The sequence below is a fragment of the Centropristis striata genome, chromosome 3 (genome assembly GCF_030273125.1).
Source record: "Centropristis striata isolate RG_2023a ecotype Rhode Island chromosome 3, C.striata_1.0, whole genome shotgun sequence".
Lineage (NCBI taxonomy): Eukaryota > Metazoa > Chordata > Actinopteri > Perciformes > Serranidae > Centropristis > Centropristis striata.
Genome location: NC_081519.1, coordinates 37,861,069 through 37,915,375, shown reverse-complemented (window position 1 = coordinate 37,915,375; position 54,307 = coordinate 37,861,069). Strand labels below are relative to the sequence as shown.

General features: G+C 38.6%; 1 protein-coding gene across 1 annotated transcript; it reads right to left on the bottom strand.

Annotated features, from left to right (window-relative positions):
• Window positions 1-11,302: 11,302 nt before the first annotated feature.
• On the bottom strand, window positions 11,303-49,539 carry snta1 (syntrophin, alpha 1). The gene is made up of 8 exons (XM_059330154.1): window positions 49,186-49,539; window positions 39,446-39,631; window positions 19,243-19,438; window positions 18,794-18,983; window positions 17,775-17,905; window positions 17,148-17,344; window positions 15,149-15,336; window positions 11,303-12,960 (listed from the first exon to the last, which is right to left on the bottom strand). Exons 1-8 carry the CDS (start codon window positions 49,466-49,468, stop codon window positions 12,868-12,870), a joined length of 1,464 nt encoding a protein of 487 aa, XP_059186137.1. The 5' UTR covers window positions 49,469-49,539; the 3' UTR covers window positions 11,303-12,867.
• Window positions 49,540-54,307: the final 4,768 nt, after the last annotated feature.

The window sequence follows — 54,307 nt, the reverse complement described above, 5'->3', positions numbered from 1 at the left end:
TCCATTGTGTCTGACACATGGTATGTCAAATATTTTTGCTCTTTTACCAATTGCAGTGTTTATTTACCTGCAGAATCCCGAACGCTTGTTTGTAATTCTCATATTTCAAATCCAATATATAATTCCATCTTTAAGCCCTATCACTCGTCATTTATGTTTCCGAGACAAACTTTTTCCTTTCTTCCCAAGGGACATTTATTTTTGTCATGTGCATCTGCATTCATTAGAATCAAATACACCAGATTCTTTTTCCTTCTATTTCTCTAGCTTTCTCCCTTTCTGTCTCTCTTCCAAGTAATGATACTTTCTGTCACTCCAAAGTGTTTTCAATCAGTCTCCCTGGTTTTAAAGAAATTGACTTAAAAGGTTTGGAGGAGGTGAAAAAATGTGGGTTGAATTCTAACTCAGGATTCAATTCAAAGGATCATCCTGGGCTAAATCATTCGCAGAGAGTTTCAGGTGCTGCCACACGAACCCTGATGAAGGCCACATGGTGACAACGTGTGGGTTTTACAAATAAATATTAGATCTCAGTTAAAAGCATTTAACTCTTTTCTCAGTGTTACCCCTGCTTTGAATCTTGTCTGCACAGTGGGTGAAAATGCCAAAGAATAACTTTTTCAATGATGAGCTGACTTGCTATGGAGAAGGGCAGCTGCTGTGTGAGGCGGGTCAGGAGTTCATGTGCAGTGTGGCTCAGATTGGGGAAGTTTTCAGAGACTTTACAGTCTTTAAGTTTGGAAGAAAATCCTTGGTACTAAAATTTTACAGAAATTCTGATGTTGAGCCTCTGCAAATTTAATCATGTGAATGCTACTGGAGATGCAGCCTTGCTACTTTTAAATCTGCAGTTTGAGGGAAAGTGAGGTATGTTTTAAATCAACATAATGACAAATTATGCATATATGCTATATCTTGATCCCCCAAACACATTATAATGATAGTGAATACTAAAACCAACTACTCATGTTTGAGCATTACGAAATTATCACAGATTGTTAAAATGTTAAGTTGGACAATTAAACTAAATATTTTAAGTTTTGTTCTTGTTCAGATTCAGATTTTTTTTCAACTGTAAATTGTACTAACTTATAATTTTACATTGTAATAACTTTTAATCCTTACTTCTGCTAACTTCTGCAATGTGCTGAATTGGCACGATTGTAACACTGCTATGAAATGTCAGCTAATGTTGTGACCACAAATTTGAGTTAGCATTAATACGCTAATGGCTACTCTTGTAGCTGTAACAAGCAGCGCCGCTAGCATCAGTTAGCCGCTAGGATCAGTTAGCCGCTAGCTTTCGCTAATGAATTTCACTGCTTTCCCGCATTTCACAACAAAGAAATAAGAGTTAGCAGAACTATTGTCCCTTGTTGTGAACCCCAACTTAAAGATATAAGTAACAACAACTCACAAACTTGTTTTTGAGCAGACAACTGGCTTCCTTTGTTGTGCTAACTTACATTATTACCCTAAATGTCAATAATTTATATTTCCAACTTAAATCAGTTTCAGGCCAAAAAATACAAGTTGGCTTTTTTGCAGTGTAGGTTGTTCGTACAGGCAGCAAAATACAACCCATATATGTCCTCTACTGCCCTCTATCGGCCGTAGGACGTGGAGAACACGAAAAAAACCTTGGAATTTTACCCAGGAGAACAGGGTTTATGTCCCAAGTCAAAACAAAAGTGAACAATGTGATTTAAACATCAGTGAATTTCCGTGCCTCACGTTTTGTGCATCACGTTTTCCCGTAACTATGTCACTTCCGATAGTCATGTCACCCTTATAACTACTTCACTTCTGGCATTAACATATATTTATTTACTGTTTAAACTGTCTTTTATAATACCAGTAAGAATTTTGCCCATAACCTAGATTACTGATTTTGTAGCCTAAATTCAACAAAGCTGCAGCTTTTTTTTTACAACAGCGAACCACATGTGTACGACACCTAGACATCTAGAACGTCTCGCTCCACTCTGTACCACAAGCTGCAAATTACTCATATGTGTCGTTATTGGTGGTACTGACAAAAGACTTGTTCTGTCATTTTGGTTGGAGATCTTTTGAATCATCAAGTTTTCGTACATAAGATAAGATATAAGATTTATTTTTCCCACAGTGGGGAAATTCAGTCCTCCGGCAGCTCTAGATACAGACACATAGATATAAAAAAACAGAATAAAAAATATAAATATTAAGACATATGCCCACACTCTATACATCTTAGATACAAAATGTATATTTTTGGTCTTTGTTTGTTTTTCTGAGAGAAATTAAATACATGCAGAGGATATACATAAAACAATAAACTGACCTGATGGTACTGGCACTTGCTAACATGCTGACTGTAAGACACAGTAATGTTAAATGTTTTGTAGGTACTCCGTCATCAATATTGGACAAATGGGTGGTGGTGCAAGAGGAAAAATCAGAACATTACCAAAACCAACAGGGATCGTCCTCTTGGGATCATCAATGTGTTTTGAAATTTTTTTTTAACAGCAATCCATCAAACGGTTGTTGAGATATCTCAGTCAACCAACAGACCAACATTGCCATCCCAAGAAGAACCACAACAGAAGGTTTCTGCAGTTTTTTTGCAGTTTCCTGTCAGCTGAGAGTCCCAAGACTATGACAAAAACAATCTCGAACACGAAGACACAAATATGGATTAAACCACAACATCATAACCTCCAAAACCCCATTAATTTTTCCATTCTCTCTCTTCTAAACAGCAATATGCTAATGTGCCAACAGGCTAGAACCTAGCTCACTGATCTATTGGACTCCTTTAATCTGAACCATACATTCACATTATAAACACTGCAATTTTTATCATTCATTAGCAACTTCAATTGCATTTGTTAACCGTGAACCAGTAATGACTTAAATCCCGTTTTCTTCTCACACCCACATACATGCAGCTTGCGGCCTCTTCTTTCTCTGCTTGTCAGCCTCAGATAATAAACACAGGAGAACGTTCTGGAGAAGGCACTTTTTAATACGTTTCTTTAAAAAAAAAAAATGGATTATCAAATTAATGGAAACTGCTCAATAACTGCTGCAGTGAGGAATGCTTCCCACCTAATTGAATTAGGGTTTTCATTTCTGTGATTTCTGTGTTTGTTTTTGGCAGCTGCCATCTGTTTGCCTGGGACCAGCTCTATTAATAAGCTATTCAGATTGAGATGGGGCTTTATTCCAGCAACTGTTTCTCACCTCCTCTCTCTCCCTCTCTCTCTCTCTCCCCTTTTCTCGCTTCCTCGCTCACTCAAATGATTGTCATGGAAATCATCAGAGGTGCCAAACCACAAACAAAAGAAAGAGCTTTAACATACACCTGAGCCAAAAAGAACAGAACTGTAGTCTAATTATGATGGGAACAATTAAGACTGTGCATATTTATTGACAGGGGACTTCACACAGGAGCATATGCTCATGAATACCAAAAAATGAAGGATGGGGTGGTGGTGTTGGATCCGAATGTCTATATGATGGTGCTGCTATGAAAAAGAATAACCCTAGAAAGCATGGAAGGAAATAAAAAATGTGCATTTTTATTGTCAGTTCCTTATCAGCTATTGTATGTGCACTCATTTTCTGCAATGTTTTGATGTAACACCTTTCTGAAAGCAATCTGGCCAATTTCCATCACCTCAAACAAAGAAAAAAAACCTTAAGTGTACTCATCATCACCAGCTGCCAATATTAACCCCCATTATTTTTTTCTTCTCCTTTTTTTTTTCTTTTTACCCCTCCTGTTGACAGCTACTGTCTCCCTTTCAATGCTCCAAGAACAAGGAATTCCAATCTGGGCTTTGCTCAGTATTCTGATCACACACCTCTCTCCTCCAGTAATACAAGTCTACTTTAAAATTCATAACTACATTTGGAAAGAATAAAAGGGTGCCCTGATGGAATATTTCCAAGGAGCTTACTTGAGCGAAAATACAATTCGCTTTGGCATATTTAATAACCCTAACCTGGTCTTTAAGACATACAGTAGTAATAACAATATTAAAAAAATACTGGGGACTGAAAAAAAAGAAATCCAAGCTATGCCTTAGCATGAAATGAGTACCTATAATTCCTCCCTCTAGGAGGAGGATGAGAAAACGATAGAGAGTGAAAGAAAAAGGGGTGAAAATGAAGGAGACAAGAGATGGAGAGAAGCCTTGTCAAAGTTAGAAAGAGTCAGCTCAGCTCTCATTTTCTGCCTTTTCTCTTCCTCTCTTCTTCTGCCTGGGAGGCAGTTTGAATTGAATCAAACAACCTAGATTGATTAAGCTCGGATGAATGACTTTCCAATGACACAGGACTCAGCTTTAGCCTCACCCCATCCCTCTGTACATATTTGACATGGTTATTGAGGAGTTGATGTGAAAGTGATTGCGCAGTTGTTTCCTTTGGATTCTGTGCCAAGGTTGAAACGTTAGACTAAATGTTGTCGCCATTGTTCGGTTCCTTGAAAGTCCTGTTTGATTCCTGTTGAATCCTGCTTTGATTCGAATGCCTCTCAGGAAGAGAAGCACAATGAATGAGTGTGAGAAAATAGATAACATGCTCCTCCAATTGGAATATGAATTGCTCAGCTCGAGCCTTAGTATTAATCTCTTGCCCTCTTTCCTCTCTCTAGTCCTTTTGTGTTAAGAGGGAGAGAAAAAAGATTGGGTCGAGAGAGAGAGAGGGAGAGAGAGAGAGAAAACAAGAAATAGAGTATTGAATATTGTGGGATGTCCTGTTCTGAATTAGGTCAGGACCAATCAAAGCTTAAATGCTCTCTCTCTCTCTCTTTCTCTCTCTCTCACTCTCTCTCTCTGTTTCTCTCTCTCTCTTTGTGATGTTTCTGTATGGAGAGACAGAGACCCCTACTGCTTCTGACCATGCATTAAAAGCAGTCAGACCTCCCGTCCCTCAATACTCTACTGCCATCTGTCTGTGACGACACACGCTGCAAAATATGATGTAACCAGAGTCACTTATAGCCTGCTGCAGCATGCACATGTAATGTACAGCCATGTTTTATAAGCCCCAGTGTGTGAAAATGACACAGTTGCACATCTACTCTTACTCTTTAGAGGTAGTAGTAGTATTGGACGATTGTTTAAATGCTTATTTAATCTGCCCAAAACAGCAGCTACGACAATTGTTAGAAACATAGAAATAACTTTAATAAAGTGGGCATCCTCTTTGTATCATCTTTTAGATTTAGACATGACTGCTTTTATTAACGCTCTAACAGAATGAGGCAAGAGCTGTTATTAAGCAGCGCAGAAATGGGTGCAACTGCATCAGAAGTATCTTTTTACAATGTATGTTATCATACTATCAAAATAAAATACGAAATACAAACAAGTCATTTGTAATTTGAAGATGCAAAAATAAATTCATATTATGACATTTTAGCACAGGACATGTCACATGATTCACTTGCAGTTAGGCAAATTTTAGTGCAATTCTTCTTCTTTTTTTAACCTAGGGATAAAAATGTGTCTTATTTGAAAATAAAATGTTGTATCAAATGATTTATTTCAATTAGTTCAAATACTCAAATAAAATATATTGATGTATTTTGTTACAAATATCTTATTCTTTCACCCAGAAAAATATAAATGACAAAATAAAATACTCAAATTAGTTAAAAGACTGACTGACTGTTGATGTATAGGTAACTGTAACATTTAAAATTGTTATTGTTTATTTATTGTCCTGTATGATTTTACCTGCATGCACTGCATGTGTTTGCCAGTCATATTCATACAAGAAGAATAAAAAGTTGGTCAAAAGTTGGCACAAGTTAAAGTCCTGCATTCAAAATCTTATTAAAAAATAGTTTACCAAAAGTTTACTATTATACAGAACATCCCCTGTCAGTGTTATATGTTACATTTTGGATTGTTATTTTTTTATACATTAAGCAGTACCTTATAGTCCTGGTTTAAGGTGGAGGTAATTTTCAACTACTGTATACTGTTGGTTAGTTTAACCAATAAAATATATATTTTTATAAGGTCATAAATTGCAAATGTAGTGTAGTAAAAGTACAATATCAGCCTCTAAACTGTAATGAAGTAGAAAGCAGCATAATCAATTATAATATTAATAATTTATACTTTATTACATTGCAACACTGATCTTGGATGCTCAGATTCAGGACACAGGAGTTTGGCAAAAAGTTATGGTAGCTATTCAAGTTTTGAGATTTGCATTCACAACCACACTTGATCTTTTGATTATGCAAAGCATTGTAAAGAAAGCCTGCTGATCTGTATACAGTGCGATGACTCAGTCAGACCAGACAAGATGCACAGCTTTCATAATGACGATGATGACAGCGCTGATGATAATAGTGATTACATTGACGAGTGTGATGATGGCTTTACAAAGGAAGCGATGGAGACAGCAAACACAATAAGCCAGTAGCTGCTGTATTAATGATTTTGATCAACACCTTTACTAATAGTGATGTGACTGAAAGTGCTGCTTCACTCGATGAAGCTCTAATGGAGTAATAAAGTGTTAAAATGATACCAAATGGACACGCTGGGCCTGTGCCATCTCACAACGCCTCCCGCAGTTTTTTTTAAGAGGACATTTTAATTTTGTCGTTTAAAAATGACATATCCACTTTGACTGCTTCCCATTTAAATAAAACTATTCATCGTTGTCTAATTTATTAGTTTAACAAAGAATTTGCCACAGTGCAGAGGATTAAAAATGAAAAGAGAACTAGTAAAAATGTCAGATTGTAATTACTTAAACTTTTAAAAATACTGTGTGGGGAACCTCTCATAAGACTATTTTTACTGAAACCGTAAAGCGTTTAGGGCATAAAACCTGTCATTAGTCTGGAACTGGGAAAGTCTGCAGGACGGGGGAGAGAGAGAGAGAGAGAGAGAGCACAGTCTCAGTTATGGAAACATTTTTTTGACAACCTGCAGGAAGCTGGAGTGCAGTAAAAATCAGGTTTATTTGATTGTAGTGCAGCAAACTGTGTTAACATGATGATTAAACTTCTTGTTGTATTCAATGATGTTTATTCACTTCTGACTTTGGTTAACTACAGTTCATATCATGATCATATCAGTGTTTTGGCGTATCTTATCCCAATTATATTTACAGCTCTTTCATGCCAAACACTCACCAAAGTATGTTTTTTTTTTTTTTACATTTGTGAATGTTTTCCTTCATCTTTTAAAAGAACAGTAGGTTGGCAATTCTATCACTGTGGTAAAGAAAAATCAATCTTAAGTGGAGACTTTGTTCTTGGTTGCCAGACGCCTTGTTGTTGGCTTACAATACAAAAATAAATCCAAAATTATCATTGCAAACATTCTGATGAGACTAAATATTATGATTTAGAAAGGCACAATAAAGGTGCCCCTTGACCTCTGACCTCTAAGCCAACGGTGCATTCAGGTGGTCCTCGGAAGGTCCCGTTTCCAGAGTTGGGAAGACGTTCTTATGACTTCACTGTGTTCTGAGCTGAGGAGATGCAATGCATTTTATTGCTCAGCATGTTTAAACATGCTGATAGATGTTTCCAGTATTTGCCTGACAATGAAATGTGATAGAAAAGGATCGGGTGAGCCATGACATATGATCGGAAAACTCATTATTCCACAGCATGAATGAAGCACAAATTCCCGGTCTTACAACGTTATGGAAAATTAATTTGCACATCCAGCCAATGATCTGGCCCGCCTCCAAACCTTTATAGGTTCTACCTGGGCCCTAGCGACATCGTTCCACCAGGTTTTATGAAAAACAGACCAATCATTGTTCTGTAGTCCTGCAGACAGACAAACATAACAACATAAAAGCATAACCTTCTAGGTGAAAGTAATGTAATCTTGGGTAAAATGTTGCAAAAACACCAGAATGGTCCTTTAATCAGCTTGCACCGGTCTCATCTCCAGTCTTTTTATTGTTAAATACATTCACAAAATATTCCTGGTTATTGTTGAAATTCAAACAAAGACCATAATACCTGATTGACACTGATTGAGTGTTTTACTGCCTATTTAATCTCATTCAGAGTCAATATTCCTTCTCTTTGTGCGTAATAGTGTTTTTTTCCTCCAGGCTTCAACACAAAAGAAGGGATTGCAGAGTGTATTCTATCAGTGCAGCACTTTCTCTTAGCCCCCTTCCCTTACTAACATCATATTTTCTGACAATTTTCTCCCCCCTGCCTCTCCCTCCTAAGTGCCCTTCCATTTTTGTTAATCAAAATATATTCACACAATCTCCTCCTCCTCTCCAGCGGATCTGAGAGGCTGATTGGCAATTTCAGCAGCGAAACCATAGTTCAGGGGAAGAGATGGATGTGGCCAATCTGAGAGCTCCCTGCCGTTACCATGGTAACATCTCAACAAGGAGGAGAGGGGGCTGGGAGGGGGAGAGCGGAGAGAAAAGATATGATCAAATGTGAACACTCTATTCTGATTTGATAGGCTGATATACAACTCACAGTCTGTTATTACTAGACTCTCCTGCCTCCATTTGTTGTCCAGGCACACACATGCAAATACAGGTTTTTAAAAAGCATATGCACACACACACACACACACACACACACACACTCGCACTTTACACGGCAACAAACAGCATCTGCGCCTCACTGATAACACTGCCTCGTGGCAGTAAAAGCATATAAGAGGAGACTGTTTGCTTGCTCCTTTTACAATGGCTAGCAGCAGGCCTAACTGTCTCCATCACACACCCCGCTGACTTAAGCATCTCATCATCATCATCATCTTTGCTTTCCCCATTCTACAGATCTGTCTGGACTTAATAAAACTGTCAGACCACCAACTGGGGCTGTTAAATAAAGACCGCGCAGAGGCTAGATCTGCTGTCTGGAGCAGCACAGTGGAACGGATCGTTAAAGACTACGAGATATGACATTAAAACTTGCAGCTGGATATGAAAAGTGAGAACTGAGTTAAAAGGACTTTACAAGACTGTTTGAAAGAGCTATTGCAGCACATACTTGATAGGTGGATAGTTTGATATTTTTATTCAGTCCTTTTTTCACAAGTAGTCATAAAAAATTCAGCCCTTCTAATGTATGCCTTCGTTTCCATTTGAGAATCATATAGGAAGTTAACAAAGAAGTATATGATTTTAGTGTGTGGAGATACATGTGACAACTCCACCGAGACTTATTCCTCTTTGACCAAATTTCCTTCGATGATAGCGAGCAGTAAATCCACATTAAGTTTCATAAATAATTCTTCATGATAGGGTGACTGATGCAGCCAACATAATATCCATGGTTCTGTACAGTGTGTAGTTTCACAGCAAAGGCCTTTAAAGCTGCTTTCATTGATTTTTTTATTTGGCCACGGGCAGAATAAGCTTAAAACAAAACACTGACCTTATACAGTTGTTGTGGCTTACATGTTTGAACAGATGCCTGTTTACATATCCAGCAGACACAGAACATTAACATTCATCTGGAGTTATGTTTCTGGCTGAATGATGAATGGAATAACAATATTCACTCTCATTTTTGCTCTGTTGTTGGTCTCCACCAACTCCTGAGGGAAATATCAGTTCTTAACCACATAATCCAACAGCCTGTTTGGAGGCCCGGCAGACTTTCTTTCTTTCAGAGGCTGTACTGGGCTCAGTGAAGACTGGTATCATAAGAAAGAAGGGGACCTAAGAAACCCATTGGTATCAACCATGTCATGATATCTTTTCAGGGAGGGGCTAAATAACAGCCCATGTTAGAGGGGCCCATTGACCTCTGACCTCTGACCATGCAGTTTTTGTCCTACAGCACTAATGTGTTATTTTCGCCTGTTGTATTTGAGCACTCAGTCTTGGAATTACATAAATTGGGCATGACTTGGAAGCCGAGCTCTTGTGGATTCAATGAACCCAATGATATTCATGTGTGATGACAACCGTTCCCATAGTAGCATTCATTGCAGTGACAGCACATTCTAAAATTTGACATAACTTGTGCAGATTTACCAGTAAGATACCAAAATGTAATACAGATTGAAATTTTAATATGATTTTGAACTTTGAACTTTCTGACAACCACTGGCAGAAGAAAATACAGTATGGTTTATGTTTTTATTACACTGCTCTGTTTCTTGAATCTTATGGGTCAATTACCCAGTTCTGAATGTAATGGAGTACTTTTTTGCAAAAACAATTATTTATTATTATATATAGATTTTTTTAGTGAGAAGCCATGTGATAAGCGGGATAGTGTACGGCAAGCAGGTGATTATTAGGGGTTTAAATTGCGGGTTTCATCACAATATGATATTAGAAAGATTCATTGGACAAGACACAATATTTGCAGATATTACAAAGTCTGCAGCGATACAACTTCGATTCGGTTCGATTCAGGGGCCGGCGATCCGTATGAGACAATTTCATATGTTCATTTAACACAACCTGTTACATTTATAACAACTCACAAAAAACAACTACAAAATGATTTTACTATTTTTTTTCTGAGTTTGTCCAGATATTTAAATGAAAGGCTATTTTCTACGGAAGCGTATTGCTGCCACCCTTATAAAAAAAAAATCTCCTCCATTTATCTCGTTATAACGAGAAACTATCATTATCTCAAAATAACGTGATAGTATCTCGTTATAACGAGAAACTTTTATTATCTCGTTATAACGAGAAACTGTCATTATCTCGAAATAACGTGATAGTATCTCGTTATAACGAGATAAATGGAGGATATATTTTTTTTATAAGGGTGGCAGCAATACGCTTCCGTAATTTTCTCTAATACAAAGATTGAAAATAGACCTTCTGTTAACTATAAAGAGCCACATTGCATATAAGTGCAAAAGTTTTTTTTTTTTTTTTTTTAACTTAAAGAGCCTGTGATGATCTTTAAATTATGAACTTAGACCATTCCCAAGAAAGGCTCTATCTGTGCTCACTGTCAGCTTACTTACGCAAAAAAACAAAAACAAATAGAGATTGTCAAAATAAAAGCTTATATTAAAGATGACAGTGATATGCATCTATGCAGATTATCGTTCACCAATGAATCTATATATAGATCTCTATCAATGTATTGTTACACCCCTAGTCATAATTGCTAAATAATCTCCTTTAAAGTGAATCAAAACCTGTCCGCCATCATGCAGTCTGCATTTAATTTTTTTATTTTCTGAAATGATGACCCACTCACTGTACATTATCTCTTACTCAGTTGATCCTTTGTCTTCACAGAAATGAAAGGACAATAACCCTTAAGAGTGACATGTATACAGCATCAATAAAGCACATGTAGAGAAAACACTAAAAGTTAACAAAGTTTATTACATGTTTATATACAAACAACCCTGCAAGGCACACCTTTGTTTAAATAAGAATATACAATACATTTTATTCTTGAAAGCAAACAGGTTTTAGTGTTGAAATATATATTAATACAAGTCTGTTTAGTGATGGACACAGAGAGAAGGCCCCATGTTGTGGATGGTCAGTCGACACAAAGATTAAAGAAAAAAACAAAACACTTTATGATGTAAACAACTCAACATCTTTTATATGATAAATTGACATATTTAAATGTTGGACAAATTGAGTAGAAAATGGGCCATCTGTGGCTTTCTGGAGGCCATTCCTCCTTTTTCATGATTAAATTATGAAGTACAGACAAAAACCATGTACTAGTTTATTAAAGAGCTAGTTGAATTGTACTTGAAAGCAGAAGAAGTAGCTTAGCCGGACTGGAACTCTTTCAGTAAACTGTTTGTGATCCATCAATTCATGATTATGGAACAACCTTTGTCAGTAGGAAGCTAAAAGCACAAGAGCTCTTATTTTGTACTTCACATGGGCATATGAAAATAAACTGCTGAGTCACATTGACTGACTGAGGCCCTCCAGACTCAAGGAAGGTTTCTCTTTTGTTAGGAAAATTACAAGTTTTAATCTAATTCATTGGTTAAGCTCAAACGTAATTACAAAAAAAGCCTTTTATATTATACTCTGTTAGTCATTTCTCTTTGTTAGGCCATGGATTAGCATTTTAAACAGGAGAGGAGAGATAAAGAGGAAAATAAACTAACAAGTTGTTCTGCTGCAATGAAACATATATTAAATTTGGCATTCAGACGTTGTTTTCAACAAATAGTATGAATCTTTTTTTCATGAGAATTCAGGGTAAAGGCAACTCAAGCATCCACATAAAAAGCATTTAGTTATAGTTGTTTTCTGTACATTGTTCAGTACAGACTATTGATCATGTAGTCATCAGTCATGTCATTCTGTCACTCCACTGAAGCTGCCTTTAGAAAAAAAAATGTTTGTCCAACATCAATCAGGACATTTGTGAAATAACTTTTGTTATGACAGCTCAAAGCACATAAAGCAAAGACTGAAAGATGAAAGGATGCTCATGACAAAGGCCTGCTGTGACTCATGAAACAAAACAAAACAAAACTGAACAATGGGGCAAAAAACATAAAATGTTTGGGACTTCAAGCTTAGAAACATTAAGATGCAGGCTGTCACTTCACACAGTTTGCCCTCATAAAGTGTGATGACCCACTGTAACGGATTTGACAGATGTCAGATCCACTAAGCGGCCGCTGACTTACTCCATCTATAAAACCTCTCTTTACCATACAACTACAAGTTCAACAAAGGTCCATCAATGTTGCAGTTTTCTCTCCGTCCCCTTAGAAAGACCAGCAGGTGCCCGACCAGAATTGATCATTTTAGAGGCCTAGGAGGGCTGAAAAGAAGGGGGTTAGTCAGCATCTTTTCCTGGGCCACATCCTACGGTGTTTCAGAGTCTTCTGGCTGTGTGTTTTATTGAATATTCCTATTGCTGATGTTCCAGGTGGCTGGCCGTTATCATGCCAGGAGGCCAAGTCGCTTCACCTTAGCAGACAGGAAAGAGTGGATGATGAAGACTATGATCTTGGGGCAAGAGTGGAGGTCCAGTTGCTGGAAGAAGAGATAAGTTTAGTAGTTTAGAGAGCAGGAAATGTGAAAGAAAAGGAAATCATTAATTATTCAACATCTTTGCATGTTTAAATACATTTTGAAGGAAAAAATGGAATAGCTCTCTTAATCAGTGGTGGAAGAAGTAATCAGATCCTTTAGTGAAAGTTCTAAAACGACACTTTAGGAATACTCCACTAACAGGAAAAGTAACAGTATTGTTATCAACTAGATCAGAGGTGTCAAACTCTGGCCCGCGGGCCAAATTTGGCCCGCAGTAAAATTATATTTGGCCCGCAAGGAAATACCAAATGACAACCAGAGCTGGCCCGCCGGTATTATACAGCGCAAATAATCCCAGAAAATCCCAGAATGCTCTGCTCGTGTTTTGGCTTGAACACAGTAGATCAATGTGTAGCAAACTGAGCACCAATTAAAGTTGTCTTTATGCTCTTTTTCTTGCTAGTCCAAGGCATGGGCTTGAATGGTTGCACATTCATTGAAGGATATTATTATTAGTCATTTGGTTTATTATTGTTATTTTATTCTTACATTTATTTTTAGCCTGTGGAAAAAGATTGTGTTAAAGATACTGTTAAATTTAAATTTAAAGAAGGCCGCATTTAAAATAAAGGGACATACGATTTTTATTTAAATTTTATTTAAGAAATGAATGCCATTGATGTGTTTGTTTGTTTTATTTGATATTAGATTTTGCATGTTTGCAATATTAAGTTATATCAAGCTTTGCTTATTCCATTTCGTTTGAACTTGTTTAGGTCAATTTTTTCAATAAATATCAATGTTGGCCCGCGACTTTGTCCAAGTTTTACATTTTGGCCCACTGTGTATTTGAGTTTGACACCCCTGAACTAGATGTACATAAAGTTTGAAACGGACAGTAAGTAATTAAATGACTCGTACAGAAAAAAATTTGCTTTTTTGGATTAATATTACAGCGGCATTAATGTCTGTGTTGCAGTTTGTAAACCCATTGAAATGACCTAGTTTTCTGCATTTATTTTATCATAAAATGTGATCTTATCTGCATCTAAGTCCCACGTATAGACATACACAATGTGCTAAACCTAATGCCACTCAAACAGTTTTAATATTTCATGTCTTTATATAACACATCTATTTAATATTCATCGTACTGAGTATGGAAAAAGTAAGTGAACTCTTGGATTTAATTACTGGTCGAACGTATTTTGGCAGCAATAACCTCAATCAAGCGCTTCCGGTAGCTGCTGATCGATCAGACCTGCACAACGTTCAGGAGGAGTTTTAAACCCTTCTTTGTTACAGTACTGCTTTAGCTCAGCTGTGATGTTAGGATGGCTGGTGTCTATTTGATTGAGGTCTGACATTAACCTGTAGGATACCTTGATAAACTTAGGAATTCTTTTTTTTTCTCAATGATGGCGAGCGGTCCAGACGTTTTTCTATACTTGGGACTTAAATCAGATCAAATTCTATGAATGCAGAAAACTAGATGATTTCAAAGGGTTCACATACTTTTTCTTTCAACTGTAGACGTATAAGGTTGAGCTTATTTAACCCATTTAGGCCTAAAACGCCTGGAAAACTGCCTGTAAAACCTCCGGGCGATTTTAAAATAACCCCCTAAAACCTGAAGTTTTTCTGGAAATTCAACAGAAGTGTCAACGCTTCCTACTAAATAATAGATTTTTCAGCCTCTGTAGCAGATAGAAATGAAATTCAAAAAGTATTTGAGAGCTTATACAAATACTACAAAACGACGTATCCGCTTTCCCGGCTTCAATGGGTTAACTTACAGCAGAAGCTTATGCCTTGACAATGCATCATATTGTACATGATCATCAAAATAATCCTGTTTTTTTGTAGTTTGTTCAACAAATTTGGAGCAGAGAGTACATTAACTGCCTTTGAAACATAGTAGAGTGGAAGTGTAATGTTACGTAACATGGAAATACTCAAGTTAAGTACAAGTAACATTAATTTGTACACTAATTGGGTTAATAAATTCAGTTATATTCCACCCGTTGCCTTTTAATACAGTTATCCAGTAAATTGCCTTCAATAACTCTCACCAGCTGTCACGTCTGATAACAACAACTGCAGCTAACTTCTAAATATTTAATATAACAGCTCAAATTTATATTGGTAATGGCATTAAAATGCTTCATGCAGAGTAACAGTAACTTACAATCTCAGCCTCCGGGCCCCCGAAGTCGAGGAACATCATGCGAACTCCATCATCTGAGGACATTCTTAGGCGCTCAAAGGGCTGCTGAAGCAGAATACTTTTTCTGACACCCATCTCTTCTGTGAATAGTGTGAAACCCTCATCAATGTGGACTCCCAGGGTACACTCCTTCCCATTCCAACTACAGGCTGCCGGGGTAGAAAAGAAGAACAGGGCTTACATAGAGGCGGAAAAAAGGAAGGTAATGAAGTGATTTTACAGATGAAGGTGTCCTCAAAAAGCTCTGCATCACATATTTCATGTGTTCTCATTTTGTTGTTGATGCAGAGCCCTGAATTTTTGGCTGTAACCAATGACTGTGACACTTAAATAATGCTCATTGTTAAGAAAAGATAATAGGTTTTAAATGGAACATTTGTCCTAATTCTGATACTAAAATTAGACAATTTGAGGTTTTAGGCTGAAAGTTTTTGCACCACCTCATGCTACCAGCAGAGGGCAATGTAACAGCATTACAGCACTGCACACAATATTGTTTTACAAAGTAGGATTACTAAATTACCAAAAAGAAACTTTGATGACTAAAATGAAGAATGTAGATCATACAGCTGTTCTCTTCATAAAAAAAATCTATTACCAAAAGCTTTTCCTTTCAAAAAAACAGTCTTTTATAAGCATGCAGCCAGGAGAAATCTCCAGAGATTGAGGACATTTTGCTACAAACTACAGTCTCTAAATCTTTGTGCAGGAAACAATAAATCTTAACTCCTCATCCTGCTTTGTGAGGATGAGACCCATTATATTATCAGATGTGTGTATGTGTGTGGGAAAAGAAACTCTGCATTGTGGCCAAGCAGTAATTGTTTGGATTAAACAGATTTCAGGTATATTCAGGTACATTATATAAGATATGACTGAGAAGTTTGTTCCACATAATAAGCATTGAGCATTTGATCGTCAACACATCACAATTGAAAATGAAGGCAGATTTTACTGCAACTTTAACAGCTTGCCTTGTATTAGTCAGTGAAAAAGACCTGTCAGTTAATTTTAGAGTGACAGCAGTGTTGTGCTTGGACATTTGGTAGAGGGACTCCCCTTTTATTCATATTTCGATCACAGATTTTGCCTAAGAAAAGCACTTTTTGTTGATGCAAAATAACATATGTCTAGCAAGCATTCTCTTCAGGGGGAATTTTAACAATGATCTGCCTACAGATGTACTGTTGAAACATTATTTAGGTATTTCGGGAACAATTAAAGAAACTACAAGAGACTTCACTTTTGTGTTTATTTTGGCGCCCCCTGTGGACAAAAGTGGCAGTGTTTCCATTAGCACCACTCCCTCATGTTGTAAAGATCTTGATCTGGCTAACACCTGCATTTGTTTTGGAAACAAGAGAAAGGAAGACAAAACTATTTTCCACTGTTTACAGTATTTAAAGCAAAATGTCCTCTTGCTTCCTTTTAATGTACTACTCACTGCAACTCTGCTTGGGAAAGTGTAAACACATTTTTTTCTAGTCTGCATGCCATAAATAATTTTGTCTGATTTTGCAGGGAATCAGACCCAGGGACACTTGTTTGCTTATATAGGTAATATAGAGGAAAAGCAGTAATTTCAGTCTGTTTCATAACCAAATAAAAGTCCCTTATAGTTGCTTTAAATTGACTTTAAATTATTTTGTTTCTAATACTCATCATTAATTAACATGGCCTTACTTTGAACTACTAATAGAGGCAGCCATTGCAACCTGAATTAGCATAACTGGCCTAAACACACTTCTTTCTCTGATATGCCTTTCATCATGTGGCACTTAGCTTCATCAAAAGAAACTTGCAGTGCCATGAGAAGAGGGTGACCCCAGTGGGAGTCAAACCTTGAACCTTGGTTGCATCATTCAGAACAAAATTTGAATTTTTCAACTCGTAGGTGGAGAAACTGCGTAGCAAGAATGAAGACAGAGCGGGGAGTTGAACAAAATCTCTGTATCCGTACCCGTGGTGACCTCCTTGATGAGCTCAGCAGCATTATGGCAACCCTCCACCAGCAGATGAGTCCAGGTGGACAGCTCCTTGGCAGAATCCACCCTGAACACATGCGTCTCCACGCCTTGCTTCGTGCCCGAACGCAGGCCAAATGAGAGGTCAGAGTCCAGCAGAGGGGAACTTTTTCCTGGGCCGGAGTGGACCAATCTTAAGGGAAAAGGATAAAGTGTAAGAAAAGCACGGATGATAAAGAGGGTGATTAAGATTCTTAGAAAACGAGGACCCAGAGGAGTGAATGAAGGTGTGTGCTTGTTTGTGTGTTACAGAGAAAGTGGGATCTGGAGTGCACTGGAGAGAAAGAAGGGAGGAATAACACATGAGTCATAGGTTCTGGTTCCACTAATGTTTTCCAAATGAATGTGACGTTATAAGGCAAAATGTCCAACAGTCCAGCTATGGAAAGAGTGAGCAAGTGTGCTCTGAGTGGGCCAAAATAAGCCACGGGCAGGTCTGTTAACTCAAAACTGCGCTGCTCAGGGTGGAGGACAGACGTTTATGTAATGCCAAATGTGCTATGCATGCTCATAATTATTGAGTAAAGTATGAAGTGTATGTGTGTATATGCAAGAGTTTCAACCTGGTAGCAATGAGCGGGTGACTCTTGGTGGGGTTGCTGAGGCTCTCTTTGCTTTCAGGCAAGGAGGGGTACAGGAGCAGGTCTTTGTCGGTCAACATGGCCAGTACTGGTTTCTCTGGACCCTGGGTCACCTGCACATTGGTAGCACAGTTGAAGAAATAAATTGAACTCAATCATATGGTGCTTTATGATCAGCATACATGTCAAATATATTAGAATAGCAAGACGATATATGAATCTGGGACCTAATTCTCTCATAACCATAAAGTTATGTGCATGTGTTTTCTGTAGTTCTGTGTTGCTGCATGCACTTTAAGACATGACTTGACTTTGTGTTAGAAAGTTATTAAAAATTCGAAGCCTGGTTGAGGGAGTTGGTAGGAATCCTCCATATTGAAAAACTGAGGTACGAGATATCCGTCAACTTACATAAATTCTATGGTGTATGGAGACCTATACTGGAGCACTTGAAGCTATAGTTAACCCCCCTAAAGTGTACCTAGTCTGACGTATTTGACTCACTCAAGTGGACACTCACTTTTGACATTATACTGTGCCTCTTTGTTTGTAATTTGTTTTGGTATGTTATGGTATTTGTCAAGTTTTTTATTTTATTTTTCTGTCTCATTTATTTATTCACCTATATTTCTATTTTATTTATTACTATTATTATTATTACCGTGTGTTCTTGAAATGTACCTATTGTGACATTTGATACACTTAAGTGGGCATTCGATTCTGACATTATATTGTGTATACTTTGTTTTGATATGTCATAGTTTGTGTCTAATTTTTATTTATTTGCCTTTTATTATTATCTTTATTATTTGTGTATGTATGTTATTTGTCACTCTAAAAATTGACCAATAAAAATATTTTGAAAAAAAAAAAAAAGAAAGTTATTAACCTAAGAAAGACATGAAAAAAAGCATATAGCACAGCATAAAAGGCATACAAACAATATTAACAAACATTTAAACAATGCAAAAATACTGGAGAACATCTGTATTGTTGCATACCTGCTCTGTAATCCAGCCCAGATGTTTGACCTCCATGCCAAGCTGCATGCTCTTCATCTCCTCCTTCACTCTTGGTAAAAGGTTGGCAGAGCCAGCCTGGATGGCATTGTACCAGGACTGAGCCATTGCTGGGTCTTTTGCCCGCAGGAACACAGAGTTCTTTCTGCTGGACGAAATCACTTCGAAATACCTGGCAAATGAGATGAGAGGGGAAGAGAGAGAGGGAAGCAAGCGGGGAGGGAAAAAAGGGTGAAAAGGGGCAGTTAGAGAAATAAAAGACAAATGGCGAAGAGAGAAAAGCTTAAGGGTGAAGAGAAAGTTTCAGATATTAACAAAGAGAATGTGTGAAGAAGATGGGGTAAGAAGTATTTCTAATATCCTCTCAGAGCCAATTTGTTATTTTCAGGTTGTTCGGAAAATCTAAATATTACGTAAACTTCATTCTGTACCTGTTTTCTGTGTCCGGGGGGCATTGTTTTCGTGACACCTGGCACATCTTCAGCGGGATGCTGCGGGGCTCCTTCACCTCAGCAGGTGAGAGTTCAGTACCCCTCTGCGGGGTGGAGGGGGGAGACTCCCAGGGGAGGGCGGCCCCAGGGGACCCCGAGTTTTTAAAGAAGGCCGACATCTCCTTGATGTATTTCACTGAGGCACAGCGAGAGAGAAAGAGAAAGAGAGAGAGAGAATTAGATAAAGCGGACAGGCAGAAGAAGTACAAGAGGATAGAGGAGGGAGAGAAAAAAGAATTTGGGATATGAATATGGAGCCTCCAGGTTCGGAGATGAGTTGAAAGCTGAAGCAGCACTTAACAGCTTTGAAAAGAAATTCATCTGGAAAGAAATTCTCTGTCACTTCAGATTCCTCAGCTTTTATACAAAACTTCAGCTCTCTCATAAAGAAAATAAATGTTCTATGCTCTTAAAAAACACTAATATAATATGATTTACTGAGAAAAAAACATCTATAGTTATTTTAATGATGTATTTTGGTTGTATATGGTGACTGTGGCATGGGTGGGCCTGTCTTGAGCACCAGCTGGAGGCAGAGAGGGGATGTGGTTTCCTCCAGCTGTGCTCTGACACTGTGGCATGGGCGAGGCGTTGGAGAACGCACACACAAGCCAAATTATAAATATCTCAACATTGTCATTTGTAATCTCTGTATGGAAATTGTGCAGAAAATTGCTTTGACTTGTTTTTATTACATTCATGTGATTTGTGAACTTCCTCTTGCATTTCTCTGCACAACAAATTGCCTTTTAGGGCCAAAAGATGTGATTCATTGACTGAAATTGCTTGATTACCGCCAAGAATGACCACTGGCCATCAGTGGTTCTCGTGTTGTCATGCCAACATGAGTCAATACTGTTGCATCGGCATATCCATAATAACAGGAAACAAGAGGTACAAGCACAGGTCAGTGCTTGTCTTGTCGTCATTTTTCCATGGGATACTTTTTTTCATTGTACCCTATATTTATCTATATTTATTTTATGAAGTCCTCATAATTAAAAAAAAAAAAAGTCAACTGCTCTTCTTGGTTTGTTTTTCTATAATCTTATATAATATTCAACATGTTTTGAATATTTCTGCATACTATAGGGCCTATAAACAGTCTTGGGTGTCACTTGTAAGCGAGCCCAATTCTAGTCATGTGTTGATGTTATTCACCATAGTAGCCATTTCATTGCAGGGAGAGCATATTTTGAAACTTGACCTCAGTGTATAAAACAACCTGCTTGGACCTCAAGGATAATCACAGTCAATTTTATAACCACAAACTACAGACTGAGGATGTCTCATTCAGAGGATGTGTGGTTTTTGCGAGGTATACTGACAATAAGGGGGTTTCTCAGCAGTTTCCAGAACAGAATTGGATGCCATCCAATCACAGAAAAATGCTATTATTGCAGATTCTCAAATCAATTCTCTTAAAAAAGGGGAAAGGAATACATCAGGGTTAATAAGCAGTGTATAGTATAAAATAAAAATTACAAAACATTTTCCCATTGATTTCAGACTTTTTCACGTAAATTACAATATCCAATATCTAAATGGCCCATAATTAGAAAATCTGGACAGGATTATTACTTTATAAATTATTAAAAAATGACAGCCTGTTGTGTCATTTTCCAATAAGTGCAACATCCATAATTATAAGAATTATATTGTCTTTTTTTGGCACATCGCCCAGCTCTATTGTGCTCACACAATTTTTCTTTTTTTTACCACTCGCACACCTACATACACCTACACACACACACACACACACACACACACACACACACACACACACACACGGCCTCAGCTCCAGTCCAGTAGGCTGTGGTATGGGTTTGGCAGAAGTAGCCACTGCTGGAGTAAAAATAACCCAGAGGACATGGCAAGGCATGAGGCTGAAGGCTGAAGGCAGAGCTCTGGTTTCACTGGGGAAGTGTGAAGTGCTCTCCTTGCACAGTACAAGAGGCACGTAACCAGAGGGCAAGCAGAGGAGCCACAGCACAGGACAACAGGAGAGACAGAGAGAGAGGCGGGGGGTTCCACCATTCCCCAAAATAGAGCCCATGCCAGCCAGTCAGGCAGGCGGCCATGCAGTTATTTTGTTAAAATGCCAAGCAATACATCACATCTCGGACTGTGAAGTGGATCCTTCCCCTTAATGGTTTTATTTCACCACAAACAGTGTGTACTAGTCATTCAGATTTTATTCCTCTCTTTTATCAGGAGGTGGCAGTGTCTCGGTGACTAAAGAGAGGGTCAAAAGTTAAAGATGAGTCCGAAATGTCTTTGAGAAATAACTGAAACTGTTTGTTTTATCTGTATATTTTAAGTAGAGGCTTTTAGCTTTCACACATAATAGGAGTCTTTCTTGGAAAAGTGTCATATAGAATCTGTTTAAAGGACACGGCCGCTAGGGATGTAAAGCTCACAGGATTGGCATTTAGCCAATGAGAAGGGGCAATGCAGGAAATTACATATGATGAGCAAGGTGAGAGACTGTTTACTTGTTGTCGTGTCCTTGGCACGGTGGAACAACAGTTATCAAATTCCAGTGTCAATCTAAGCCATCTGTAGCCATTCTTACGAAAGCAATCTTTTATTTCAGTCTGATCTGCCACTTCATATAATCAAAAGCTCTGTTTTACAGTGAAATGCAACTTTCTTGTGACCCATGATTGGTTCCAGTGCTATATGCAGACATGTCATATGGAAGAACATCATAAAACTGTGTGCTTTTTATGGCAAAGTAACTGCATGTACTCACACATGAGCGCGGATCAAAACGGTGCAGAAATGTTACATGGTCCACAGCAGGAAATCTGCCAGAACAGTTATGGAAATAAAATGACTCAGGTTCCTTTTTTCAAACGTGATGCCAACATTTAAAACTGGCAGAGCATTTATGTCTGAAGGGGAAATAAGTTGCTGCAGAAGAGGGCATGACCCAAATGCTGAAAACTGTAAAGTAGCTCCTCTGAGTCAGCAGAATGTTCACTGTCTTCCCGTCTGCACCTCTTCTTCTTTTGAAAACTATGATTCTTTCTCAATATTATTGTCCGGGATCTCTAATCTGTCTCTACTCTTTCCCTCTCTTTGGAGATGAGGTCAGTTACCTTTCAGGTTGGTTAGCAAAGCAGATCGCTTCCATATCTGAACGCTAAAAATCTCTCGCTATTAAAGGTTTTTCTCTCCAATCTATAACAAATCAGTGAGAAGAATGACTTTTTCCTCACTTTGGATTAAGAGTATTGAAAAAGCCTGCTTCACATACTCTCCCCATCTGTCTCTATCTCTTGCAGACACACACTCACTCTGGTCTACCAGTATGGTTTCCTGGGAGAAACATTTATGACACACACACACAGTCTGGGTTAAACACAAACACTTACATGGTTCAGCACACATGCAAAGACACACAAATGTGCAAAAAAGTAATGCATATCCAAAAATATCTTTATTTTGTGGAATCCCTGAGGCTGAGTAACATGCTCTTTCAGTTAAACCAACCAGATTTGGCCAAGATCTCTGTCATCCAATCATATCTTTGCTGTCAATATTTCACTTTCCTCTCTATTGTGGTCAGCTGTCACTTCAGGGCGAATTGTCACAACCCTCCTATTCCCCTCCGGTATATAATTTACCATGGCATTTGGACCAATGTCTGAGATCATCATCTGCCTTTTTCTCCATCCAAATCGCTCTTGATTCATCACCGCCACCAGTGTCCAGGCTCTATTGGCTATCCTACACAACTCATGGCTTCTCTACCTGCCTTTGAAATATGCTGATGTCACAATGGGGTCGAAATGACAAAGTCTTTTCTTTCTTTCATTCATTTTTATTTTGAGTTTTTAAAGTCTCTCCTGATTGAAGTTGCATAATGCCACATAAAAATGCACTGCACTTATATAGTCTTTGCAACTATTCAAAGTGCTTAACACTACAGAGTGTTCATTCCCACACATTCATACCTAAATGGTGCCACCACCTGCCATTCATTCATACACCGATGAACGCAGCATCAGGAGCTATTAAGGGTTCAGTATCTTGCCCATGTAGGCTGCATTGGTCAGGGATCGCCCGCCGACTTTCCAATCTGTGGGACACTGCTCTACCAACTGAGCCACAGCCGCATAAAAAGTTAAAAATGATCACAAAGTCACTATAGGAACACTGTATATTTGTAGATGAAAGTTAAAAAAAAAATCTACAACTCCCCTGAATTTGATGAAATAGAAAAAGTCTTACTTTCTCACTTTTCAATTGGAGGATATCATATGGTTTACTTGCCAAATTTAAACTGTGCAGAATCAGCTCAACGAACCAAGAAAAAAAAAAGTGCATTTGTAGACAAAACCAGATGTATTGGGGATGTGTAGACTGGGAACACGGAAGCAGCGAGCAACCAATATGTAGCAGCTACAGCTTTGAAGTAGCTGTCAACTTGCATACGTAATGTTTCATGGAAATGAGCTTCTGTCCATTTGTTCCTGTGCCAACCCATTGATGTTGGTACCAAGGGGAAGCCAACTGCTTCCTTGTTGCTGGACCAAGGCCATTCAAAATTGATGTGGTCAATCTCAATATGGCAGGCTAGGCCACAAGACTGGGAATGGAAATGGGATTGCCTACATTATTGTTTCAAGTGGAAACCATTATAGGAAATCTACTAAACCCTGCAAGGACACTGGAAAAAAAAGAGCTGCAGGATTTCTAAATAAAGTCGTCTTGTGGATGATGATTATTATTATAAGATAAGGAGGTCTCAGTCATGCAATAAGCGCTGCACTCCGAATAATAAAAGTTTCTTGAAAACTTTGTTGGAGAAAGTCAGGAGTGAGAGAGCAAGCATGGCTGTAGGTGATAATACCTGGCATGTAAACAGTGTTCTATTCTCAGTGGTCATTATTCTTTACTATGCAAGACTGAGTTTATGTTTGTGTGTCATGCTGCACAAACTGCAGAACAGAATAGGCTGGGGAAAAACACCAATCATAGCAAGTATAAGGAGATATTTATTTTTGTAAAGAGGCTTTGCTATTCTCCCCAAATAAAAAAAAGATGTGGAAATGATCGCATTGGTGTTTCCCAGATTAGAAATGTCAGGCATTAGCTGTGGCCCCACATAACAAATCGGACGAGATAGCTCTCAAACGGAATGAAAAGGAGGAGAGAGGGATGGAGAATCGAGGGGGGAGGAGGAAAGGAATGAACAACCTAGAAAAGAGAGAGACCGGAAGAAAAAGAAGATTGAGAGAATAAAAAAGAGTGAGACAGGCAATACAGAGAGACCGAACATACAGTTAAGCTCAGCCAGAAATGTTGCCATGAATACCAGTGGCGGCACATTCAATACAGGGCTAAAATTAGCTGAGATGGCACTGTTATTACTTTAGCTTATCTGGCAGCCAGCGAAACTACTTTTGTAGTGTGTGTGTGTCCGCGTGCGTGTGTGTATGAGGAGTTTCTTTGCTTCTTCTGCAGAATCTGCCACTAAGCTTTTCCTGCTAAAGTCTTTACATTGAACCTCGCAAATCCTGACCAGACATTTTCAGCCAATTCAGTTTTGACACAATTCACTTAACTGTGGTTTGAAAAGGGTTTTCTTTTCCAGTTCCCCCGGACAGTCCAAATTGCCAAAGCAAAAGTTTAAATTTTTAAACCGCACTCCGCTTATGCTCTTCATTGTGTTGATTGCCTTATATACGTACACACACGACCACGCTACATTAACCCGACCCTCTGCCTGCACACACACTCTGATGGTTTAAAGGATTCTGAGAATTACTTCTACATGCAATCAGAAAACCACTAAGTTTCTGTAGTTGGCAGTCATTAACATGCTTCATAAAATGTGGTCAAAAAGTCCCATTGGCTTGTAAAATGTGAAACAATGCTCTCAAGCTGAACGCCAGTCCTTCCCTCGCCCCCCCCCAATGGTTACCGTGGGAGCAACTGGAATGTCATTGGCCAGTGAGCGACCTCAGAAGCATGCTGTTGGCTCTGTAAACCATGTCAGACAAAGAATGTCCCAATGTTACACCACCAACGAGGAAAGATGTCTTTGGCCCAAACAACACCATAAATAACTGGAAAATAACAAGAACACTTGCTGTTTTCTTTCAGTACATTGAGGTTAATCAAGGTAAAGGAAGATTAAAGCCATAACCCACTTGAAAAGTCTGCCAATTAGATGGTGTAGAAAATTAGTTTTTTGATGCTCTGAGATGGTTGTGGGTTGTGCAGAACACGTTGCAACTAAATATTAGAAACATTATGCTTATTTTTCACAGCTTAAGTAAACAAACTTGTGGATGCAAAAAAAGGAACATGTGAAGGATTGAGCCTCCATGGATGATGTAATCAGCCAATATTAGCTAATTTCAGATCATATCAACATGTGGTGGAGGATAAGTAACAGAAATCGCAGTAAGGTGTACAGTATACTGCAGCTTTCAATTTGCAATATGTAATTATCTGCCTCTTAACCCATTGAGGCCTGAAACACGTGTAAAACCTCTGGGCGATTTTAAAATCAGCCCCTAAAACCTGAAGTTTTTCTGGAAATTCAACAGAAGTGTCAACGCTAAATAATCTACTAAATAATAGATTTTTCAGCCTCTGTAGCAGATAGAAATGAAATTCTAAAAGTATTTGAGAGCTTATACAAATACTACAAAACAACATAACGCTTTTCAGGCTTCAATGGGTTAATCATAACAAAGGCAATGCCATCATTGCAGGCAGGTTCTCCAGGTTAGAATTACTTCAGTGTTCATCGTTCAGGAGGTTTTTATCAGGAGCCAAATTATCCAAAGGGTTCTTCTCCTCTCCAAAACAAATGAACACAATACTCAAAACTGGCAAAAACACTCAACAGGGCAGTGTCAACCAAAAAATCAGTTTCTGCGATACAGAAATACGGGCTGCAACTGAACAGCTGCTAAAGTTTGCTCAGCTTGTTTCTCTGATAGCTTACGATCCAAGCGTCTGATGACTGAAATCCTTCTGATTAAAAATCAGAAATCTGATTAAAATTTGTAGTTAAAATCAACCAAAACTCTAAAGTGTATAGTAAAAATGTGGCTGAAAAATGAATGACAAGGCAACCACACCATGAATGTGTGCACAAAGGGGATAAGACACAGTCGACAGGTGAATTTAAGTATACAACTCAACAAAATAAATGCACAGGTTCAGCTGTTATTATTTATTTTGGCAGGGAAAAGTTACATAAAATAATTTTAAGGGATCCTTGTAATGAAGTGAAAGAGTGGCACAAAGACCGGACCACCAATTTAGCAGGGGCCCCGGACCAGGGTAGCAGGGTTCAGAGGGGGCCTGTTAAGCAAACTTGACGGCACAGAGGGAGAGACGGTCTAAGGGAGTCGTGATTTAATAAAGCTATGTTATTTTGCGGGTTAAGATCTGTTTGTGCTACAAACCAAATCAGATTCCTGATCTACCAAACCCTCAGGTGGTGCTTATGTTTCTTTAAATCACGTGTTTACATGTGCAAATGAATAAAAGTGCACGCCCATGTCTCCTTAGAGTGATCTCTGTGAGATTGTGTACAGTTAATAAATGTTGGGTGTATGTGTCCCCAGTGTTTCGCTGATTAATGCATGTCTCTTTCTGGCAGCGTCAGTCAGCCGAAGAAGATTTCCCCTGTTCTGAATGATTTAGATAAGTTCATTGTTCCTATAGCCCATCTCATTAAAATCATGGATAAATGCCAACTGTGGGGGGTGGGGAGGTTGGGGGGTGGAAGGTATGGAGAGAGAGAGAGAGAGAGAGAGAGAGAGAGAGAGAGAGAGAGAGAGAGAGAGAGAGCATCAAATCAGACTTTTAAACTAATTCACATACTGCCAAAGCACAGATTTGATTACTTTGCATAGTGTGTCAGGAGAGTTAATTATCCTAATTCAACAAAGTGAAAGTGAAGGAAACTTGAGCAGGATCTGGCAGAGGACAAGAACAGAGTGAAAGGGAGGTTGAGCGGCAGACATTTCCACTTCACTTTCCAACTTTTTTTTATTTTTTCATTTGGAGCCTGGAGATCTAAATACAAAGAAACTCAATTTACTACTTTTAGGTTCATGTATACTTGCGCAGCGTGATTTTAAACGGCTACTTGCTGTGCGGCTTATGAACCTCATTTCCAGTTTGTTTTTCGTCCGTAATGAGGTAAGGGAAAGTGATGTAGGTTATTACGTCCGAGTGTATATGAAATCCTAAGTTGAATAAACTGTGGTTGGTTGGTACATCAACCATTTTTAGAAACGCTGGAAAAGTAATTTATTCATCTTTGTGTGAATTTGATTGCATATATAGATATCGTCTTCTGAAAACTAACTGCACACATTCACATCCTCCCGTGCTTATTACCCTCCCCTCCTCCACCCACTTACATGCACATGCTGCACAATACTGTGAGACGGTTCAGTGGAGTCGAGGCCTGTAATGAAGTGAAAGAGTGGCACAAAGACCGGGCCACCAATTTACCAGGGGCCCCGGACCAGGGTAGCAGGGTTCAGAGGGGGCCTGTTAAGCAAACTTGACGGCACAGAGGGAGAGACGGTCTAAGGGAGTCGTGATTTAATAAAGCTATGTTATTTTGCGGGTTAATCCATCCCCTCGCCCAGTCTAAGCACAATGTCCTCACGGGCCAGCAGCTCTGCAGGAAAAGGAGACGAGCTTTGTGTCAAGAGGGTTAGAGGTTTCAAACCAGGGCTACGCAGAGAAATTCAGGACAGAAACACAGTAAATACAGTTCACCCCAGACTGCAGGAGAAGATGAGTGGTGTGGACAGGAATGTAATAACACCCCATTATGATGTAATTTAAATACACACACTAAAAATTGACTTTGCTGCTCCTAAAGCACTTTTTATCAAACGTTTTTGAGAGAGTAATGTATAGTGGCAACACATTTGCAACACTGCAAAAAGGGACATGTATTTGTTTGCTTTTTTATGCAAATAAAGCCTTCATATTACTGTGTTAAAACTCTGTCACTTTTACTATATGCACACAACAAAACAGAAGCTAGAGGACAGAAAAGCTGTCCTGGCATGATACAATCTTTAAACAAATACCTCTACTGTGGATTTTTCCAAATAACTTGCAGCAACAAAGTAAAAGTTTGACTTTTCTGAGCGATGGCAACATTTGTGATTGTTTACCTTTAAGAATTGGAGCACCAGATGGGTGGGATATATTTCTCTGAAAGTGCCAAATACGCTGTTAGTAACATCACACATCTCGTGTCCTGGGAAGACCCAGATCTGGTGGATATGTGAGAATCCCAAATTGAAGGGTTTTTTTAACCAGGAAAGAGGCACAACATCAACTTATCTAGGTCAGTGTAAAGAAAGTATAGACTTTAGACAACCGCATACTGTACTGGTGTGGAGTACGCCAAGTGAGCTGTGTGTGTGTCTGGAAATGGAAGCTGGAAAGAACTGGCTGGCTATTTTTCCGTGAGCTTCTAAACACTGGAAAATGTGCAGATAAATTATTTTAACCCTTCTCTTTGATTTCTCAGTTTTACAGACATCTTGACTCATCTCATGCAAAAAGAAAAAGAAAAAGAAAAAGGAGCAAAAATAAGTTTTATCTTCAAATGGGATTACTTTGGATCAGGAAAGGTTAACTGGAGTACAGAATTGAACAGAATTCCATTTGACACCAATTTAATCTGACTACATTCACACTGAACTGCTCCACAAAACAACTCTATATCTAGATAATGATACATCTGAAATTAAGAAAAGCCTTTATCTCTTTACTGTTAAATAAGTCATCTCTATCTATCAGAGCTGAAAAGAATAAAGCAAAGGGAGACTTGAGAACAAAGATCCAATAGGTATGAAACAGGAGGGATGTGGCTGAGGGATTCAGTCAGGCTACAGGGGGATGGTTTATTTTCAAAGTAATAATTATACTGTCACAGGAGCGAGAGCCAGAAAGTTTTAATTAGGTGATAAAGTACATGCATGTCCTTGGCAGAACTGTACATCTCCAGCACCAACACCGGTTTTGTTCATACATCTTCACACTGACATCAAAAGCATGAATTTTGAGCAGGGAATCCTAGTTGAGATTCTGATCACATAGTCAAATGTGTTTATTAATTGTGCACAGGCTCATCAGAAACCTCCCGTGTTTGATTTCACATGGTCCTAACTGGAATATTGCCACTTGCAGATGTACTTCTCAGTAAGCAATTAAATTTGACAGACAAGTCAAATTGAGAAAAAAAAAGGGTATTTCCAATCCACAACTTCAAATTGTTTTTCCAGTTATGAGGTAAATTTTATCTGCAACAGATATCAATGCAACATTGTCTAATGGACACTAAAAAAAAGAAAGAAAGATGTATCTCATTTGATGATGGTGAAAGTCAGCAAAGCAAGGAATGTGACAAAAACAGCAGACACTATGACAAATGATTCAGTTTCACTCCAAAATTTAAAGGCGTCTTCCCATGTTACACCCTGACACCAACTTTTATAAAATCAGGGGACTAGTTATTCCTCGTTAATCCTGCTGTCAAACAGACAAACCATAAAACTCCTTGGTGGATTCAAAAATGGATTAAGAAATGTTTAAGGCGCCTTTGGAGGTCAAATAAAATCTTAGTGAAAGGCCATTTAAAATGGATATGAATTTGAGTAATGTTGGATTATGTGAATCATGGCGCTTCAATATGAATAGAAAGAAGTCCTAAGTTAACAACTTGCCGCAGGCTATGTTTGACACAAACATTTAAAGTCAGCTGTTTAGGGACATGTTGGGTGAGACTGGTCTCACCTCAGAAAGGTGGATGGGTCGAAGAGAACCCAGTAGAACAGGGTTCCTGTCCCGCGTGAAAACAAAGTAAATTACTTTTTATGTAAGCTTACACCACCCTCGTAATTATTTCACTGCCAGCATTTAAATACATTTATTTACTTTCTTTAAACACCTTACCAAGAAGTTTTTTGCCCTTAACCTCGGTCAATGGTTTTGTAGCATAAATTCACTGTAACTGCAGCCTTTTATACAACCATGAACCGTACGTGAATGTTTAATGTACTATTTTAAGAATGCTCCGCTGCACCACAAGCTGCTTTTGACAAAAGCTCATATGTTGTTATGGGTGGTATTAACAAACGGTCGATTCTGTCGTTTAGGTTGGAGATTAGGTTTTTACTCGATCTTCTCAGAAGGGAATATGAACTCCTGGAGAAATTATAGACATGTGACAGTCAAACTAGTGATGTCAGATTTGCGAATGCCTCGTTACTTTGAAACTCTTAAAGAGGAATGACTTGACTTGTTTGGCAAGCGGAAGTAAATCCAAAATTCTGTTCTCGTTTGGTTCATGCACAGTTGAGCAAGGTTAACTTCTGAGAGGCTGCTCCAGACTTGTTCAGCTCGACTTTTGTTTATTGAGATTCTCATTTAGCACGCAGCAGTGTGAGCCGAGCAGAGCCGAGAAACACACACCCACCGGCCGCTGCTGAGCGACAGAAACACGCTCAGTGTGCACTGCCTTAGCCGAGGAACAGGTCATTCCATGAGAACATACCCTATAACCACACTTCATAAGGTGAACCCAAAGATTAGTTTAAGAGTTGGTTCAATACTGGCAGGAGAAAACGCAAACCAGGTTCTTCTCATTACTAAGTCCAACACTTGTGAGAACACTTTAAACCAGAGGGAGATGCTGCTGCCACCCTTCAGACGAATAGATTAGCTTTCTAAAAACCAACTCTCACATTTCTGACTTGGCTGAGGCAGCTCTGCCCAAAGACACCACCTGAGAATTTGCAGCTGGAACCTGCAAATTAGTAAAATCTCACTTGCCTCCCTGGCTACTTGTCAAGAAAGACATGGGCCACCCTCGGAATCAGCAGTTCAGCCAGAAGTAGTATCTGTGTGTGTAAATTATATGCAAGTGCATATGCTTGCATACACGAGCACGGTCTATTTACAGATTATATCATGTGTGAATAGCAAACACGACTGGGGCTTACGCTGCTTCAGCAACAAAACCTGAGCTTGTACAGAATGAATTTGAGACAAAGAATGAATGGTACAGACAGTCTGAGCCCGCAGCACGCTGTGTTCTAATCAGGGGCTTTAAACTTTACACCCCAAAATCATTATATTCCATAAATCACTCACTTAACCAGACTTGAATCAGCGCAGAAAGATAGGGTTTGAGTTAATATCTCTGCTGGCCTTGCTTAAAAACGATATGGTATGTATCTTCTTTTGAGGGGCAATATTCACACATGTCCTCGAAGAGCTTGATTTGTAGATATGAAATACGATTTTTAGCCCTCAAAGCAAAATATAACTCAAACTGATAGTCTGCACTCTTTAGCTTTCTGAAGGGTTGCCTTGAGAGACTACCTACATTACCCAAATGACCAAGTGGGCGCTGCAGATCACACAACGTGCATGCATGCAATACAAATGTCAAAGTATTTTATGCAGGGAGAAGCACGAATTGTGGGCATGTGTGTGCGTGTGTGTGTGTGTGTGTCAGAAAGAGAGAGAGAGAGAGAAAGAGAGAGAGATTAGGTTTGGGGTTAACGCTTGGTGTGAACGCTGACAAAGCATCCCTCAGCTAATACTCATCACAGACACAAATGAGCCTCTTCAAATCTAATCTCACCTCAGGCACTCCTGAAACACATTCCTTCATGTGCATATTGAGTTTTCACATTCTGACCATTTTAAAGCACTATTAATGCACTTCCAGGGGAATGATAGAGTCAGTGCAGTCACATTTATTAAATACAATCAGGAGTGTAACCACTGCGTCCACTGGGACTTCATATTAAAAGCTTTAAAGAGCTATGATAATTGATTGAATTAAATCTGAAATTATAGTCTGCATCAAAGTTAGATCTAGAAAGTGTGGTAACACATGACTGAAGAAAGGAAAAGTCTGTGTGCAGAAATTAATTCAATGCATCTGTGTTTCAACTCATCTTGCTCTCTTTAGGTCTTTTGGATTAAAATAAAAACCTGGCAAGCCATTTTGAGTGACCTATATAGTGTGTAGAACAGGTGTTTCAAATCACTGAGAAATCAACATGAACAAAGAAACCGGTCACATAAAGTAGTAAGCCATTGCCAAGAAAGGCTGTCAATGCATATGTCCACAATTAAGGGTTACATATCCACACAGACTCAGTGCTGTGATTGCAGCCGAAGGTGCATCTGCTAAATACTGAACTGAATGGGTTGAATATTTATGCAATCATTTACTTTATCTTATACATTTTTATTTTTTGTAAAAATCTGTTTTCACTTTGATAATAAAGTTGTAGTGTTATTTTTTTTGTTTTTGTTGTTGCAAATTCTTGTCAAAAAGCCAAATTATATTGACCATGATTTAATGTATAAAAGCAACAAAAGGGTGAAACATCCAAAGGGGGTGAATACTTTTAATAGGCATTATATGCAACACCCTTGAGAAACTGAGTGTAAATTCACTGAATTAATAGATCCACTTGCCAGTAAAAGTTAAATACACATTTTAAAGTTCACACTTTTGTTAACACCAATAAAAATATTTAACTATCTTTACCAAACTGCAAGAAAATAAATGTTTTTTCTTTGCTTTAAACATGACATACTTTCCACAAACGCTTTGGACTTTGTACAAAGTTGATCAATAGTTCATGCTTACACACTGGCCAACAGCCCAATGGGGATAACAGAAATCAGGAGACTTAATACAGCTAACAAGACATGTCCTGCTATAAGACCTTCTAGACAAGAAAGAGACTGAAACTGTAGAGCTTCCATAACTAAGCCTACTTAATCCATGTGTGTGTGCACTGAGCCTCAGCACAACCACCTTAATGAAAAGGACAGGGCAGAAAGACCCAGCAGTGTCCAGAAATGTCTTGGCAGAGGAAAACTATCTCTCTGTGTGTCTTTCTGTCCCTCACCCTCTTGTGCACACACACATATACGCACACTCAGAAAATGATGTCCCTCTGGATATCCAAGAAAATTCTCCTGAAATTCAAGCTGACATTAAGCTAATACCCTCACCAAGTACAAAAATGGACCTAACCACATGGAACAAGACCGTCAAACTTTCTCCTCAGACCAAGGCCAAAATCCACTTTTTAATTGTACGTTTGAGTCTTTTTAGGTGCCTAGTGGAAAGAGCTCCTCACATGGAAGAGTGGCACAAAAAATATTATAATGTGTGTGTGTAATATATATATTATTAAGATTGTAAATCAGTGTTCCAGTACCATTTTTTTCTCTCCCCAATATGGATTCCAATACCAAAGCTTGCATTACAGAGTACCAATCCAATACCAGTGCATTAACAAAATAACAGCTTTGATGTGATGTGATTTTTGTACGGCCTAGCCCAGGTCAAACCCTTTGAACCCATGTACAAAAACATACGGATAATGAATGCCATATAGCTTTCTTTTATTACAGTTTGACAGTCAGTCACAACTTTAAAACAACAAATCTGTATCGGAGCATTTCCAATACTGATATCAATGTCAGAACTCTAATCTGTCTAAATCACAGATCAATCACCTGTGTCTTTATTCATTTACATTGGGGAGATTATTTTTCGCATTTTGGTAATCAAGTATGAGACCATTTTTTTCCACACAATTGCTGCTGAAAATACGTAAAACAGTTTATTCAGTTGTTTTCTGTTAAACCAATGGTGAGCCTGAAATACTAAAACTTCTAAAGCCTTAAGTTCTTCTAGGATCATCAAACAGTGTCTGAAATCCTTTCTGAAGTCGCCATTGAGGGGAGGCATTCAGTTATTTTATTTTACTTTTTGAAACTGACGATTTACCACAACTACTTGCATCAGAAGAGACTGTCTGAAACTGTGTACTGTTTTCCCCATTTGAATCCCCCATCTCGCCGCTTTCTATGATGCCATGTTTTTAATAAAAATAATAACTTATATTTATATAGCGCTTTTTTCAGAAACTCAGGGACACAAGGCACTAAAATAAAAAGCTGAAAAAAACTGAAATAAATAAATAGAAAGTAAGCACTGATGACAGGGTTGAGAGGGTTAACTGAGGCCAAAGGCGAAGGAGAACAGATGGTGCTTGAGTGTTTTTTTAAAAAAAATGTCCAAAGATGCAGCATTGCGGATTTCGGCCGGGAGAGAGTTCCAGAGGGTGGGGGCTGCGACCTCAACTTCCGGGACGAGAGATCAGTGAAGTATGGTGGAGCTAGGGCGTGGAGGAGGAGTTTGTAGTCAATATGGGACTTGATTGGGAGCCAGTGAAGGTGGATGAGGGTGGGCCTAGACTGCGTGAGAATCCAGGCGGCAGAGTTCTGCACATACTGGAGCTTGCTCAGGGATTTGCTCAGGGGAATCTTAAATGGCTGCTTAGAATCACGAAAACACTTTTGCATTCAGATGTGAACTGTGAACATCTTGTACAACTAATTTGTTGCGAACAAACCAAGACCCTTAGCCATTAAATGAAGGTCAAGTTTAGTACTCTACCAGTAACCCAAATTGGTATATGAATGAGCTAGTTGTACAGCAGCTCTCACCCAGACCACGGCTCTCACAACATGCCTCGCCAGCTCGACTGTTAGAGCGTTACATTCTTCCCCTGTGCTACGAAACACAGTGTACCAGCACTTTGACTCCTAGGATACAAGAACACACACTATTTGCCCCCACATTCACACTAAACTCAGTGTCCTGACCTGTCCTTTCGAGCTCATTTATCCTTCCTCTCTGCTTTACACCATGTGTGTCAGTATGTGGTACTGTGTGTGTGTGAGTGTGTGTGTGCATTTCTGTCAGGCCTTGGTTGGCCGGGGAATAGCTTTAGCAGTGAACTATCCCTATTCCCCCAGCCTCTTTCACACATGCACACACACTTTTCTTATTCCATGGTTTTTCTTCATACAGTATTGGAACATGCCTCGCCTTGGCAAGCTTGTGGCAATGATGGATGGATTCTATGTTAGAGTAGAATCCGAATTAAAATAGGGTAGAGACACAGTGGGACAGTTCAGAGACCTGTGCTACATACTGTAGCTCATCTGGTCCATGCAGAGCTGCTTCATAGAATCATATGTCTGCAGTCTCTTTTATTTCTGTCTCAATTTTTCATTTTTGCTCCAAAAAGCCATTTGTTTCATGATGTTCTCACACTTAACATTTTGCTAAATGAATATGGAAATCTACCAATTTATTGTGGCAGCCACCCCATATTAATCCATAATTCTACTATGATGGCACATCCAGGTGTGATAATACCGGGAACATGTCGAGGTGACCTACCTCTCTTCTCCATCCTCACATATACACACAAAGACACACACCCACTTGAAGATGCAGCAGACTGCTCTGTATTAAAACACACACACACACGCAAGAATAGAGAGAGACAGCACATGTGCTCATACACACACACACACACACACACACACACAGTCAGCCTGTAAATGTCGCTGGGAGGAAATGAAGGCACCTGTGGTTATATGGTTTCATCTGGTCTGTTATATTTATCTGACCCTCTCAGGTGTTTACTGTTCCTCTCTCGCAGACAAACATTGATTATTCCATCAGCATTTTGATTTAAGGTGCAACAGGAACACAGAGGAGGAGGAGCAGAGGGCATTCTATTGAAAACATAAAGAAAGAGGTTTATGAAAAGCAGGATGCAGGAGGTTTTACATGTATTCACGCTCACACCGAGGAGCTGCCCAGCGATGCCCTTTACTTCTGCTGCTGGATGCTAAGCAACTGTGTGGGACATTAAAATTGATTTATTAAAAACCCATAAAGTCAACAATGGTAAAACTACTTCCAGCTGTGCCACATCTGCACAGCTGGAACCCCTTAACCCTAAAATCCAATTTCAGAAGCAATATTCTTGAGCTTATAATGCAAAGGGGAAAAATATGCTTGGGTGCTGAGCCTGAGTTTCATAAGCCTGCTGTTTTTATGGCATCATGCTGGCTAAAATGTTTACATTCTTACGTATAAAGATACAATGGATGATAAAACTTTCAAAAATGTGCATGCAAGTTTTTACGCTCACTTGAGGTTGTTTTTTGTCTTTTCCGGAAAAATAGACAATGCGCTAAAATGTAGATGGAAACACACTTTCCGAATAAGTTCTGACACAGCTAACATTTAACTCACATGACTGATCAGCTGTTCCCGAGCTGACACGAAAGAACAAGTTCCCAAATTGAATCCAATTCCTGAAGACTTTGCTCTAATCTCTTCTTCTTCTACTGTTTACTGACAGATTAGATACAGCAATACATTACACTGCCATCTTCTGACCAAAGTACGTTTATGCATCTTTGTTTATTTGCTCTAAACCATTGATTGAAACATCCCTAACTTGCCTTATCTTTAATGCAATATTTCAAAATTTCCCTTCAAAATTCGCTTTAACTTTATTGGAAAAACGGCTACTAACTTTCGCTGTGCTCTATATTGTGATTTTTATGACAGACCAATCGCTAAGCTGCACTGTGTTGTCTTTGAAGTGTTGATGTTTTCTTCGAATGTGTGCAAGTCGGCAGCAACAGGATTGATTTTGATCAAAATTGATTAAACTACTTAAAGTGTGAGGCATGAGAGCTCAGCGTGCTGCTACAACAAAATTTCAATAATGTGCGAGAACAGAAATGAGAAAGTTTTAATTCAGACTATTGAAAAATATTTCTTCTTCTTCTTGACTTCCAAAACAGTCAAAAAGAGAAAAATCCTGCCACGAGCTCAGAATGCCAATCAGGCTTCTAATGTAACTCCCTCAAATGTTATACTTATCTGACAGATTCAAGTATTACTGCTCACATATTCTAGATATTTTAATGTGATGGAGGCAGTTTCTCCTTGATCTCAGTCAAGGCCGTCTGTGTTATGAATTTCACAGAGCGATGAAAACTGCCTTGAGCACAGCAGCAGTGGCTTGTTTGTTGCTGTGCACATGTAAGAGACTGTTACCCTGACCTTTAACACCGTAGTGGTGCCAAGAAGGAGTTTGTTTCTTGAGTATCTTGATAAAATGCCAAAACCAAAATAAACACCGTACTTGAACTCCGTGTCACATGTATTCACAAGTATTTTTCTGATGCACAAATATTCTTGAAAGAAAATCAGAATCTTAAAGGCTGCAGCTGGAAAGCTCATAGCCCTCAAGTGTTGACCAAAAAACTTTCATTTTTTATTTCCTCTATTCCCTAAAAATACTCCAAAGCTCCTCACTACAGATATGCGTCCTGCTGTCCTGCAATCTCCGGGTCAGACAGGCATGCACGCACAGACACAAGCGAAGGAATCGCAGGACATCAAAACACACATACACACACGCACACACACACACACACACTCAACCCTCTCCTCTCAGTGAGCCTCCAAGCCTCTTTCGTCTCCTCACTCCTCTATCAGGTCCTCAGGGGGAAGGGAAACCCATGAAATGATTCCTGACATGACGGATCACAGAGCAGCGCTGGCTGAGCCGTCTGATATCAACACTTTTCTGCCTGACTGTGGACAAGTAAGGCAGGGGGATTTGCAATGATTTCCCCTGGCTGTAGCCCGAGCTGTATCTGCTCCGCTGACTGAAGTTACTGACGCTAGCCCACTGTGAAAGCTAACCCACAGAAAAGCTGTCACGTGGAAAACTGGTAACTGTGGTTTTACCGTTCCCTTACTAATTTAATTTCTCAAACAGAAAGTTTACTACGTGTTTCATTAGTTATTCTAGTTTATTGAATGATTTTTGTCGATGTAAATACATTCATGTTAGGGTTTGATTCTCAGTCCCCGAAGAGACTTTTTTTTGGACATACTAGGTTTTCATCTGGAAGCATACGTTGAGAGCACCTACTGTCTGAAGTGTCAGTTCGACTCACATCACTGAGCATAACTGTTAGCCTCTGTTTAGACTCTGTGGGTGAGTTCTCCCTCAAAACACGACACATAGAGAATATACAGATCAATAAAAAGAATAATAAAAGCAAAGTGTCAAGTTTTATGGTTCCTGATGGAAACATATTCCTTTTGAATAGTAACATCCTGTATAAAACATCACTCTGGCTTTGCCTTTAGACACTGTGCAACTGGAGCGACTGCACCCCAATTCAACTCAGCTTTGGTTGGAAATGCAGAATTCCTGTGATGCAATCGGTTGGCAAGATGAGAGATTGTTTTAATCCCTTTCTTCTGTCATCACAGCTGAAGACCATATCTCAGATTAGCCCTGTGGTTTCATACCTGGTGGACTGATGATTTTAGGCAGCAAAAGACTGAACTGTAAGACTGACAGTGTGTTTAAAACAGTGTGTTTTTTTCGTGTGGTGCGATTCCATGCAAAGTCAACACAAAGACGAAAGTAGACTAGAGTAGAACGCACTGTGAGATGACAGCAGACAGAGAGATATAGAACATTAGGTATGGCGGCTCACATGAACGAGTGCAAATGAGTGCATGGCCTGCAAATACCTGCTGACTCCACTGCAAACCTTCCTACGCACAGCAGGTCTTACCCCAAGTCTTCCACAGTTCTTAACTCAGACTTGAACAGCAACAAAGTACTTTTCTATCAGTGTCAACAGTGTTTGATGGTCGGGAAGACTGCTCATTAGCATGCTGAAATGCTCAGAGGTGAGAGCCAGAACAATATTCGCAAATTTTGAGTCTTTGGTTTCCTCTTGCTGCTACGGTTCGACTCATTATTTTGATGTTTCTGAGGAAGTCTGATCAAAGTCCTGATTTCACAGATCCTTGCTCTCAGCTCATCATATGTGGCCCTTAAGGAAAAATCGACTCAAGTTCTGGAGGAATGCAGCAAAACATATCAGGGTATCAAAAGTTCCCATAGCATCGGAGTCTAGACGAGGAAATGCTTCTTTTTCATGAAAGACAAGAATTTTGTTCTGTCCTACTCTGAAGAACATTATGAAAGAAATGTGCACTACTATTTTTTTTATGTAAGTGAGATAGCTGTGACATATTTTACAAGTGTGTCTCTGCAGAATGTTTTACCAGCAAAACCGAGACAAAAAAAGAAAGGAGACAATGACAGACAAACTGCATCGAACAAAGAAGAAATAGTCGCAAAAGGGTGGATTCTGGTGTTCTGAATGAAGAATATCTTACCTTCAAGGATGACTTCTTTGCCAGTTTTCTTCAGCGCCTGTACAGCCTCATCGTGTGTGGCCTCCCTTAAGTCAAAACCATTGACAGACAATATGGCGTCACCAACATAAAGGGCCTCAGTCTGGTCAGCAGCCAGGCCCTTAAAAATCTTGGAGATGAGGATTGGCATCTTGTTCTCCTTCCCACCTGCAGGACAAGAAGAGAACAGGAACATGCAGCTTCACATAAAGCAGTTGGGGATCATAGTTACATACATTCACACTTGCACAGTGCAACCAGAACACTCAGCTTCTGACCCCTGATCAGCTTTATTGGAGCGACTGGGAATTAAATTATTTTCTACTTACACAATCCATGCAAAGTGCAAGTGCTTATGCTAAGAGCTCAAGTGCACTAACAACACTGAATATGGCATGTTGTTCAAGGCTGTGGAATATGGAGCTAGGAGCGACTTCACACTAGAAGGAAGAGTTTGCAAGTCACAGCAAAGGAGATGATGCCAGAAATAATTACTGGCAGTGAAACCCAGGAGATAAATGCCTAGTTTAATATAAAGATACAGTACTTTATCAGTATGTTCTCCAATAACTGCATGATACATATACACAATTTACCTATACAATAGGACATCTGATTCAAAGTACTGCAGTCCTCATATTTGAGCATTTAAGGTGACTCAGTTGCCTAAACTAGAGAGCATATGAGGACAGACACAGACAGCAGCGATTACCCTCCTGCACTAACTTCCACAGTTTCCCATCTCTCCCGCTCCCCTCCTTTCTCTCTGTCTCTCTCGTTAAATGAAGGTCAGCTAGTGAGCTGATGGATCTGCCTCTTGCTGTGAGCTTCCACTCTCCATGAGAAATATCGTCATTAATGTCAGCTGGCAGTTGGACTCTGGCCTTCAGGCTACTGAGAAATTATCTAAAAGAGGATTACATTTAATTCATTTTAAATACATCTCCCACAAGTTGCTTCCCCTGGGTGATTCTTTTAGATTTAACTCGTGTATCTTCCTTTGAAGGCCACAGCCTGATGCTCTTAATTAAAAGAAAAAACACACAGCGGGGCTGAGTTGACACAGTCCTAGTATGCATGTCTGTCACTGTGCCGTTCTGGTTTGAGAAAGAGGGATTTACCAGCTGCTTGACCGCTCTGTGACATCAGATTGCTGTTTACTGCATGACTGACTATTAGAAGTGAGGTGATGCCCTGCTCTTACTGAGTCTCTGAATCATAATGTGTTGATAGAAATGTTAAAGTGGAGGTGAAGGGGAACAGTCTGCAATGTTGGTGGTGTTATCAGCAGTATACGGGTAAGTTATCCAAACTTTAATCTACAGAAAATCACAAACTTGAATAACTGTTTTTAATTTTTTTTAAATGTAAATGTACTGGAATTTGGCAAAGGGACATAAAGACAATATGCAGAATTCACCATGACAAAAACATTTTTTTTTCCTATTTATTATTGTAAATTTATTGTATTATTACTTTTATTGTTTTAGTCTGGCTTTTAATAGAGCTGTATTAGCTTTATATATTTATTTATCTATTTATTTTTTGTGCGGTCTTTAATTAGGTTTTATGATGATAATGATAATGATAATGATATTGTTATTTTATAATTATTATCTATTTTGTTTTTTTAGTATCCATTTATTTACTTTTTTTTTTTTTAATCTATTTAACTATTTGCTATTTATTGTATTCTGTTGTTTATTGATATTTTATCTGGTGTTGAGATTTAAGATAACGTTTCCTCAGTTCTGTTTTAGTAATGTAGCATGTTGTACAGTATGCATGCAGCTGTAAGTATAAGTGGAACTGTGACTGTCAGACAAGAACCAAATTAATAAAAAAGAGCAATTTTTGGCAGGTTTTAATACCCTGCAGATACCCCAGCATGTCATAAATGCACCTCTATGCTGAGTTCTACTACTCAGTGGGGTACACTATCATATACAGGTTGAATCAGTGCCAAACACTAAGACGTGACAGAGATAAGGTTGCAGTTTCTGACTGGCTAGCATGGATGAAGGACCAGAATTATATGAGCACCGTGTCGGCTGTCTGCCATTATTAACCCTAATCCTCTTTTTCATTAAAAGTGTAGGCTACTTTCAGATCTGCAAAGTGTTTCTTTTTTTATTCCACTTCCATTTCTTGATATTAAGTCTGTTGTTGTTGTTGTTGTTGTTGTCACTATGTCTAAAAGTTGGCTTGTTGTTCCCTTTTAGGAAACATTTTTCTTTGTACAAAGGCATAAGTGGTAGACATTTACTTTACCGTAGGGGAAAAGTTGCAACTGTACGACTTTCTTTGGAATCGTAGTTCTGACTAGACGTTGGTCTGATCAGTGCTATCTGATACTTTTAGTGTCTCTTAGTAGGGGTGGGCGATATGGCCCTAAAAGATTATCACGATATTTCAGGCTATTTCTGCGATAACGATATTCTTGACGATATTAGGAAATACTTAAAAAGATATAGAAAATATGTTTTTTTTTAGTCTGTATAAATAAATACAATTCTAACATGTAGTTTTTAAGTGCAAATCTCAACAGTTGTCAAATACAAAAAATTTACTCTTGACTCTTGAGTATGAGCAAATAATAAAAAATAACCATTTAGGGGTTCCGGGGGCATATTTTAATGAAATATTGTAAAGGAGAATAAAGGTTCTTGTATGTTGTATTTAAGGCATCTTATTTTGACAGTCTTCTTGTAAATTCTGTGGTGGATTCTCTTCACACACTGTGCTCTTATTTTGAAAGCTGCATGTGTTTAGCGACAGGGAGTAAGTAGCTTTTTGTGATTAAAACAACTTTAACCACTACATCAAGAAGAAGGAACGTTGCCAATATCATGATATGCATTTCTTTAACCATAAAAAAATAATACCGATATTATCGTGAACGATACGATATGGCACACCCCTATCTCTTATCCTTGTTACTTGGTACTCTTTTGTCCTGTGCTAATGCAATCCCCAAATTCTGATAATGACAGTTCAGTTGATGAGTCAGCAACAAGTGACCCTGTGAAACAATCAAAGCCTGAACTCCTTGAACAGCAATGAATCATACACTTTACATTGTTGGGACTCAGTGACAGGAACAACAGCTGTGTGGAAAACTATGTTGGCTGATTTGGCCAAACACTGTAGAGATGAAGCACTCTTAGAAAGAGTACCATTATTAAAAGTCCAACAGCCCAACTAGTACTTTTTTGGAAACATCATCCAGTATGTATATGTATTAAATAAATCAGATACAACCACAGAAGAAGAGCTGCCACTTTCACACTCAAAGCTCCCTTCCACTCAAAAAAATTGTTTTCTTTCATGTTCCCCAAAATGCTTGACCTTGACTGTACCGACTTTTATCTGTGCAAAGTTTGTCACTAGAGAGGTGTTTTCATATTCCTCCACTGAAGGGGGAGATGTCTGTGCAGTGTGCACCTCTTTTAAATCTGAGATTCAAACAAACCCTGTGCATTCTAAATTTAGTTGGCTATATCACAACTTTGAAAGCCAATCGCTTTCTCAAATCTAACACAACTGAGATTAACATATATGTATATATAACAATATGTGGTTCTGAATGTCAAGTTCAATGGTCTGCTGCCCTGTGAGGCCTGTGTCCTGCTCACTGACCTCATCCCAACCTTCCCCAGCTGGTTTGAGGATTAAATTTGAATACCATCCAGTCACAAGTTGCTTCTATAACCTTCAGGTTACCTTTGCCCTCAATTTGCACTACCACACAGAAACACTAGTGACATATGGCTCTACATTCCTCCTTTCAGTGCGTGAAGTTCATAGTACTGAAAGCAACCCATAAACTGCCCAAATTGGTGATTTAGCCCCAGTGCTGATGTCCACAACTTGGATTGATTTTGCAAGTGGAGATGAAGGTGTACAATATGGCTGTTTGATTTTCTTTAAATCAAGTTAGAACAAACCTAAATTTCCCCAACGACAACATCATTATCCATCGTAATTAATAATTCCAATTCGGTAGACATGGCCCAAACCTAAGTGATACACAGTTAGTTGTTGGTCGTACATTGCATGTGTACAACAGTGCAATGGCACTTTCATCCAAAGTGACGTACATCTGAGCATTCATACAACAAAACCAAACATTGTCAATCAACTTTTATGTTTGTGCCTTTTTCTCGTGCAACTGACCTAATTTCTTTTAACCACCAACTTATTTTTTTACTCAGATTTGACAAGTGGTGGGTTTTGACCCTGGATTTAAGTGTTATAATGAAAAAAATGTTGACAGAAAACTATGGTTAAACTACAGTTCGTACTGCATTACTGCTGGGCTGCTGATGCAACTAAAAATTAATTGAAAGCTCACTAATGCAGGGTAAATGCATTAGTGGGTCTTGCACACTTGAACAATGCTAGTGCAGGGAATGACCAGTGACCTTTAAGCTTCATTAAAAACATGACATCCAATATCTCACGTACAAACCCAGGCTAATAACGGTGCTCACCACAGGACTTACCACTTTACCAACTGCAGTCATATCTCCTTTTACTAGATGATTGTGATAAAGTTAGAGTAGGAAAAGTACGGAAAAGACAACCTACTTATTTGAGGGGATGATAGTGACTTGGCATCTGCATCAAAATGATGTACACACTATATGTTATTGTAGTCATTTCAGTCAACAAGGAGATAAAATGACTTAATGTAAGTGAAGGTTAGAACATTTTTTCCACCTTCTTTTTCCCACACGCCCCTTTACACCATCATACGCCCTTTCTACTCCTCTTCCTCTCTTCACATACTTGGAGGTTTACTTCCTATCTAAAGTACTTCTAACCGACATGAATGCTGAATAAACATGGCTGACATATTGTAGGAAAAATACTGTCAATATGTCTGCCACTCCTACACAGCACTTAATCCTCCCATATTCCCTTCCCTTCCCACCCCTACCTTTTTTTCCTCCAACTTTTCATGTCAAACACAGTTCAGCACCCTCCAGCTGGCAGCCTGTCACTCAGCTGACAGGAGGGTGGCAGTGGTGGAGGTGGGGTGGACCTGCTGGAGCTACCCATGACAGGTAAATAAATGCTACTGGTGTACAACACTGGCATGTACCTAATTAGGTAATTTTTGCAAACAATGTATGGAAATATGTTTGTTGTGATAATGCTCCTTTCAAAGAATTCAGTGTGATCAGCACTTTACTTCATCAAACTTTATGAGCAGAGTTGCGTGCAGTGCTAATGAACACTGGGACAAACAGAAGACAAAAAAACAACACAACTTTACAATAATGGTCTTGCACACTCCTAATGAACGTGCAGGGCCACATAAGGAGAGAAGATTTAATAATATAATTGTTGCATAATGCTGCACCTGAGCAGTGATGTGTTCTGTGACAAAAGAGGTTTCATTATGTTTGCCCTAAAAATCCTGTTTAATTTAACTTGCATGAAGTCACACCTACTTGGGGTATAGCACACTGGGAAAATTCAAAGGGACAGTTCAACCGAAAATTAAAAATAGATATTTTTCCCTCCTACCTGTAGTTCTATTTATCAAGATTGTTTTGGTGTGAGTTGCCAAGCAGCTTGGCTTGAAGTGGTCAAAGCGGCAAAAAATACACCTGAAAAACAAGATCTGTGGGACGAGCTGATCGTATGGGTCATTTTTACAAACACTCATGTGTCGTTATGGGTGGTATTGACAAACGGTCTATTCTGTCGTTTAGGTTGAAGATCTTGCTGTACTGTGAGTAGTTTAATGCAAGATCTATTTTCATTCAACAGCCCATATTCCAAAAGTTAGGACGCTGTGGTAAACATGAATTTTAAAAAAATGCATTAAATGTAGAATGAGTATTTACAAAACAAACTGAAGTTTCCCAGTTCTAGCACAAGATGTCTTATTTGTGTGCTGTCTACAGTTGAATGTAGGCTGCAAAGGGTTTGAAAGTCACTGCATTTTGTTTTTATAACGTTTTTCAACTTTTTTGGAATCAGGGTGATAGTATAACTCTGCTCGCAACAAGGTGGACTGTCCTGTTAACCCTTTGAAGCCGGGAAAGCGGATACGTCGTTTTGTAGTATTTGTATAAGCTCTCAAATACTTTTTGAATGTCATTTCTATCTGCTACAGAGGCTGAAAAATCTATTATTTAGTAGAAGCGTTGAAACTTCTGTTGAATTTCCAAAACTTCAGGTTTTAGGGGCTTATTTTAAAATCGCCCAGAGGTTTTACAGGAAGTTTTAGGCGTCAATGGGTTAAAGCAATGCCAGTGAAGCTATCAAATCCAAGTCATGCTTGTGTTAAAAGCCCACCAAGCTCACACCAGAATGTGTTACCCAGGAGCACCATTGGGCCTGTCTAGGGATCTGGAGCCTCACTTCCTCGCCTCTCCTCTTAAATTTAGACCTGAGAGAGTAAAGGTTGACTGCCTCCATGCTTTTCTGCAAGCTGGGGTGGGCTCCCTAAAATTAACACTAGTGGAGTACTCCACTCCCAGCCACATAGCTTTCATCTTTGGCCAATGACAACTGCTTGCTTGGTTTGCTCCTCTCAGCTGTTCACAATGTGGTGTCAGCTAGCCCACAACAACTTTGCCCTGTTCTTTCATTTGCTTCCCCATGTTTCCTTTTGACACTGTACTATTTCTAACTCCTTTTTGAAAATATGTTTTCCTTTTTACTCAGTTGACCTCTCACTTACTTGTTCCAAGTCCCGTTGTAGGTATGGCTTGCTCTTTATGCTTTTGTCTTTCCATTCCTATCCCTCTGCTAGACCCTTCTCCCTCCCTCTCTTCATCGCTGCTTTTGAACAACCAGCATCACAATAATGTCAGGCTGGCAGGGTGCCAGCTATGATTTTGTTTTAATAGCATGCTGTCTGATTTTCAAAGCCAGCCATTTCTACAAAGATGGACATTACATTTATGTCTTTAGGGGCTGGCTTTTTGTTGGCGGTGGTGGCAGCGGCGGTGGGGGACTTAAAATTAACATGTCACCAGCAGCTACAATGATGAGCCATCTTTGCAACACGACAATTGTGCAAGTCTACAGCTGTCCATCAAATCAAACCTGTGCATCAGTCAATAGGCAAGTAACAACCGGTCAAAGGTGGAGGCTTTAACTCACATGCATGCAAGTTCAAACACATTGCACACACATATCAAAATGCAGGCCCGTATTACACCATTACTATCGTGATAGTGCATAAATCACAACTCAAGGTAAATGGCACATACCAATAACAACTCCACAGCATAACACAGAAGAGATCTAGTTTAAGACAGAGGCGCACCAGGAAGCATAAATTACCATGAACAAATTGGTAACTACATTACCATAGTGATATAAAGCACAAAAGGCATCATAAAGCAAGCAAGCACTTTCAAAATACTTCAATCTATCCTGTCAAACAGTTGGAAAACGATGTTAGTCACCTCCAAGAAATCAAAATCAAAATCCCTCTCAGGCTGTATTTTCCATTTTATCTTTTGTATTTACATAGCTTCCCAATGCTCAGCCCTCCTAGTCCTCTTCACACTGAGATCTCCATTGAGATAGTATCCTGTTGCTGCGGGTCGAGGAAACAGGACAAGGAACAAGCCTTTTATCAGCCGCGGAACAGTACACAGTGCAGGTATGTAAGACTGGTTGTAAGATATGGAGAGGTCATGACCTTCCCCCATTGCCAGGTTATGTAAGCAATGCTGGTGTAACCATGATGATGCAGCAGTAGTGAGGTATAGATGCATCTTTGCTTATTTAAAGAAAAAGTAAATCAGCAAAAAGCATCTTTTACCCAACTTAAGCAGTTTATATTCTCTATAAAAACGGTGATGGATTTACTATTTTTGCAGTCTTCCCACTTTCACCACTTTCAGGGAGAGAGGGTTTTTACAGCTTTTTAGGACTCAAAGTAAATCACTTTTAAAGCACTTTCATCTTTCTCAAAATGGAAAAACTAGTAAAAGTTTTACAGAATTTTATTACCCACATCAATCGATGTATATTGACACTTTGTGTATTTTACCAGCTGTTTATATTAACTTTTTTCCTTTACTCTTGGACTTTTGCTGTAGTGTAAATCCGTTGAAAATACATATATAAGAAATGAATGCATGATTGCGTGACCTGGCACAAGCTAGCATTAAATAATCAGAGAACTTATCTAACTATTAGCCAACCTAGCTCATCTGCAGGTGTGGGGAGGATTCGACAAAAAATATGGATTGTTTCATCTATTTTTTTTAGGTTTTGCATGACTGATTGTACAGATGAAACACCAGTTTATGTTGAAAATCAATCATTATGTATGGAGTGTATTGAAATCAAAGCATACACTTAACCTAATCCCAAAATGGTTAGAATTAAGTGTTTTGATATACTTCATAAGTAAGCACCCTTCAGAAACATAGCTCAAAATAATAAATAAATAGAGATGAAAATAATGTTTTGACATAACTGCATATAGTTGTTGACAGTTTGGTTTTAGCATGTTGAAAGTATTTTGTATGGGTCTTCTTAACTTTTATGCACTGGCTTTACTGAGTCTGCAGTCAACATTAATTAAATGCTACAAAAAGGATGGTTCCCATTGCATTAACTACATTATAAGTAGCTATTAGACTTTTTTTCAGAAGACCATTACTTCTTAAAATCGGCGTTTTAGATGCTAATACTACGTGTTTGGCTCATTCTTTACTTCAGCGCTTTAGTTTGATATTCTCAGTTTATAAGGGTTGAGTGTGTGTCACACTGTTAAAATAATCGCCTAAGTCATTTTTTGTCAAAATTGTTTTTTTTGCCTAAATCATCTCCTCATGACGCCGGCCACCTATGGTAAAATCGCCTCCATCCTCAGTTGATCAGATCATTTAAGATCATCACTTCTTTGACAATTTGCCACATTCATAGGCATCAGATAAGAACCCAGCAAAGAAGAGCTAGAGCGAGATTGTTTACTTATCAGTTTAGTTTATCAGTGTTTTATTGTTGACACTAATATTGCTAACACTTTACTCTAAGGTGTCTACATAAGAGTGACAGGAGTGTGTCATAAACATGACATGGGATGTGTCATGAACATTAATGACACTTTGAAGTAACATGAACACACGATACTTGTCATTTATTTGTCTTAAGTTACATAATTTACACACAGTGTTATTACTATGCCAATAGCCATCTTTTGTTACATCATTTTTGAGTGAAATGATCAATAAATATAATTTTTTACACTTTTGGTGAAGTTTTTTTGTGTTTCCTGCAAAACTTGAAAAAATGAGTTAGGCGATTATTTGAACAGGGTGACGGTGTGTGAAGCCACACTGTCAGAGACTACAACCTAAAACGTTACAGACAGCAGCTAATTGCCATCTCCGGTGACTCTGGGACACTGAAATGGTTCCCCGTTGAGGTGAGGCACAGCGTGAGATAATCACAGCTGTCAATTTTTCTCCGTGCAAAATAAAGCCCTGCGTTTATTTAGCGTCAGTTACAAATACAAAGAAGTGTTTTGTCTTGCTTACACGTTATGGCAAAGTTGGAATTAGCGCACATTTGCGGAATTTAACGGTCAGTTTTCTGTTAGTTCGCTAAGTTAACTGACAAGTCGACGGTTGTGTTTTTCGCCGTCGTTAATAGAAGCTGCACTCAAACTAACTGGCAAAAAACTTGTGCTAACTGTTTAGTGAAGTTATCCGTTTTTAATATTATCTCTTTAATACCTTTGATACTGATTCCGAGTCCTCCAACATCTTGCTTGGTAACTCGCACGGTGCGCTTCACGTTGGTGATGGTTTCCGGGACCGGGGACGAGCTTAGGTTCGGGGGGTCTCCGTTGATAGCACCGGCGGGGCTCGGGTTGGGCTTGGCGGGCTCCTCGGCACCCTCCCCGGGGTTTACTGTGAGCGTGTCCTCGGTAAGAGTAGCCAACACCCGGATCCAGCGGTCCACGGTCACTCGAAGTTCCAGCAGTCCCGTTTTCTGCGCCTTCATCGCGGCAGCCATGTTCAACGCATTCCTGGAATAACTCTAGACGGGCTGGCAGTCCTGTAAAGAGATAGGGGGGGTGGAGGGATGGGGTAGGGGGCACACACACACACACACACACTGAATTCCTCCTCTCTCTCTCTCTCTCTCTCTCTCTCTCCCGACTTTGTCCCCCTCCCTCCAAAGAGGTTTATCCAATAGTAAGAAGTAAAGTTAATTGAGGGTGATACGATTAGCAACGGTGTTGACACACACACTCAAAGTTCAAAGAGCTTCTTGTTGAGCCCCCCCACACCCCCCACCCCTATTAATGAACTGTGTGCGGTTGAGTCACACATAATTAAGTTTTGATTCATTTTATTATTTATTTATTAAGTGCATTGAACCAGCGGGGCTCAGATCACAGATCTAATTTGCAATGTGCCCAACAGACACAGAATCACTGCACTGATACATACAGAGGTTCTGTCATGAAAAGAATAAAATCAATAGTGCTTCCCAGGCCAGATATACTGCTCTGGTGGAGAGAGTGGAGAGAGCTCATATCAGGCATGACATCAACAAATTTCTTCAGTCTGAACTTTGCTGACAGAAAGCATGCCTAATGGACGTTAACAACTGAGTTATTTTACCATGTGGCTGCATGAAGCCCTAGGCTATAGATAAAGAACAATATTATCTATTTTTTTTCTGGTTCAAAATACAATTCACAAAGAAAACAAAGCATTCAGACTGATTTTGAACGAACTCATAAGTACTGTGACAATTCTGAGCTGTGGTAACAACCCCTCCTTAGTTAAACTGCTTGTGGAAAATAAACCCTTACAATCAATACACAGCGAAATCTTAATAAAAAGTAGACACAGGACAAGCAGGTGTTCTCTAAAGGGTGGTTAGCCCAAAGCTTCCCTCCAGTAGGCACTAAATGAGTTGGCAGTGCTGTATATGAGCGCTGATAAAGCTGAATCAATACTGGCCACAGACCAAAAGTAAAGGACCTGATGTACCAAGTTGCATAAGAGTGAGGAGAAAGACTTCAAGAGACAAAAAATAGGTTTAGTAAAATGCTAAGAAGTTTGCTGTTGGTTCTCTTTGGATTTGTGGAACATAGCGTTGTTTAGACCAGTAGTTTGAGTCACACCACACATGCAGAAATGCATCTACCCATGGAGATTAAGAAAAGAATGACCTGCAGAATAGCAATAATTATATGGCAGATATTGTGTGTTATTTTCAATCCAAATCTTGCACAATTTCCTCTTAAGTGACATTTTTCTGATTAATTTCCTTAATGTTCTTGATTAAACAATTCCATGTATTTGCATTCTCTGCTTTTTATTGCCTTATACATGCACAAATACATTCGTTCAAATCTCTAGTTGTAACCTTTCCATTTTTCTTTGAATAATATGAACTTTATAATTCATAATAAGATATCATTTCAGCAGTAATATGCGATGACAAAGCCATTTGGCCTTGGTCTTGACTCCAACTCCAACATGGCTAAGTGTTGGTGACTCAGCAGAGGTGCACTTAATTGTGCAAAGTAGACATTAACAACATGCGTGAGTCACTAAAACAAGCTGATGAAGCAGTCCACATTCCCCATGCTCTACTGCATCTGCAAGTAATCTGCCAGCCCTTCAGCTGTGTGTGTGTGTGTGTGTGTGTGTGGCAGCCTGTGTTGCATCTGCTTCACAGCAGGTGAAAAAGCAAAGAAGTTCCAGCACCCAATTTTAGAAAACACTCTTCTGGGTGGGTTGGTGAGGGGCAATTGCTTCCTTAATGAAAACAAGTTTGGAAAATTGACTGAAATTTGTCCTCAACCCATACAGATGGTTTAAAGGTGCTCATCTGTGAATAAAACCTCCTATAACATAGAGCCAAACAGACAGACTACCTCTATCTGAACTCGTGTACTTTGACATATATTGAGATTAAGTTTTATTGCATTTTGTGCCTCCATTGAACATAATGCACAGATAAACCAAATACTCTGCTCTGCTATGGCAATTTAATGGTTGGTCCCTAATCTTATGTCTCCCTCTAGTGATCAAAGGGCTCCATTACTTCAAAACACACATAACCCTCTGGAGTCACCAAAAGCGCCAAAGCATGACTTCTTCATCACATCCAGACTAGAAAACAAAGCAGCGTGGAGCCCTACTGTAAATTTACCTCTAAAGTTCTGGCTGTAAACTCCATGAGGCCAGTTTCAGTTTGATGATGATATACCAAGTAAAACTGGAGACAAGCTCAAATATATTTTGTATAAAATGATAGAACTAGATGGAACCCTCTTATGTGTTATATTTGACACCTTTGTACACATTTGCAACATTTAATTTTTTTATTGAGCATGATAGCATTTTGAAAGTAAAAAAAAGATTCAAAATCAAATTTTATGTTGAACTAAAGGACTAAAAAGACACAAAATGACCAAAAAAAAGACACAAAATGACCAAAAAAAGACACAAAATGACTAAAAAAAGACACAAAAGACATAAAATGACCAAAAAAGTCACAAAATGACCAAAAAATACACAAAATGACAAAAAAATACACAAAATTGCAAAAAAAAATACACAAAAGGACTAAAAAAAGACACAAAAGACACAAAATTACACAAATATACACAAGATGACCAAAATTGTTACACTAAACACACAAGACACAAATAAAATACAGTCACACTTGAATAAAATCAGAGTTGGATGACAGGATCACACACAATCACAAGATCACATATATGTTGTTTTTTTCTTTGTTTCCTTTGTGGTTCAAAATGTTGATCCAGTAAGTCAGAATAAAAAATCAATTATTATTAGGTCACAAAGGTGAGGTTGTGCTGAAAAAAATATATACCAACACGGCATTTAAACATGTGGTGTATACAGGCAGGATGAAAAGGATTAAAAAATGGACAGAATAGCTCCAGACTCCATAGAGTTAAATTACTTTTGTGGAATCTTTTTGTATGAGGCGGATATTTAGAAAGGCATATTCAGATTTTTTAAACTTTTGAAATTGTTTGATGACAGTTAATAATAATAGAAAAACATAAAACATAAACATGTAAAGAAAACAACTTTTAGGGCAACATTTCAGACTGTTTGCTTGATAACACCATGATTTTTCTATTTTTCTCTAAAACCAGGGAGACTGATTTTAGTTTCTGATTTTTTTTTTTTTACTGATTGATGATAATATATGTCATATAGAGATTAATCTTTTGAGATTAAATATGCAATTTCTGTGTCATCAACTACTACACTACACCACTGTAATCTGTGCCAGGATTAAATGCACCACAGTTATTAAATTTATAGATCCAACCATATGTCCAGTGAAAATGCACGCATTTCAGAACAAACAACTCTGCCTCGAACTCATGACAAGATTTTTTTAATTTAAAAAACATTTTCACTTATTGAGTAACAGGGCCTTGTTTTTGTTTTTGTTCTTGTTTTCGTCAAAAAAAAATTAATTTAGAAGACATACTGGGAACTGCTTAAGCCATTTCAATTATGCTTTTGCCCAAAGGAACAGTGTTTTTAAATATGAGATATTATCTTATAAATAAAATTCATGTGTGCAATATTTAAAAGACTAGGCAATTGTTTGGCACTTACAAAAAGAACATTATGTTTCTGGTAGCTGAAGAAAACTGTATTAATTGATTTAAAAGGCATAAATAAATGAATAAATAATTAGACTGTCATAATGAATGACTGGTGAAAAGACAGCCGAAGTGAAAAGTCTTTTGTTCAAACTCAAATTAACAAATGATGCATACTGTATTGTTATATAAAATCTTTTTCTACAAAAGCCGAATTCTACAGGGTTGCTCATGAAGTTGGAATAAAATATTTTTTACCTCTTTCCATGAAATAATTGTGATAATGTGATTTATTCTTGACGGATAAAGTGTGTATCTTCTCAAATCATATATGTCACAATGAAGATGAAACCACAAAAACAGAGGATTGGGTCTAAAAACACAATTATTCGAACTTTATGAGCAACCATGTGTATTTAATGTTTTACTAATCGATATTTTTAATATTAACAAAGAATCAAATATGTAATGTGGAAAGGCATCAACCTAAGTGACAAATTCACATAATTATTACTAACTCCTTAGCTTTCCTGAGCTTTTTACACACAGACAGGTACGTTTCTTTGCTAACATTATAACAAGAAATCACTTGTAGTGGGGTTTTGTGCACCCTAGTGGCCATAATAATCATTGTCAGATCTAAGCAGACTTACTCTTTGTTTATTCTTTCAAGATGGGGTAAAATTGTGGCAAACATAATGCACTTAATTAAAACAAATTAAATATACAGGTTTTTTTTTAATACGTCTCGCCGTAAACCGTCATCTATACTTGTAGTATTGTACAACCCTTTGTTCAGACAAAAACACTTGTACTATTTAGCACATGTATAGGACACATATACAACTAAAACAGCTCAGCGACAATGAGCGGGGGGCTTCAACGACAGCGCTTGCCTTAAGCAGTGCATCTACCTAATGATGTTTAGCATTATGACAGAGCGTTTGACCATCTGACCTCCTGTCTATACATCTGCCAGTCTATTCCTTTGTGACGTGAATGGCAGGTGGCCGGCCTATCTTTAACAGTATCAGGCCTTAATAATTTTTTTTTCAAAGGCTCGGTGAATAGAACAAGGGGATTTGTAAGGATCTCTCACACACAAAAGAATAGATGTCTTCTCGTAGAAAACACATTGGGAGTTTGAAGATGATGCAATCGTGTATTCTGAAAAGTTGCTTGTCATATGGAAACATACACTACCGGTGAAAAGTTTTAGAACACCCCAATTTTTCCAT

Coding starts and splice junctions, on each gene's coding strand:
- snta1 (XM_059330154.1), bottom strand. CDS start 49,468: ATGGCTGCCGCGATGAAGGCGCAGAAAACGGGACTGCTGGAACTTCGA. Junction 17,345..17,774: donor CACCCGCTCATTGCTACCAG/GTTGAAACTCTT, acceptor TTTTCCCTTAAG/ATTGGTCCACTCCGGCCCAG. Junction 12,961..15,148: donor GGGGCCCGGAGGCTGAGATT/GTAAGTTACTGT, acceptor CTCTTCTTCCAG/CAACTGGACCTCCACTCTTG.